The 60,948-nt window shown below is 44.5% G+C and overlaps 2 long non-coding RNA genes across 2 annotated transcripts; one reads left to right on the forward strand and one right to left on the reverse strand.

Annotated features, from left to right (window-relative positions):
- The first annotated feature begins 38,402 nt into the window (after positions 1-38,402).
- On the forward strand, positions 38,403-40,330 carry LOC134634606 (uncharacterized). Its single transcript, XR_010094850.2, has 3 exons — positions 38,403-38,539; positions 38,878-38,954; positions 40,232-40,330. It is a non-coding gene; the product is annotated as an uncharacterized LOC134634606 (long non-coding RNA).
- Positions 40,331-44,167: 3,837 nt separating this feature from the next.
- Positions 44,168-45,895, reverse strand: LOC135932129 (uncharacterized). Its single transcript, XR_010573286.1, has 4 exons — positions 45,790-45,895; positions 45,028-45,139; positions 44,628-44,716; positions 44,168-44,514 (listed from the first exon to the last, which is right to left on the reverse strand). It is a non-coding gene; the product is annotated as an uncharacterized LOC135932129 (long non-coding RNA).
- Between the last annotated feature and the right edge of the window lie 15,053 nt (positions 45,896-60,948).

The following is a 60,948-nucleotide window of genomic DNA, read 5'->3' on the forward strand; positions in this document are numbered from 1 at the left end:
AAATGATGCCACCAGTAGTAGCAAATCCTCACACTATACTGAATCAAGTCACCCCAAAAGAACAATGGTTCTCAGTTATAGATTTATCAAACGCCTTTTTCTCAGTGCCTTTACACCCTAACTCACAGCATCTGTTTGGCTTCACATTTGAGGAACAGAGATACACCTACACTAGGTTGCCTCAGGGATTTCAAAACAGCCCCACTCTCTATGCTGAAGCTTTAAAGAAATCAATGATGTCCTGCCTCCTGCCAGCAGGAGGACAGTTTCTACTTTATGTAGATGACATTTTAGTGACTGGCCACACAGAGGAAGGGTGTAAACAAAATACTATGGCTGTGTTACGTCACCTAGCAGGACAAGGCCACAAAGTGTCTCTGAATAAACTCCAATTATGGAGACCTGAAGTAACATACTTAGGGTACACCCTCTCAGGTGAAGGCAGAAATATACTAAACAAAAGAAAAGAAGCCATACAAAATGCGCCACAGCCACAAAACTAAGCATTTACATTCTTTCTAACTCCCAGTGAGCCTGAGTTATGACCTTGGCCCACTGTTTTTCTGCTCCCGTGCAATGTGCTCTGTTGTCTCTACAATGGGAAAAAAAAAAAAAAAAAGGCCCTGACTCTCTGAACACAATATTCTCTTTATAACTCAGCAGTATGAAATGTCATGAAATAGTCTAACTCACTCACAGTAAATCAGCAGTATAGGATAATACCAACCTATCTAATTAATCTAATGATTTTCACATTCTTTTAACTCAGAAGTATGATGCAAACTAAAACTACATACTGATTACACAAGAAGTCTGATGTGGCCTACAGCGGTGTCATGATTCACTCATTTTGATTACAGGTATAATGTAATGTATAACAGCATAATAATCTCACAGCTGCTAATAGCACATTTGCCTTTTTGTAACACACATGAGAGAAAGGCAACTGTTAAGAAAATGCCCTTCTGGGTGAGACAGGCCCAGAGGCCCTGCATGCAAGCATACTAACACACATGAAGAACAATGAAGAACAGCTTACACTATAGCACAAACTATATACATGCGCCTCTATATCTCTCATTGGTGTTAAAGCAGGAAAAACTTAACAGAGTTTTTTTTATCAAATGCTGAACTTATCCACCGCTGACATGTAACTCTTCAGCTTGACAATAGGTAAAACGTTTGTGAAAACAGAGAAGCATAAATAAAGACAGAGAGAGCCTGGTATGACCAAGCAGTAATCAGACAATAAATTTAGTTGGTAATACAATAAATTGTGAAATGCTTTCTGTTTGATTGATGCAAAACAAGTAATTTACTGTATGAAGGAAATTCTCTTTTGTGATAATATTTTGAACGTGTATTTCTGTTGACCTGTCAACTTAGTGCATTATGAGCTGATATGCAAATTAGTTGATTGATACTAGATTCGAAGGAATGACTGGATTATAAATAAATGAATAAAATGTAACAACGGTTGAAATTAGTTTCTTATTTCTAGTGTGTGGAGGAAGATTTTATCATGGCACACATCTGTTTACATGGGAGAAAACTCGTCATGTGATACGACGTTTAGCAATATGCTTCTGATGTTCAGCACATCAGAAGGATGACTCTGAAATTAGAAAGGGAAACAATTTTGCTGACAAAGCTGAAAAAACAGCAGCAGCCAAAAAAAACACAGTTTTATTAACAACTCGTGAAAATCAGACCATTCGACTGTCTTTACTGCAGGACGAACAAAAAGCAGCACCACCTAAAGAACAGAAAACAATGGCTGAAACACAGAGCAGTACTAGACACTGATGACATATTGAAAATAGCAGGAAAGCCCATTCTTCCCAAATCATTACACAAAACAGCCGCTCTAGTGAGTCATAGTTTTGAGCCATGGCTCATCAGGAGGGGTGATCCAAGGAATGGTCCTTATTAGAAACCGACAATTTTACACTATTAATTTTGAAACTTTGAAACATCCAAAAAGTGCAGGATTAGTGGAGAGAACAAATGGCACTATAAAACAAAGGCTCAGAAAACAATGGAAGAAATTGGCAGACCATGGCCAGAATGTGTAGGCCTAGTCAAAATGTGGATGAGAATAACACAAGGAAATAACAAACTGTCCCCATTTGAAATCATACATGGGCGACCTTTTCCATTGCCAGTTATTAGCGAGCCACTAAATAAGTCAATCCGTGAAACCACTCTGGCAGATTGGATGACTCAATTGTTGACAAACAGAGAAGTCGTTTTGAACAATAAACTGCCGCAAGACTCTTTTTCACCTATTTCCTGCAGGTTGAAGCCAGGTGATTGGATCCTTGTCCGAGTACTCCAAAGGAAAAATTGGAGCACGCCACGGTGGGAGGGTCCATACCAAGTGCTTCTGACCACTCCAACTGCCTGCAAAATAGCAGAGAGACCCTCCTGGATACATCAGAGCCACTGCAAAAAGGTTGAGGTCCCAGGAAACCCCGGCACCCCCAAGACAGCACATTAGGGAAATCTCGCCCACACTTGGTTGCTTCAGTGGTGAGGGGGGAGTGCTGATTGGGCCCCCGTCGGGTAAGCTCGCACTTCAACCTCCAGCCTCTGATCAACTCTAGGGCAACCAAGTGCGAGGTGTGACGTACCTGTTTGCAACCATGGGAAGGTGGACCCTCTTGGTTACCTTGACTACGACGCTCACCCTTACAGGACCCCAGCTGACGCCAACAACAGCTGAACCACAAGGCAGACAGAGAAGATGGACGCACGACAACTCTCACCTAAGAGATATGACGCAAGACCACATACACCCTTGGATGAACAATGCCTGGTACCGCTACATCCACGACAGGACCAGAGCAGAATCGGAAAATACAGACTGTTATGTCTGCTCTTATATGCCCAGCACATCGACACACCCCACATTATATGGTGGACAAAACACAAGCCAAATGTGCTGCCAGCTTTTCGGGCGTTGGCTATCAGCATAATAAAATCACCATCAACGAGACAAGCTCATCCACCATCTACTCGCTTAACTTCCTTAGTATCTTTCAGGGACCACCCCAACACGAGATAATCATCGTCGAAAACGCTGGACTTGACAACGGAACGTGTGACCGGCTCTTCTGGATCAACTTCAACGTGACGAACCGGAACACATCCATTCACTTCCCAGTGTTCTTGGACCAAACCCCAGGGAAGAACCACTCCATGTGCTACCAGCAATACAACGGTAACAGACCGCTTGGAAACACCACTAACTGTAAGCAGACCGCTGGAAGTGGAGAAGGTGCCCCTGTGAACATGACCGGCCCCTCAAATGGCACTTACTGGGTGCAAGGAATGGCCTGGCTATGTGGGCAACGTGCTTATTTCATACTACCCCCAGGCTGGACCGGAGTTTGTGCCCCCATCTTCATATCAGACCACACCTTCAGGATAACCGCTGTAAACACCACCCCAACCACACGGCGGAAAGGAAGATCAACATCTCCAGGTATCCAACCACACGACCCCGTGTACGGCAGTGATGTGCCCGAGGAATTCAAACTATGGACCACTGGACAGAAGGTCCTCCACTCACTGTTTCCGTGGGTTGGAACCGGAAAAAACATGTTAAGGATTGAAACTCTGGACTACCGCTTTGGACTCTTCTTGAATGCTTCATGCAAGATCAACGAACAGCAGAATCAGGAAATCAATGCATTACGGATCGCAGTGATGCAACATCAAGTAGCTTTGGACATGATACTGGCAGAGAAATGGGGACTTTGCGTCCTCTTCAACAACACCTGCTGCACTTACATACCAGACAATGTACACTCATCAAACATGACTGACGCCCTGAACGCCTTGAGACAGATCCAGCAGGCCCAAAATCAGGACTATGTAAGTAATACAAGTGACTGGTTTTCTTGGCTTTACACTGGCTCCTGGCTACAGGTGCTAAAAAGACTACTCATCGGAGTTGGAGTATTTTTACTTTTATTTTGTGTTTTTGTAACATGTATCCTGCCATGTCTAAAACTCATGATTAACCGCATAATCATTTCCACTGTAGCTGCATACATAGCCGTGACAAATGATGATGATGATGACTCCGACCTGTTGGAATGTGAAGACTTTGCGTGATTAATGATGATGTGACAGAAAATGTGCAACAAGATGTTACATACTGATATCTCACTTAAAGGTTATACTGACAACAGGAGGGAATGTCAATAGAAAATTGTATTTTTTAGTCAGTATAAGCTTTTAATGATATAAGTTTGCTTGTGATAGAATGCTGCATGATGATCATTTCCTTGCTTAGAACTGATTGTTCTTTTCATTGTTCAGGACTGATTCTTCTTCATAACACGTGTTCTGATATTTGTATCTGAGTCTTCTCACAGCGATAGTAAGAAGACAAACAAGCAGTTCTGACCTCGAACACACACACACACACACACACACACACACACACACACACACACACAATCACATACGCACATGCTCACGTCAAATGTATTCATTTTTCTTGTGTATAAATAAAGACAAGTGCAAGAGCAGAGCGCGCATCGCAGGGCCCCCACTCTGGTGTGAGCGTTCTGTGATCGCCCTTGTATACAAGCAAATGCTGCAGCGTCTGTGTGTGTTTCTCCTCTTAGACTCTTAGCTGAAGAAGTGTCATTTAGAGTAAATCTCTTGACAACAACTATTAAGAGCTTTCACCTCTTTCTAAAACCTGTCACATTATTACACAGCATTTTCCTGGCCAAAGCATCTGCTCTCAGCATTTGCTCTCTCTCTTTTTTTTTTATTATCTGTTTTATTGGGACAGCAGTTGAACAAAACAATTGTATGCCTTTTTACACTTTCTTTGCTGTTACATTTTTAAGTTATAATTAAAAAAAATAAAGAAGAAGGAAAAAAAGAAAAAAGAGAGAGAGAGAAAAAAAGGGGACTAGGGTTGGAGGGCAGCAGGGCAGGTAGGTTTACATAATACTCAGGGTTGTAACATCTTATACAAAATCACACCTCATATGCTTAACATAGTCTGTCCATTTAGACCATATTTCGTAGAAGGTATCCCTCTGAAGTTTAAGAGAAAATGACACTTTTTCCATCGTATAGATCTCTTGTACAGAATGTATCCAGTCTTCCATCGTTGGTGGTTCAGGTTTTAGCCATCTTCTCGTAAGAGGCTTTTTACTTGCGGCCAGTACGATATACAGGAGTCTTCTGTCGTTGGAATTTAGTTTATCCACTGGTACATTGCACAAAAAAATGGTCTCAAAAGTTGAAGGAAAAACAAAAGAAAAAACATTTTGTAAATGATCATGGACTAGAGACCAATACTGGCAGATAACTTTACAGTCCCAAAAGATGTGGAAATGGTTAGCTCCGTCTCCCCCACATCTCCAACATTTATCACCAATTCCTCGATATCTTTGTTGAGCAGGGGTAATGAAAAATCTCATAATGCTTTTCCAGCAAAATTCACGCCAAACATTAGACCCAGTGGTAGCCCACTGTATCTTGCATGTGTGAGCCCAACACTTCTCTGTAATTAACAAATTACCCTCCTTTTCCCACTTCGCTTTAATATACAGAGTGCTGTCATTTTTACACCGTAGGATGCTGTTATATAATTTGGAAATAATTTTACTTTGCGCTCCAGATTTGGTTAGTAATAAGAACGTTTCTACAAACTGTAATTCGTTTAGGTTCACTTTTAAGTTTTGATTAAAGTAATTTCTGATCTGTAGGTATCTAAAAAAATCATCTGGCCCCAAGTCATGTTTACTCCTTAAAGATTCAAAGCTTTGAAATGCTCCCTTATGGACAAATGAATAATAATTAGTTATACCCTTTGTAATCCAGTTTTTGAATCTAATATCATATTGATTTGGAGTAAAATCTGAATCATATGCACACCATCTTAAAACCTTAGAGGCATTTTCCAAACCACCAATTTTTATTACTTCTTTCCAAGCAGATATCATTATTTGTAGTATAGGTTTATCTGCCATATATATTTTATTCTGCAATTTTATGTCCGATATTAACGCTGAAACTGGTATTCCTTTTACTATTGTTCCTTCAACATCTTTCCATCTGGCAGTGTAGTCTGGACAACAGAGACAAATCAGTGGTCTTAGCTGAGCTGCACAGTAATATTCTTGTAGACAAGGAAGCCCACGACCTCCCTTTTCTTTCTTTAATTGGAGTGTTTTATATTTAACTCTAGCTTTTTTCCCATTCCAGATATATTTTGACAATATTCTATCCCATGCCGCAAACTGTTTTTGTGGTATAGCAATCGGTAAAGACTGAAACAAATATAGCAGTCGGGGGAGAATATTTAATCTGATTGATTCAATCCTGGAGTGTAGGTCCAGAAATGGAATAGTGTTCCATCTTTGTATGTCTGATTGTATAGATTCATTTAGAGGGGCATAGTTGGCATTGAACATTTTGGTGAAGTCACCATGTATTTCCACCCCTAAATACCTAATGCTATCTGCATCCCATTTCCATTTATAACAATTCTTAATTTCGACTGGTGGTTCATAGTTTAAAGTTAATACCTGTGTTTTATTTACATTGACCTTATATCCCGATAAAGAACCATACTGTGATAGTGCTTCCATGATTTGGGGGAGTGCCTGAGAGGGATAGGTTAATGTTAAAAGTAAGTCGTCAGCAAATAATGCTAATTTCTGTTCCCCTCCTGGCGTTCTTACTCCTGTTATATCCTGTCTCTGCCTGATCCACTGACTTAATGGTTCTATGAACAGAGCAAAAAGCAGAGGTGAAATGCAGCAACCCTGTCGTGTCCCTCGCTCCAATATAAATGATTCGGTGAGGTCCCCATTGATTTTGATTCTAGCTGTTGGTTTGTTGTATAGCCCTGAAATAATATCAATTTATAGATTTATCAAAATTTTGATAAAGCATAAGATAAGATAAGATAAGATAACCTTTATTAGTCCCACATGTGGGAAATTTGTTTTGTCACAGCAGGAAGTGGACAGTGCAAAAGTTATGAAGGACAATTAGAATAAAATAAAATAAGAATAAATACAGTACACAACTGTACAGAATAGAATAAAATAAAATACTATATACAGTAGAATAAAATAGAATAAAATATGCAATAAGATAAAAATAGAATACAAGTGCTATATACAACTCAGTAAAAATACAACGATACCAGAAAAGATTATTGCACATGTGTGAATGTGTGTGTTGATCAGTTGGAGTCTTTGTTGTGCAGTCTGACAGCAGTGGGGAGGAAAGACCTGCGAAATCTCTCCGTCCCACACCGTGGGTGCCGCAGTCTCCCACTGAAGGAGCTGCTCAGTGCTGTCACAGTCTCATGCATGGGGTGGGAGATGTTGTCCAACAGGGATGACAGCTTAGCCACCATTCTCCTGTCACTCACAACCTCCACTGGGTCCAGAGGGCATCCTAGAACAGAGCTGGCCCTGCAGATCAGCCTGTTCAGTCTCTTCCTGTCCCCAGAAGAGATGCTGCCGCCCCAGCAGACCACACCATAAAAGATGGCTGAGGCCACCACAGAATCATAGAAGGTCTTCAGGAGTCGGCCCTCCACTCCAAAAGACCTGAGTCTCCGCAGCAGGTACAGTCTGCTCTGCCCTTTCCTGTAGAGGGCGTCTGAGTTATGAGTCCAGTCCAGTTTGCTGTTCAGATGAACACCAAGGTACCTGTAGCTGTCCACAGCCTCAATGTCCATACCTTGGATGTTCAGTGGTTGCAGTGGAGGATGTTTGTGCCTGCGGAAGTCTACCACCAGCTCCTTTGTTTTACTGGCATTGATCTGGAGGTAGTTCAGCTGGCACCAGTCCACAAAGTCCTGAGTCAGTCCTCTGTACTCCTTGTCGTCCCCATCAGTGATGAGGCCGACTATAGCAGAGTCATCAACATTTGCTCATTTTTAGTGGAAGGGGCGTGGCAGTTTGGCTGAGCTGCAACACACCTCCACTGTGACTCATTAGGCAGCCGCAGCAACACAGGAAAAGGAGAAAAAACTCTCTCACAGAGGGAGAGCCACTAGAGGTCAGCGACCGTAACAGGGGCTGTTTTTTAAAAAAAATTAAGTTTACATTACTGAATTTATGGAATTGCTTTGATCGTTTGGGTTTACAGTGCAGAGATGTGTGGTTTCCACAGGACAGAGATTATACATGTGATTTTAAACATGATGCGTTACAGGAGAGCAGACAGTAAGTATTTAAACGGAGCTCAGACTTAAACTTTCACTTCGGTGGCCTCAGAATCTCATCTCTGCTTTTCGCGGACGATGTGGTTCTGTTGGCTTCATCGGGTGATGGCCTCCAGCTCACAGTGGAATGGTTCGCAGCCGAGTGTGAAGCAGCGGGAATGAGAATCGGCCATGGTCCTCAGACGGAAAAGTGTGGTGTACCCACTCTGGGTTGGAGATGACTTCCTGCCCCAGGTAGAGGAGTTCAAGTATTTGCGAGTGATGGGAGAAGGGAGCTGGAGATTGACAGATGGATTGGGGCTGCGGCTGCAGTGATGCGGACGCTGCGCCGGTCCGTCGTGGTGAAGAGGGAGCTGAGTGTAAAAGTGAAGCTCTCAAGTTACCTGTCGATCTACGTCCCTACCCTCATCTATGGTCACGAGCTGTGGGTAGTGACCAAAAGAATGAGATCGCGGATACAAGAGGCGGAAATGAGCTTCCTCCGAAGGGTGGCTGGCCTCTCCCTTAGAGATAGGGTGAGAAGTTCAGCCACCCGGGAGGGGCTCAGAGTAGAGCCGCTGCTCCTCCACATCGAAAGGAGCCAGAGGTCTGGGAAAATGGATGGATGGATCAGCCTTAAAAGTGGCGATCGTGGCTCAAGAGTTGGGAGCTTGCCTTGCAATCGGAAGGTTGCTGGTTTGAGCCCTGGCTTGGTACAGTTTTATATGTAATGATGTATTTTCCTAGAGTTTTATTTCTTCTTTCACTTAAAATTCTAAAAAAAAGTGAATCATTTGCAGCTCATAGTAAATATTTAGTAATTTTGTAAATATTAATTTATCTATAAAATGTTTAATGTTTTACAATTATGTTGCCAGGAAGGAGCACAGTAAGGTGAAGACTGGGAAGTCTGGAGGTGTTACAACCTATAAATGTTCCAGCACAGAACTTATGGTGTAATGGAAATTAAACTTAAGTTAGGGGCTTTGTAATAAAATGCTACCATTAAAACAAAGATTTTCTCAGGAGAAACTGAATGTTAGGATTCTCATCCAGTGATGTCAGCTGGAATAATATGTATATATCTATCCATCCATTCTCTTCTGCTTATTCTTATGAGGGTCGCTGGAGCCTATCCCAGCACCCTGAACAGGTCCCCAGTCTATTGCTAACACCAGACTAAGGAGGAAGCTCAAGTACCCAGAGAAGCCACAAGGAAACTCCACAGGGCTGGGTCCGGTCAGGATGTGGATTCAAACTCAGGACCTTATTGCTGTGAGTCAACAGTGCTAACCACCATGCCACCTTTCAAAATGGAAGTCTCTTACCGAACTCTTCAGTGAGGCTGAGGAGGCTGAAGATGACGAGAAGCTTCAAACTCCAGCAGCCCTGCCTCTGTCCTGCCATGGCCCTGCAAAATATGATTAACATGACACTGTGACACAATGTTCCCTCTAATGTTTCATGTGCGTGAGCGAACACACAAACTCCCTGAGCGGTCCCTTGGACCACTGTGAGCGACAGCAGACGTGTGCACTGTGGTCACGCCAGCATCGAATCCATCCAAGTTACATGGTTTATTAAAATAATCAAATTACAGCATTTACATGTATGTTAGACTACTTTTAATTAACTGCTTTAGCCCTCTTCAGGCTGTTCCAAACCCCTCTGATGTTGTCCTGTTGCAGCTGCTCTTCCATCTTCCTCCTGTAGTTTTCCTTTCCTTGCCTTATCTTCCATTTCAGCTTCTTCTGAACAACTCTCAGCTCCTGTTTGTCTCCAGCTCTAAAGACTCTCTTCTTCTCCTTGAGGAGAGCCTTAATTTCAGGATTTATCCATGGCTTGTTGTTAGAAAAACACCGTACCTTTTTGATGGGTACAGTGTTGTCCACACAGAAGTTCATGTAATCCGTAATGCAGTCTGTGATGCTGTTGAGGTCATCCTCCAGGGGGCTGCAGAGGTTGTCCCACACAGTAGAACGGAAACAGTCCCTCAGGGCCTCTTCAGTCTCTGCCGACCATTTCCTTACTGTGCCTTTCACTACTGGTTCTCTGTGTACTAGAGGTTTATACACAGGCTGGAGATGAACCAGATTGTGATCTGAGCCCCCCAGGGGAGGAAGAGGTGATGAGCTGTATGCCTCCTTGGTGTTGGCATACAATAAGTCCAATGTTTTATTGTCTCTGGTGTGGCAGGTAACATACTGGGTGAAGGTGGGGAGAGTGGAGGACAGGGAGATGTGATTAAAGTCCCCAGAGATCAGGAAAAGGGCCTGAGGGTGCTGTGTTTGGAGTCTGCTGGTTACAGTGTGCAGGACCTCACAGGCTGCTGCAGCGCTAGCAGAGGGCGGGACATACACAGCTATCATAATCACGTGTGGAAACTCTCGCGGTAGATAGTACGGTCTCATGCTAACCGCTAGCAGCTCAATGTCCTTACAGCATAGCGTCTCTTTGATAGATAAATGCCCAGAGTTACACCATCTATCGTTCACAAACACAGCCAGACCCCCTCCTCTCTTCTTACCGCTCTCCGTTGTTCTGTCGGCCCGGATCAGATGAAAACCATCCATGTTTACGTGTGAGTCCGGAGTTAGCGCAGTTAGCCACGACTCTGTGAAGCACATCAGGCTGCACTCCCTGTAGCTCCTCTGATGTCGGGTAAGGGCTGCCAGTTCGTCTACTTTATTGGGGAGAGATCTCACATTCCCCATAATAATAGATGGAATCGCTGGCCGGTACCTCCTAACTTTACTGCGACGCCCGATCCCGGCCCAAGTACCGCGTCTCTTCCTCCTCACCTCGCGGGGGATGTTAGCTTGCTCGGTGGTAGGCATGGCAGCGGAGGCTCCGAGGGCTAACAGCTGATCCCTGCTGTAAACAATGGGAGGTCGGACCTCCACGCGCTCTCCGGACAAAGACGCCGTAAAAAATGTAATAAAGAACACCATTGTCCATAGAATTCTGAGCTCCATTGTGGGGGACAGCACTCCACAATAGAAAAACAAAAAACAAAAAACAATAAACACAAAACAACAGAGAAACATATATTAAAGAGAAAAAAGGACTCAGTCAGGTCGGAGCTGCTGATACTGGCTGCCAGCTCGGAGCGGCGCCGGAAGTAGAGGAAGTAGAGGGATGAGTGTGTATCAGTGTATGTGTGTATCTGTGTGTGTGTGTGTGTCCAGAGTTCAGCTGAGGCAGTGTCCTTCGCCCTACCAGGCTAAGTAACCAGTCTTCCTGTCGACCCAGATGGCCTTGCATAGGGGAGGAACAGTCTAACACCGTCTGTTATCAGGGTGAGAATTTGTTTTGTTCGGCTCCAGCCTTGAGACCACAGCTGGCGCCGAAGTGGTAGCCGCATGAAGTGATGATGGTTTTTCCTTTAGTGCGAACAACTCATGAGAATTTCAAAGCTGTTCTAGCAGTCCGACACTGGTCTCTCAATCTCCCGTTGGAGAGCCGTGAGCTTCCTATGATGTTATCCGAGCTGCGTTCAATGACCCATTTTGAGAAACTCATGCCTCGTCCCATCGTTTCAATCCCAGTGGGCAGCCTTGTGGGGGGTTGAACAGCCGATTCCGCTTTCTTAATTCTTCAATAAGCCAGCTCTGATCAGCAAGAACCCTGTTATCATGGTTCCAAATAGGTAGATATCTTCAGCGTCTTCAATCGACAGTCCCGCCAGGCACACGATCCTCCAGTTATGCCACCCGTCCATCGTGTACCCGGCAGGGAAAGTCCCTCCAGGACACTCAGTCTCACCTGAGCCCAGACTTCTCGTTGAGAAAAGGGAGTCAATTTCATTCAGGGACCAGTTGATAGAATCCAAAATTCCTCTTTTAGGTTTTAGAGAACAGACTGTGAGAGTCTTCCAGGGTAAAGTATAAAGGTAGACGAGACTAGACAAGGACATGAGAAGCCAAGCAGGGAGGATAAGGGAGAGGGAGAGGAGAAAAGTGCGACTGCCTCCATCGAGAGCCAAAGCAGGACACTTATGAAGTTTCACTTTGATACACAACTGCAGTTAAAGAATAATACTTTGGTACAGCAGGTGTTGGACTTTTATGAAATAAGAAGATTTTCTGCAGCCAACAATCATGCCAAACATTGTTTGGCTGCGTGGTTTTATATTAATATATTTGTCACGGCCAGGAGGATCAGCAGGGCGTTGATCAACTCTTTCTGCCTCTCTCTGCCTCTCTCTCTCTCTCTCTCTCTCTCTCTCTGTCTCTCTCCCACGCCTTCAGAAGAAGAAACACCTGGGTTTAAGCCAAGGAGTGACTGCTGTTCTTCGCTGGATCGTTGTGTGTGACTCACGTTAGTGAAGTCAAGCCATCAGCAAGTTTTCTTTGTGTCTTAGTGCTTTTGTATTATTGTGCGTTTCTCTGTGTACAGACTCCCTGGACTGTTTCCCTGTTTCCCGTGGAGTGAGTGTCGGACCGAGAGAGACTGTGCGTGGATTGTTTGAAGAGGAACGAGTGCTTCTCCCCTGGATTTCCCTGGAGCCCTGTCCCCTTTTGTATATACAACCGGCGAACTTTGTAAATAAATTCCCTTGTGTGCATCTAACCTTGGAGTCCTGCGTGTGAGTCCTCAACGTCAACCGTAACAATATTCACATTTTCTATTTTGGTGGAAGTTCTGTATTCACTGACAAAAAATCTGACACAGTTACAATGTAATGTTCTGGTGGGCTGCAGCCTTTGTCAAGTTAACAAAAGTTTTGTTTCCTGCACATTTAAGCTGTGTAACAATGCATGTATCATATAAATGATAAAAACATTTATCATTCAGCTGGAAGTTTAAATAATAAAGTTCATAATTAATCTTTTTTTCTTTAGCTTGACTCACCTGTAAAATGTAATCCTGGTCTTTGGGTGATAGAGTTCAGCTGGAGTGTGAGTTCATGCGTGAGATGGTTGCACCCTTCCACATCATCACAAGTTTCTGTGAGTTGTTTCCTCTCAGTTCTCTTTTTTATCATGCAGAGCAGACCTGCCCCTTTGGGCTGGGACCGTGAGAGACGCCAGACATGAGTTTTGTAGGCAGACACACAAACTTCAACCTATACTGGAAAATAAACAATATTCAAAAAAGACATAAATATTTATCAATATAAAAATTTAAGTAAAAGCATTTACAATTATTTTAATACCAATGTAATGACAGTGTGAAAGGTATTTCTGCTCCTAATTACACTATAAAAGATGTTGACGCTCAGTCTCCTTTGATGTTTTATAATATTCACAAACATCTCATTAACAGATCCTGAACACATACGATTTTCACACACACACACACACACACACACACACACACACACACACACACACACACACACACACACACACACACACACACACACACACACACACACACACACACACACATCTGTTACAATGTTACTGTTTTGGTTGTGCTGCATGAAAGATGTTGAGTGTGTATTAGGGAGGGTTAGTTAGCTGGAGAGTGAGTTATTCAGGCGAATAACAACTGTGAGATGTTACGCTGCAAGTTTGATTTTCGGGCAAAGAGCTTTTGAGCTTAGATTTCTTTTTCCTTATCCATGTTATTGCTCTTTGGAACTGCATTCCTCATCTTCAGCCAGAAGTGAGAGCTGGTGAGGTTTAGTAAAACATTGCACTGTGAACAAACAGAAACTTGGCCTGAACGTTTCGAGTGATGTTAACCTATAACTTTCTTCTGACTGCTGCATGTGGAAAACTGATCCAGGTCTGCTTTGCACCTAAAAGTATTCTCATTCCTAAGTGTAAGCGTGTTCTTCATTGCATGTGTATTTTTATAATCAGGTTTAATTCATGGCTCTTTGCACTGAGCTGTGGATTCAAACTGTCTCACTTCTGATTCTTTCCAAAAATAATTTCACATGTAACAATAGGGTTAGTGCTTCAGAATTCTTCTCAAAATTCAGAAACTGTTTCTGTCATTTATCTGCCCAAGAACTTCATCAAATGGACCTCTATGGGTCCAGTAATCTTCAGCACATGTATATCACTGCAGCCAGTGATGATTTAAAACAGTTTCTTGTCTCAGTGCTCCCAGCATTAACTTATCACATGGACCATAGCTGATCCATCAATATCAACACAATTGTGTAAAATCAATTTACCATTAAAACTCAAGACCACAACTGACTCGATTCTCTGAGATCCTGAGTCAGTTAAACACCTTGCTCAACTCAAGGTGTCTTTTTATCAGACTTCCATGTCCAAAATTACTCTTTTTACTGACAAATAAGTGTCCCACAAAATGATCATTGGTCTCTTTTCTCTTTTACCATGAAATCTCATATTAATTTTAACTCAGTACTGTCTTTTTCTCAAAGTTTCATTATCCTTACTTCAAAGTTTCTCCTTACTTCAAAGAATTCAGTTTTACCACTACTGAGCCAATTTAATAGTTAAGATCATCAACTCAGCGAACAGATAATTTAGAATTCATTCAATATGCACAGATTTGCTTTTTCTCTGAACAGGTTTGTGCCTACCTCTTTAGACCGGTCTTCTGTTCGCCTCATATGAGATCCAACTTTCGGCCAAATTTGTTCTCTCTGTTGCAAGGAGAACAATGTCGGACTCTGTAGTTTTCTATGGTCCCCTCCCCAATCAGACCAGGAGTGACATGTTAAGCCGCATTCGATACTGCGTTCGATACTGTCGACCATAATATCCTATTACAGCGATTAGAGCATGCTGTAGGTATTACAGGTACTGCACTGCAGTGGTTTGTATCATATCTATCTAATAGACTCCAATTTGTACATGTAAATGGAGAGTCCTCTTCACACACTGAGGTAAATTATGGAGTTCCACAGGGTTCAGTGCTAGGACCAATTCTGTTTACATTATACATGCTTCCCTTAGGCAGCATCATTAGAAGACATAGCATACATTTTCACTGGCATTACCTTGGCCTCCAGTAACACTGTGAGGAACCTTGGAGTCATTTTTGACCAGGACATGTCCTTCAACGCACATATTAAACAAATATGTAAGACTGCTTTCTTCCATTTGTGCAACATCTCTAAAGTTAGAAATATCCTGTCTCAGAGTGACGCTGAAAAACTAGTTCATGCATTTATTACTTCCAGGCTGGACGACTGTAATTCATTATTATCAGGAAGTCCTAAAAACTCCCTGAAAAGCCTTCAGTTAATCCAAAATGCTGCAGCAAGAGTCCTGACAGGGACTAGGAAGAGAGAGCAGATTTCTCCTGTTTTGGCTTCCCTTCATTGGCTTCCTGTTAAATCCAGAATTCAAAATCCTGCTCCTCACATACAAGGTCTTAAATAAGCAGGCCCCATCTTATCTTAATGACCTTGTAGTACCATATCACCCTATTAGAGCACTTCGCTCTCACACTGCAGGCTTACTTGTTGTTCCTAGAGTATTTAAAAGTAGAATGGGAGGCAGAGCCTTCAGTTTTCAGGCCCCTCTTCTGTGGAACCAGCTTCCAGTTTGGATTCAGGAGACAGACACTATCTCTACTTTTAAGATTAGGCTTAAAACTTTCCTTTTTGCTAAAGCATATACAGTCAGGTCCATAAATATTGGGACATCGACACAATTCTAACATTTTTGGCTCTATACACAACCACAATGGATTCCAAATGAAACGAACAAGACATGCTTTAACTGCAGACTGTCAGCTTTTATTTGAGGGTATTTACATCCAAATCAGGTGAACAGTATAGGAATTATGACAGTTTGTATATGTGCCTCCCACTTCTTAAGGGACCAAAAGTAATGGGACAATTGGCTTCTCAGCTGTTCCATGGCCAGGTGTGTGTTATTCCCTCATTACCCCAATTACAATGAACAAATAAAAGGTCCAGAGTTCAATTCAAGTGTGCTCTTTGCTTTTTGAACCTGTTGCTGTCAACTGCCAGGATGAGATCCAAAGAGCTGTCACTACCAGTGAAGCAAGCCATCATTAGGCTGAAAAAACAAAACAAACCCATCAGAGAGATTGCAAAAACATCAGGCGTGGCCAAAACAACTGTTTAGAACATTCCCAAAACGAAGGAACGCACTGGTGAGCTCAGCAACACCAAAAAACTAGGAAGACCACGGAACACAACTGTGGTGGATGACCAAAGAATCCTTTCCCTGGTGAAGAAAACACCCTTCACAACAGTTGGCCAGATCAAGAACACTCTCTAGGAGGCAGGTGTATGTGCGTCAGAGTCAACAATCAAGAGAAGACTCCACCAGTGTGAATACAGAGGGTTCACCACAAGATGTAAACCTTTGGTGAGCCCCAAAAACAGGCAGGCCACATTAGAGTTTGCCAAACGACATCTGAAAAAGCCGTCGCAGTTCTGGAACAACATTCTATGGACAGATGAGACCAACATCAACTTGTACCAGAGTGATGGGAAGAGAAGAGTATGGAGAAGGAAAGGAACTGCTCATGATCCTAAGCATACCACCTCATCAGTGAAGCATTGTGGTGGAAGTGTCATGGCGTGGGCATGTATGGCTGCCAGTGGAACTGGTTCTCTTGTATTTATTGATGATGTGACTGCTGACAAAAGCAGCACAATGAATTCTGAAGTGTTTCGGGCAATATTATCTGCTCATATTCAGACAAATGCTTCAAAACTCATTGGACGGCGCTTCACAGTGCAGGTGGACAACGACCCAAAGCATACTGCAAAAGCAACCAAAGAGTTTTTGAAGGGAAAGAAGTGGACTGTTTTGCAATGGCCAAGTCAATCACCTGACCTGAATCCGATTGAGCATGTATTTCACTTGCTGAAGACAAAACTGAAGGGAAAATGCCCCAAGAACAAGCAGGAACTGAAGACTGTTGCAGTAGAGGCCTGGCAGAGCATCACCAGGGATGAAACCCGGCGTCTGGTGATGTCTATGTGTTCCAGACTTCAGGCTGTGATTGACTGTAAAGGATTTGCAACCAAGTATTAAAAAATGAATGTTTGATTTATGGTTCTTATTCTGTCCCATTACTTTTGGTCCCTCAAGAAGTGGGAGGCACATTTGCAAACTGTCATAATTCCTATACTGTTCACCTGATTTGGATGTAAATACCCTCAAATAAAAGCTGACACTCTGCAGTTAAAGCATGTCTTGTTCGTTTCATTTGGAATCCATTGTGGTGGTGTATAGAGCCAAAATGTTAGAATTGTGTCGATGTCCCAATATTTATGGACCTGACTGTAGTTAGGGCTGGACCAGGTGACCCTGAATCCTCCCTTAGTTATGCTGCAATAGACGTAGGCTGCCGGGGATTCCCATGATGCATTGAGCTTTTCCTTTCCAGTCACCTTTCTCACTCACTATGTGTTAATAGACCTCTCTGCATTAAATCATATCTGTTATTAATCTCTGTCTCTCTTCCACAGCATGTCTTTATCCTGTCTTCCTTCTTTCACCCCAACCAATCACAGCAGATGGCCCCGCCCCTCCCTGAGCCTGGTTCTGCTGGAGGTTTCTTCCTGTTAAAAGGGAGTTTTTCCTTCCCACTGTCACCAAAGTGCTTGCTGATAGGGGGTCATATGATTGTTGGGTTTTTCTCTGTATTTATTATTGTGCTATCTACTGTACAATATAAAGCGCCTTGAGGCGACTGTTGTTGTGATTTGGCGCTATATAAATAAAATTGAATTGAATTGAATTGAATTGAATTGAACCGGGCGGAGACACCAAATATTAACCCCAAACATCTCATTTACATATGGATTACTATAACCTGTAATGTTGTGGTGCTTTGTGTCTGTGAAGGTTTTCATCCAGGTCATCGTAGGAGCTTGGAAAGAAAAGTGTCTGGACATCTTTAAGTTTCCTTGAAGATGTTTCATGCAAGAAGCTTCCTATCGGAGCGTGACTACAAGACTTTATTTACACCATTTTCACAAAGACAACTGAATGTGAGTGATGAACTAATGATGCACAGAACCTAGAAGAAAAATGTAAAGCTCCTGTTCTCCAGGTAAACGTAATTACTAGGATTTTTGTGAGAAACTAGACTTATGGAGAGTATAAGCAATGGTGGTGTGTGAAAGTCAGACAGGAGGCTATGGAGCAGAACAAAAGCTGAGATGTTTTCTACGACAAACTCTAAACTTTAACAAGAATTGTGATGGCCAGCACTGACTGAGGGCGGCAGATCACTTGGCGGTGAATGCTGGTCTTAAATGTCAGCAGCTCAAGTGCCCGCAGGTGTGTGGAAATGCCAGTGCACGGCGGCTCTGCCCAGGGGTGGCGCCTGTGCTCCAGTGGAAAAAATCGCAGCACTCACCTGGACCATCACATGAAATAATAGTAGAATTACAAAGAAACAGATCAATGGACTGTCAATACATATCAGTTCATACAGATGGCATATTTTATAGTCCTTCTGTGTATTGTGGTCGCAAATTTTGAAGCCATCCTGATCACCTTCTCCCACCAACGATGTGGAGATCCAACCTCTTTAGATCCAATTAAAATCAAGACACTCAAAAAGAAGCTCTGTAAAAGAGTAAAATTCTTGGAACAGAGTTTAAAACACTGAATCATATGAACAGCAGGAAAAATACATACAGACATTTAGCAAGAGAATTACATAACAGAAAGCAAGCAAAGCAAAACCCCGGGGTGTACAGCCTTAAGCACAGAGAGCAGAGCAACACAGAGACGGAGAGGAAGCAGCAGCAGGAGGAAAAGAGCTGGGGGTGTCCTCTGGTCCTCTAATATACAAGGACCAGTATCCCTGTATATTAGAGTGTGTTTGGGCGTGTGGGTAACTTTCCCACGTGGCCAAACACAGCTGCAGGGGTCAGGTATAAGCCAGGGTACGGGCAGGGCTCTGACTGAGGGCCCTGCCCAAAGGGACACCCTTAGGTTAACCCTTTGCTTTGCCTTCTGACAATAGGTCACAACATGGTCAAAGGTCACACATTAATCCTAATTATTAAATCTTACACAGCAAGTGGCACAATCTTATAACTACATAGGTTACATGCTTAAAACACTTCAGTGTAGGTTCAAAGTGTGTGTGTGTGTGTGTGTGTGTGTGTGTGTGTGTGTGTGTGTGTGTGTGTGTGTGTGTGTGTGTGTGTGTGTGTGTGTGTGTGTGTGTGTGTGTATCGTATGTGTTCAGGATCTCTGTTACAATGGTACTGTTTTGGTTGTGCTGCATGAAAGACGTTGAGTGTGTATTAGGGAGGGTTAGTTAGCTGGAGAGTGAGTTATTCAGGCGAACTCTCAACAGCATTAACTGGCCTGTTACTGTAAAACCTTAATAAACCTCAGTGAAGCAAAATGTCTTGTGCTTAAGACTCTACATGAAAGTTAAAATATATATGTTCAGTGCAGATATATAGATATATAGATAGACACTATATAGATATATAGTGTATATAGTTACATAGTTATACATATCACACAAAAATCCACCACAGTATGTTTAACAGCGTACACTAAGTTACTCTGTCTGTGTCGGGGGACCCGATCCTTGGGGTGGACCAGTTTTTGGCGCAGCGTATTTTGGGGTTTAAAAGCCACAAAGACCCGGTGTTTAGAAAAAATGCGTCTCAGCTGCTCCGATACTCCTGACACATATGGCATCACTACAGGTTTTTGCTTGGGCAGCGGTTGTCCTTCTCTCCTGGATCGGCTGGAGCTTTCTTTAGGAGCCTTTCCAGCTTTGACAAAAGTCCAGCTGGGATAACCACATTTACTCAGGGCCTTCTTGATGTGATGTTATGAAAATGTGCATATTTATGATCATTCAGTGGGCTGGTTTCAGTCATTATGCAAATGTACTGTTTATAAGATTTGGGGAAACCTGCAGTCAGCTGAGACTGAAGAAGTCACCTGGATGAGTGACGAAACGTTTCTCCCACAAAACGCTACGTCCAGATGAACAGAATCAACGTTTGGAGGTGTCTTTACTGTTGGTCAAATGTAATAAAAGTTTATGGCAGCCATAATTTTTTATGAATATCATATAAAGTATGATATGACATAATAATAATCATAATTCATAATGATATGCTGTCGTGTGTATGTGTGCGTGTGTGTGTTGTTACGGGTTCAAAAGTATTGGAGATGGATACAAGAGGAAAACCTAAATAACAACACTGGTCCGACCGGGTTGAGTCAAACGGTGATTTTTAATGAACACACGTGTGGGAGATGAACACTGTATGCAGACAGCATCAGATCTCAAAATGGTGGAGCATTGCTCAAACTCTTATAGCCTCTAGTGGCCCCCACCTAGTCATAAAAGCCTAAACATTCACATTCTTTCTCTCACACAGCGCCTAAGCTATGACCTTGGCTCCCTGTTTATCTGCTCCTGCTGAGATGGGGCAGAAAACCTCTCCGGTATATTCTGCTCTCTTCTAATCAGACAAATAAGATCATGACTCTCTGAAATCAGTATTTCTTATAACTCAGCCGTATAATGCATCATAAAACAATATCATTCATTCACAATAAATCAGCAGTCTAATGTAATGCAAATCAGTTTAATAAATGTAATATTTATCACCTTCATCTAATTCAAGAGAATAATGCAAACTAAAACTACATAATATTTTCACCATCTTTAATTAGGGGTATAACATGGCATAAGGTAATATTATGATCCCACAGTGTGTGTGTGTGTGTGTGTGTGTGTGTGTGTGTGTGTGTGTGTGTGTGTGTGTGTTAAACCATAATAAAAAGGTTATCCTCAACTGAACCAAACACTTCTCAGGGCAGTGAGGATGGGGAGCTGGAAGGCTTTAATTCATTCTATTTGCATTTGTTTAATCCAAAAAAAGGAAAATCAGAGTCAAAGTCAGACTTCCACAAACTCAACCTCAGCGTGAGACAGTCGTATTCGAGCGAGGACCCCAGGAAGAGTCGGGTGCATCTTCACACAACTGCCAGTCAGGTCCTAAATGACAAGATCTTAGTCTTCAAAGCTGTTTCAGTTTCAGTTTTATTTGTCATATGCAAGTTAGCACAGGGTCAACATTGCAATGAAATGTGTTTGACGAGCAGCAGTCACTCAGCAGCATGGTACAGTAGAAGAAAAATATAATAAAATAAAATAAAATAAAGTAAAATAATTAAAAATAAAATAGAGAAATAGTAAAGAGCAAAATATTAGAGAGACATGGTAAAAGAGATAAGATGACTAAATATATATGTATCTATAAATATATATATATGTACACTAGTGATTAAATAAGAAAATCTTGAAAAGAAATATGATGGGGGGGGGGGATATTGCATAGGAATGAGCAGCAGAAAATTACAGTATTGCATTTTTTAAATATAAATAACAATAAAGTGGAGTGACCAGTGCAGATTAAACAGAGTACTTGTGAAGCTGCAGGGTAGCTTCTGAGTGCGTCCTGTGGACTGTGTTGTGTGTGTTTAAGTGTTGTGGTTGAAGTGTCGTATGGCTTGATGGTAAAAACTGTTTTTAAGTCTTGTAGTCCGAGCAGACAGACTCTGTAACGTCTGCCAGATGGTAACAAGGAGAACAGCTGATGTGCTGGGTGGCTGTGGTCCTTGATGATGCTGTGTGCTTTACGGAGGCATCGCTGAAGATAAATGTCCTGAATGGCAGGAAGACTCATGCCAGTGATGTGCTCTGCTGCCTTCACCACCCTCTGTAGTGATTTACGGCTGCTGGCAGAGCAGCTTCTGTACCAAACTGTAATGCAGCTCGTCAGCAAGCTCTCGATTGTACACCTGTAGAAATTTGAGGTGATGTTGGCGTTCATGCCAAACTTCCTCAGCCTCCTCAGGAAGTAGAGCCGCTGGCGAGCTTTCCTGATAGCAGTGTCTGTGTGAGGGTCCAGGAGAAGTCCTCGGTGATGTTGACTCCAAGGAATTTGAAGCTGCTGACCCTTTCGACCTTGACACCGTTGATGTGGATGGGCTGGTGTTCCCTGACTGGTCGTTTCCGGTAGTCCACTATCATTTCTCTAGTTTTGCTGATGTTGAGAGTCAGGTTATTTTCCAGACACCACTCGTACAGTGCCATCACCTCCTCTCTATAGGCCATCTCATCATTGTCTGTGATGAGGCCTATGATGGTTGTGTCATCCGCAAACTTGATAATGGTGTTGGACTCATGTTTAGCAACACAGTCGTGTGTGAACAGGAAATAAAGGAGGGGGCTAAGCACACAACCCTGTGGCGTACCTGTGTTTAGGATGAGTGATGAGGAGGTGTGATTACCAACTCTCACCACCTGGGGCCTGTTTGTGAGGAAGTTTAGAATCCATCTGCAGATTGGTGTTCCCAGCCCAAGGTCGACGAGCTTCGTGGCAAGTTTTGAGGGGATGATGGTGTTAAATGCCGAGCTGTAGTCGATGAAGAGCATTCTTGCATATGTATTCCCTTTTTCCAGGTGAGTGAGGGTGGTGTTGCCAGGGCGATGGCATCCTCTGTGGCTCTGTTTGTCCGATAGGCAAACTGAAGAGGGTCCAGTGTGTCAGGGAGGGAGGAGCAGATGTGACCTTTGACCAGCCGCTCGAGGCACTTCATGATGACGGATGTCAGTGCAACAGGACAGTAGTCATTCAGACAGGAGACCACTGATTTTTTGGGAACGGGAATGATGGTGGATGCTTTAAGGGACGTGGGGACCACTGACTGCCTCAGGGAGAGGTTGAAGATGTTGGTGAACACCTCTGCCAGCTCGTCTGCACACACTCTGAGTAGCCGGCCTGGGATGCCGTCCGGTCCTGGAGCTTTGTGAGGATTGACCTTTTTGAAAGTCCATCTCACAGCTTCTGTTTTCAGAGTTAAAGTTACAGCCTCGCTGTCCTTCTGAGGGTAGAGGATCTGCTCTCTGTTGTCTGCATCAAAACGAGCATAGAAGTTGTTAAGCTCGGGGCTCCTCCCTGCTCCACCAAGAAAGCAAATTAAAATAGAGGCAATCCTTTACTATTCTCTGATCAATAAAGCAACATCAGAAAGGCAGACTTTGATTCTCCTGGTTGTAAAAGCACCGTGACAGAAAATGAGAAGTGCACATTTGGGTAAATTGTGCTGTAACCACATATTGTGAAATAAAAAGATGAAGACAAAACTGAACTGAAACTTCTGCTGTACTGCTTACTAAGGGCAGTGTGCAGTCACATGAAATAATAACTTTCACCATGACCCTGACTGGAGAAACGGTAGTGTTAAGTTTAATGTATGTGTTGTAGGTTGCCATTTAAAAAGCTAGAATGCTTCTGTTTGCTCTCTATGTAACCCACGCATATGAGTACGTGCACGACCTTCATTAGGGGAACAAGCAGCCTTGAGAAGAACAGATTCTACTCAATGAAGGAAGCCACCTGGCTGGGACGAGATACCGACAACATCCTGGGAGAGCTGCAGTCCCATCATATAACCACACATTGTATAACCATGCTTGCACAGCACAATCACACTTTGTAACCAGATATAGTAATTTCTCATAGGTAATACAGCAACAAGCTTTATAAATATTCATGTGTGTAACCAATAAAAACAACCTGTGGGTTGGAGACAACTGCTTCCCTCTCGCGAGTGAGAACTCTGTGTGACCTCATTCCTGAGTGAGTTTCTGTTTATCCGGAAGTATCAGGGGTAAAACTCTGACAGGTAGTTTGCAAAGTTAAATGAAACTAGAAAAATTTGCATTTCCTGCAAAATGCTGTGTGGATGCTGTAAAGCTGAAGCTGTCTGCTGGAACTAGCTGAAAAAACTGAAAAGTCGCAGAAATTGTAAAAACTTTGCACACCAGAGAGATAGAAGGCAGGTGAATAAACCAGCTGTTCTCCACATTACCAGCAAAGGTGTACTCTCAGCAAAGGTGTACTCTCAGTGTACTCTCAGTTCTCTTATTGTTCCAAGGGAACAATAAGAGAACAGCACCACCAAGGCTGGAGACGGAGCAATACTGGAAGAGCATATGGGAGAAGGACGCAACCCATAACGGCAATGCTCAGTGGCTAGTGGATCTGAGGGCAGACCATAGCGACCTTCCTGAACAGGGTCCAGTAACCATCACAGTGGCAGACATCCAAGAAAGGGTCTCCAGTATGAAGAGTTGGACAGCACCAGGGCCCGACATGGTTCACGCCTACTGGCTGAAGAAGCTGACTGCACTCCACGAGCGTCTGGCAGCACAAATGAACCAGCTGCTAGTTAACGAGTTAACTCAGAGACACCGTCCGAAGGTCGGACGGACCGTCCGACCTTCGATCAGCTGGTCCTGATCCCCAAGGACCCCAAGAAGGGACCGGTCCCATCCAACTACCGACCAATAACCTGCCTCAGTACTACATGGAAGCTCCTGTCAGGCATCATATCGGCTAAGATGAACAAGCACATGGGTCAATACATGAGCGGGGCACAGAAAGGGATTGGCAAGAATCCCTTTCTGGGGAAACACCAGCTACTGGTAGACAGAACAGTCAGCCGAGACTGCAAGACCAGACTGACCAACCTGTGCACAGCCTGGACTGATTACAAGAAGGCCTATGACTCAATGCCCCACAGCTGGATCCTGGAATGCCTAGAATTGTACAAGATCAACAGGACCCTAAGAGCTTTCATCAGGAACTCAATGGGGATGTGGCGGACAACACTAGAGGCCAACTCCAAGCCCATAGCACAAGTCACCATCAAGTGCGGGATCTACCAAGGAGATGCTCTGTCCCCACTGCTGTTCTGCATAGGCCTGAACCCCCTCAGTGAGATCATTAACAAGACTGGCTACGGATACCTACTACGAAACAGAGCGATTGTCAGCCACCTCCTGTACATGGATGACATCAAGCTGTATGCCAAGAGTGAACGAGACATCGATTCACTGATCCACACTACCAGGCTATACAGCAATGACATCGGGATGTCATTCGGGCTGGAGAAGTGTAGTCGGATGGTAACAAAGAGAGGGAAGGTAGTCAGAACTGAGGGGATTGAACTACCAGAAGGCAACATTGCAGACATAGAGGACAGTTACAACTACCTGGGGATCCCGCAGGCGAATGGGAAGAGGCAGCTAGGAAAGCTGCAACCACCAAGTACCTGCAGAGGGTCAGGCAAGTCCTGAGGAGTCAGCTGAACGGTAAGAACAAGATCCGGGCCATCAACACCTACGCCCTGCCCGTGATCAGGTACCCTGCTGGGGTAATAGGCTGGCCAAAGGAGGAGATAGAAGCCACTGACATAAAGACAAGAAAGCTCCTGACCATGCATGGAGGGTTTCACCCCAAGTCCAGCACCCTGAGGCTGTACGCTAAGCGGAAGGAAGGAGGCCGGGGACTGGTGAGTGTCAGCACCACAGTCCAGGTTGAGACAACGAACGTCCAAGAATACATTGGGAAGATGGCCCCAACTGACAGCGTGCTCAGTGAATACCTCAGGCAGCAGAAACCCAAGAAAGAGGAGGGAGACGAGGAACCATCATGGAAGGACAGGCCCCTGCACGGTATGTACCACCGGCAGATAGAGGGGGTGGCTGATATCCAGAAATCCTACCAGTGGCTGGACAAAGCTGGACTGGAAGACAGCACAGAGGCACTAATCATGGCAGCACAGGAACAAGCACTGAGCACAAGATCCATAGAGGCTGGGGTCTATCACATCAGGCAAGACCCCAGGTGCAGGCTGTGTAAAGATGCCCCAGAGACAATCCAGCACATAACAGCAGGGTGCAAGATGCTAGCAGGCAAGGGATACATGGAACGCCATAACCAAGTGGCCGGCATAGTGTACAGGAACATCTGTGCTGAGTATAACCTGGAAGTCCCGAGGTCAAAATGGGAGACGCCCCTAAGGGTGGTGGAGAATGACCGAGCTAAGATCCTGTGGGACTTCCAGATACAGACGGACAAAATGGTGGTGGCTAACCAACCGGACATAGTGGTGGTAGACAAACAGAAGAAGACGGCCGTAGTGATCGATGTAGCGGTTCCGAATGACAGCAATATCAGGAAGAAGGAACACGAGAAGCTGGAGAAATACCAAGGGCTCAGAGAAGAGCTCGAGAGCATGTGGAGGGTGAAGGTAACGGTGGTCCCCGTGGTAATCGGAGCACTAGGTGCGGTGACTCCCAAGCTAGGCAAGTGGCTCCAGCAGATCCCGGGAACAACATCGGAGATCTCTGTCCAGAAGAGCGCAGTCCTGGGAACAGCTAAGATACTGCGCAGGACCCTCAAGCTCCCAGGCCTCTGGTAGAGGACCCGAGCTTGAAGGATAAACCGCCCGCAGGGGCGAGATGGGTGTTGTCATATATATATATATATATATATATATATATATATATATATATATATATATATATATATAGATAGATAGATATATATATATACATACATATATATATATACATACATATATATATATATATACATACATATATATACATACATATATATATATATATGTATATATATATACATACATATATATATATATATATATATATATATATATATATATATATATATATACATACATATATATACATACATATATATGTATGTATATATATGTATATTACAGCAGTGAGCTTGAACTCTGGGTCAAAGATTCAAGTTGCAGTTATTTATATTTCCTATCACCTTAAATCTTCACTCAAAGACAAGTATCTTTGACAGTGTATATATAGATGTATTATATATAAGAGACAAATATTGTCCGTTTAATATGTTGGCATTACTAAATTTGGCTCAGTGCTTACATACATGTGTAAAAAAGGAAAATGTACGAGCTGTGATAACTGTTTCTGATAAACAAAGAGTAGACTGATATATGAAATATTCCTTTATTGGGTGAGAAAATCAGACCATGTCATAACTGCTTTAAGTCATACAGAATAGATATCAGAGCCTTAAACAGGCTGACTTCTGCTAAATGGGTCAAACTGGGCAGAAAGTATACAAACACATAACATCCTTATAGAATATGATGTAACACTATAGATCAACTTACCTCAGAATATATAAAGCATATAAACAATTACAGCAATATGATGCAACAAACACAGCAGTGCTACTAATCCAAAATACTCAAAGCTTCATAGAACTGAAACAAACATTTATTTTTAGCTCCATTCTGCTGCTGATACATACTTTAGGTTTCTGAACATTAAACTTGTTGCTGCCTTTCATAGTGTGTAACTTGAAGGCCCTGAGTACTTTCTCCCACACTGAAAACACTGGAATGATAAAATTATTTGAACATTAGAAGAATAGAATAGAATAGAATAATCCTTTAATTGTCCCACAAGGGGAAATTTGGTTGTAACAGCAGCAAAAAGACACATATACAAACAAACAGTACACAGGACACAGAACAGAAACATACACAATTTTTCTTAAATATTTACATTAAGGACAATGGTTACTATATACAGAGTATTGTACAGTTATTAAATTAAATAAAATTAACTACAGATAAGAGGCAAACCAGGTTGTAGTGCAACTCGGTTAATTAACTTATTGCAGTTACAGTGCTGATGTAAACATCTATGTTTGTTGGGAGCAGTTCTGATTGTACAGTCTGACAGCTGCAGGGAGGAAGGACCTGCGGAAACGCTCCTTCATGCATCTAGGATGCAGCAGTCTGTCACTGAAGGAGCTCTGCAGTTCAGCAACATTTACATGCATGGGGTGGGAGACTCTGTCCATCAGAGATGTTATTTTGGCCAGAGTCCTTCTGTCTCCCACCACCTGCACTGGGTCCAGGGTGCATCCCAGAACAGAGCTGGCCTTCCTGATGAGTTTATCCAACCTCTTCCTTTCAGCTGCCGATAAACTGCTGCTCCAACATACCACACTGTAAAAAATGACAGATGCCACCACAGAGTCATAGAAGGTCTTTAAAAGCGCTCCCTGGACTCCAAATGACCTCAGCCGCCTCAGCAGGTAGAGTCTGCTCTGACCCTTCCTGTAAAGAGCATCAGTGTTGTGGCTCCAGTCCAGTTTATTATTCAGGTGAACACCCAGGTACCTATAAGAGTCCACTATCTCAATGTCCACTCCCTGGATGTTCACCGGTGTCAGTGTGGTGGGTCTGCGTCTCCGGAAGTCCACCACCAACTCCTTGGTTTTCCCGGCGTTGATCAGCAGCTGGTTCTGCTGACACCAGTCCACAAAGTCCAGAGTCCACTGTCTGTACTCTGAGTCGTCCTCACCTGTGATGAGGCCGACTATGGCAGAGTCGTCAGAGAACTTCTGTAGGTGGCAGCGTGGGGAGTTGATGGAGAAGTCTGCAGTGTAGAGGGTGAAGAGGAATGGTGCCAGCACAGTTCCCTGTGGGGCCCCCGTACTGCAGACCAGCGTGTCACAGACACAGCCCTAATTACCTAATAAGACTGATTCAGGACAGATAATTAGTTATGTTAAACTTTTCTAGCAGTCCTTCACAAACAGGGAACAGTCTGTCTATTCTCTCCATCTGTCAGCTGCTGCTATCTCTTCCTCCTCCTCTTCCTCACACACTGCTGAGTTTGTCCTGGTGGATCATCAGGGGTGCAAAGCCTCACAGATGATGTGCAGCAGTGGGTCCCTCAGTCTGTCCTCACTCTGGACACTTGCAGTTGTCACACATGGAAATCAAATGTGTGATAAGCTGCAGGATTCAACCACAAGTGTAACTTATAAATACATGTTCATACTTTTATTCCACAATCAGAGAGAAAGAAACAGAGAGAGAGTGCAGGACAGACAGACAGGTGACAGTCTCAGGTGTATACACTGCTACAAAACAGCACAAGAGAAGGAGGATTTAGTGTTTGTGTTATTACGAGTGCTAAACAAGAAGAGTTCTCAGATGGTCCAGTGGACACATGTGTGACTCCTGTGATTAAAGCATCTTTCTTTCAGCTTAACGAGTGAACCGTCAGCTCGTTCAAACACACGTTAAAGTCCGTTTGGCTCGACACCACCGAACAGAGGCAGCAATATAACATAGCTAACATTAACAGTGCAGTGAATCCTGCTTGTGCCGTGATATTCAGGACTGCAAACCGAGCAGCATCACTGACTTTCAGCTTGTTGTGTTTGTGGATATATGACTGACTTTAATTATCCATCAAATCATCACATTCTCTGTAAGATTAAGGTCAGCTATATACAGTGGCTTGCAAAAGTATTCGGCCCCCTTAAACTTTTCCACATTTTGTCACATTGCAGCCACAAATATAAATCAATCTTATTGGAATTCCACGTGAAAGACCAATACAAAGTGGTGTACACGTGAGAAGTGGAACGAAAATCATACATGATTCCAAACATTTTTTATAAATAAATAACTGAAAAGTGGGGTGTGCGTAATTATTCAGCCCCCTGAGTCAATACTTTGTAGAACCACCTTTTGCTGCAATTCCAGCTGCCAGTCTTTTATGGTATGTCTCTACCAGCTTTGCACATCTACAGACTGAAATCCTTGCCCATTAGCTAAGCTAAGCTAAGCTAACTCTCCTGCCGTGTGGTTGAGTATAACTGTGTACTGTGTTAGCTCTCTCAGTGGGTCTATAAGTGAGTCGTGGGTAATATATGGCCTATGGTATTAAAGGGGATGTTAGTTTATTTCCCACCTGTGTTTATGTTGATGTACTCTGGAGTTATTGTTGTGAACACTTTAGTGATGTAGTATTTTCCTTTCTGTTCCTTTCAGAGACCACACACACATACACCACACACATACCCACGCACCTAAACCTGTATGCAATACCTGCTCCTCTGACAATCCCTGTTACCTTCAACTGTGTGAAGTGAATACAAGAGTCTGCACTATCCTCAGTGTCTTCATTGTCTCCCTCCTGAATATTCATCCGGGCCTTGAGCAGTGTTCTGGCCGACACTCCGGGGAGTGGTAGCTGCGAATCTGAACTAGCACCTTACAGTCCTCCCAGTCCAAGCTATCTACCCAACATTAATGGTCCTTCGAGCCGGATATAAGCTGCTTCTACCCTAACAAGATGGATGATTTTCAGAACTTCTCAGCCCTTGGTGCACGCCCGCGGCGTAATGTACGTCGTCCCCTCCGCTATGAAGCTTATGAGACTGACTTCCCCGGGCTTGGTGCAGGTTACCAGGAGGAAAGTGAGACAGGAGGCGACACCCGTTCTTCCCACCATCCTCCGTCTGACCCCTCTGATGACCGCTCATACGGCCATGTCACACCATTGAGAGCAGAGTTAGAAGATATACAACGTGAAAGGTTCCTGTTCCAGCAGTCCCATGACCAGATGAGAGCCGGGCTGGCTGATTTATCCAGGCCCTTCATGCTAGTTTGCTGCAGCTGCTGGACCGTGCAGAGAGTCTGCAGCTCAGTCCACTGAGCAGTTCCCCTGCTGTTCATCTCCAGCCAACCCCTGCTAAGAGGAAGAGGACTGGCCTCCACCACCTCCTCCTTTGTGTTCAAGGAGGAGTCTGTCTCCAGCCGGGGTCCAGTTGCGGACCGCATCGACACAATGATGAAAGAGCTCCAGGATCTGAAGAGGGAGTCTATGGCTGCACAGAAGAGTCAGATCATCCCCCCACATGAATCTAAGCCAGGGTTCACTTCTCCTCAGCCAAGGACCACCTACCCTCCAGCGCCGCCTCCGAGAGCACACCCCCCTCCATTGCAACCACTGCCAGCTCCACTTCTGTCCTCATCTACTCCTTTCTTGACCTCACAGATGTATAGACCCCCCGGCTTAGCAGCGGCCCCAGATTTGACCTACAGGGGGCCTCGTCTGAGCATTCCCAAGCTCACACGCCGTGATCCTGGGGAATTTGCTCGTCTAAAGATGGCGCTAGAGAACTTATTGCCCCTGGAGAGTTCAGAGCTCTTCAGGTACCAAGTCCTGTTAGATCACCTACACCTGGAGGAAGCAAAGTTGATAGCGGATGCTTATCTCCATTCTGCCACGCCCTTCAGTGACACCATGAATGCTCTTAACGACAGGCTTGGGCAGCCCCACCAGCTTGCCCTGAGAAGAATTGCTGCTGTCATGGACTCACCTGACATCCGCCGAGGGGATGCAGCCGCATTCGAGCGATTCTCTCTCCACATCCAGTCGCTCGTGGGCATGCTGAAGACTTTAGGCCCTGATGGGGAGGTCGAACTCCAGTGTGGCTCCCATGTGGCTCGACTCCTTAGTAAGCTTCCTTCAGAGCAAAGAGCTGATTTCCGTCGGTGCATGTACAACCATTCTGGTCAGGCTTACACCCTGGACGACCTGGCTACCTGGTTAAAGTACGAATCCTGGTGTCAGGACTATGACAGCTTGCCCACCCCAACGATCACCAGAGAGAAGCCTGATGTCAGACCAAGCAAGCGCTCTGTTGCGGTTCTTCACGGTGCAGAGAGCTCACCCAGGTCACTAGGTACCACTCCAAACAAAGTGAGGCAGCAGCCCTACTGCGCCTTCTGCGATAACCGTGCCCATCACCTGAGTCAGTGTCCGGAGGTCATCAAGCTGAGTCGCGAACAGCTCACAGACTGGATAAAGACCAACAAGAGGTGCTGGCGTTGCGCTCGCTCCCATCAGGCAGCACAGTGTACCCTCAAGAAACCCTGCAGCCTGTGTCAGGGTCGTCATCTGCAGGTCCTTCACGACGTGAATTCTAAGCCTTCAAAGACACATGGCCCAGTGTCTGCTCCCCCACAAGAAGGTGAGAATCCTACAGGCGTCCTGTACCTCGATCGTCCTACAGAGAGTGGCCGAGTCCTGTTAAAGGTTGTCCCAGTCATCCTTCACCATAATGGCAAGACTTTGAGCACTCACGCAGTTTTTGGATGATGGGTCAGAGAGGACTATGCTGCTACCCACCGCTGCCCAGAAGCTTGACCTTCAAGGCATCCCAGAGACACTTCCATTGCGCACTATCAGGCAAGATGTGCAAACTCTACATGGATCGTGTGTCTCATTCGAGATCTCCCCTGGTGGCAAACCTAAGTTGAAGTACAAGGTCCGCAGCGCCTTCACCGCCACCCGTATCAACCTAGCCGAGCACAGCTACCCTGTGGAGTCCTTGCAGCGGAAGTACAGACACCTTAGAGGCCTGCCTCTCCAGTCCTTCAAGAAGGTCAAACCTCTCCTTCTCATTGGCAGTGACCATCCACAGCTCATCACTCCAACTGAAGCTGTCCGTCTTGGTCCACCGGGTGGTCCCGCTGCTATGCGCACCCGGTTAGGGTGGACATTGCAGGGTCCCTCCAGCCTTATCGGTTCCTCTTCGCTGCCACAACAGTGCCTCTTCACGACCGCCATTCCTCCCCAGGTGAGTGAGCTACTCAAACATGTAGAGAAGTTATGGCAGGTAGATGTCGTCCCAGTGCCAGAAGGCAAGGTGGTTACCCATTCAAGAGAAGATAACTATGCAGTTAGCCTGCTAGAGCAGAAGACAGTTCGTGTAGAAGTTGAGGGCATCCAACACTATGCCACCCCCCTCCTTCGCCGCCAGAACATGCCACACCTTAAAGCTAGCCCTAACGCAGTCATTCCCAGTTTGAGAAGTGTGGAGAGAAGGCTCCAGAAAGATCCGGAACGAGCTAAGATCTACAGTGCGGAGATAGAGAAGTTGGTCCAGGCCGGTTCGGTGGTTAAGGTGTCCCCCTCCGAGGTTGCTCAAGCAGATGAGTCATGGTACATCCCTCACCACCTTGTTAGCCACAATGGCAAAGATCACCTTGTGTTTAACTGTTCGTTCCAGTTCCAAAGCCAAGCCCTCAACGAACATCTTCTACCTGGGCCTACCCTGAGCGCATCGCTCCTTGGTGTCCTCCTTCGCTTGCGAGAGCATGCCGTAGCCATTAGTGGTGAAATTAAAGGTATGTTCCACCAGATTCGCCTTCTTCCAGAGGATCATTCCCTCCTGCGGTTTGTGTGGCGGGATCTGCACCCTGAGGAACCTGTGGCCGTTTATGAATGGCAGGTCCTTCCCTTAGGTACAACCTGCAGCCCATGCTGTGCAACCTTCGCTCTGCAGCGCCACACCAGGGACCACACTGAAGGAGACGATCCGCTACGTCACTCTGTGGGACAGTGCTTCTATGTTGATAACCTTCTCCAGAGTGTGCCAACCCCTGAAGAACCCCGGGACCTAGTGGACAGGCTAAGAGCCCTCCTGTCTTCTGCTGGATTTGTCCTTCGTCAGTGGGCCAGTAATGAACCCAGCACCATTGGCCACCTACCTGAAGACCTCAGATCCACAAGTGCAGAACTTTGGCTCACTCAAGACAAATCAGACACCTCTGAGCCAACTCTGGGCCTTAGCTGGCACTTCCCCACGGACACTTTGGGTTACAAACATCGCAAAATCAGTTATGGCGCCCCCACTATGCGGAACATTTATAAGGTTCTCGCAAGCCAGTACAACCCACTTGGCTTTATCCTACCGTACACCATCCGAGCCAAGATGCTGGTGAGGCGCCTTTGGGATCAACAGAGAGGATGGGATGACCCGCAGCTTCCGCCAGAACTACTGCAGCAGTGGAAAACCTGGGAAGAGGAGTTGCCGTCCCTTGCACAAGTCCTGCTTCCTCGCCCTTATCTCCCAAAGCACATCACGGAGTCAGTTAGTGAGAGAGAGATTCACATCTTCTGTGATGCGTCAGAGCAGGTTTATGGCGCAGTGGCCTACATGAGAACAGTGACAGGTGATGGCAGCTCACATCTGGGGCAACATTTAGGGGCAACATCCCGTGTTGCCCCTAAACGCATTCTCTCCATGCCTAGACTCGAGCTGTGTGGTGCCCTCTCCAGAGCTCATCTCTCCCGTGTCCTTAGAAATGAGCTCACTTTGGACATAAAGAGAATAGTGCTGTGGTCTGACTCCACAACTGTACTCACCTGGTTGAGGTCCGAGTCATGCCACTTCAAGGTCTTCGTTGGCACCCGCGTGGCTGAGATCCAGGAAGTAACTCACTCGCACACCTGGCGCTATGTGGATTCAGCCCAGAACCCCGCGGATGATATAACCCGTGGGAAGTCCCTTCCAGAGCTGACCAGAGCCAACAGATGGAGTCAAGGGCCTCCTTTCCTGCTCCTAGGTCCAGAACAGTGGCCTCCAGAGCCAAGCGGCACCCTGGCTGAGCCTCGAGGCTCATCTGAGCTCCGTAAAGAGACCTTTTGTGGAGTTTCTACCACCTTTGACCCCGCCACCTCGAACTTTAGCAAATATGACACCTGGACACAGCTGCTGAAAGCTGCTATTACGCAGTTGCATGGGGCGGCCGAAGGCGAGGGAACTTCATCGGCTCATGACTATATTAGAGCAGAGATGCACGTCCTGAGAGAAGCTCAACAGGAGAGCTTTCCTGAGGAGTATCGCCTCCTTAAGCAGGAGAAATCTATCAGTCGCAGCAGTCGTCTCCTTGCACTATCCCCTGAGTTTGACCACGAAAATGAGGTCATCCGTGTAGGTGGACGTCTTCGCCGCTCTGAAGATCTCGCCTTTACCAACTCCCATCCTGTAGTTTTGGATCCAGCACATCCAGTCACCCGCCTGCTCATCCAGGATGTCGACAGTCGCCTGCGTCATCCAGGGCCAGAGAGGGTCTTCGCGGAGATTCGGCGCACTCATTGGATCCTGAGAGGCCGGGAAGCAGTGAAGCATTTTCAAAGGACCTGTCTTGAGTGCCGCAGATGGAGAGCCCGACCAACTGTTCCCAAGATGGCTGACCTGCCAATTGCGCGCCTCCGCCTTTACAAACCTGCCTTTTATTCGACAGGCGTGGACTGTTTTGGACCCTTTGAGGTCAAAATTGGGCACCGTGTGGAGAAGAGGTGGGGCATCATCTTTAAGTGCCTTACTATCAGAGCGGTCCACCTTGATGTCCTAACCTCCATCGATACAGATGCCTTCCTAATGGCACTTCGACGGTTCATTGCCAGGAGAGGAACCCCAGCTGAGCTGTACTCAGACCAAGGGACCAACTTCCGTGGGGGAGAAAGGGAACTCCAAGCAGCTTTTGCAGCCATGACCACTGACCTGCAGAAGCTCCTGGCTCCTCAGAAGATTGTCTTCCACTTCAATCCACCAGCGGCTCCTCATTTCGGGGGAGTGTGGGAGCGGGAGATCTGTCAAGACGGCACTCTACACTACAGTAGGATCCCAACCCCTTCAAGAAGAGGTCCTCCGCACTGTCCTTGTGGAGGTGGAGGGCATCTTGAACTCCAAACCACTAGGTTATGTCCCATCTGACATCAGTGATCCTGATCCGGTGACCCCCAGCTGCTTTCTGATGGGGCGGCCTGACGGAGCACTTCCTCAAGTGGCTTACCCTAAAGAAGAGCTCCTGAGTCGCCGGAGGTGGAAGCACTCCCAGGTGCTGGCTGACCACTTCTGGTCTCGATTCATCCGGCTGTACCTTCCAAGCCTGCAGCTTCGGCAGAAATGGCAGTCATCCCCCGCGGATGTCACAGAAGGTTCGGTGGTGATGATCGTAGATCCTCAGCTGCCTCGCGCTTCCTGGCTCGTGGGTCGCATCTCCAAAGTCCACCCCAGTCCCGACGGGCACATCAGGTCTGCTGACATCAAGGTGAAAGACCGGACCTTCACCCGACCTGTGGCGAGGCTGGTGGTACTGCCTGCCCTCCCGGACGAAGACAAAGGACAATCACCGTGACTTTGCTTGTAAAATTGCCTTTTGTTGTGAGCAAATGTACTTCATACATTTGGGGGCGGCTGTATAAACGGCCCCGTAGTTATGGTTTTATTCTGTTCAGTTGTTAGTTCACCTGTAGTTTTTTAGAGTGGCCAGTAGAGGTCACCCCACTGCTTTGTATGAGAGAGACTGTGGGCAGGGAGAAACGTGGGCAAGGCACCTGAGCGTTTTCTGCTCCAGATTACCGCCAGAGAACTGGTCCATGAGAAGTGTGCGTTAATGAGCAACCTAAGTTTGTGATGTGTGAGGATGTGATAATAAGATGTGTTTGGGACTGTAACTGAGGTTAGGGGGGAAATGACTATGTTTCTGTCTGTGCCGCTAGCGGTGCTAAGCTAAGCTAAGCTAAGCTAAGCTAAGCTAAGCTAAGCTAACTCTCCTGCCGTGTGGTTGGGTATAACTGTGTACTGTGTTAGCTCTCTCAGTGCACTGTAAAATGTAATTCTAGCTGTTTGTTATTTCAACATATTATTCTATATCAGTTTGACGATAGATGACTGAAGTTGTTGTTATAACATAGAATTACAAGTTAAAAACGTCCCAATTACACCAAAAAAAGCTAACTTGAAAACTCATGTCCAGCTAAATCAGAAACTTATGTGAACTTGACAATGCGGGTAAGTTGAGCACAGCAGGATTCAAAACTGCCTCACGTGACTGCTACCGAGGTGCATCATGGGGAATTGGCGGTTAACGACATGCTCACTTTACTTGGACGTTTTCTAATCGTCTTCTTTGGAATATGCTTTCAAGGTGAGTAACATTGGTTATAACTATAAGGAAAGAGAGCTACAAAAGTTGGAACATGTTTTGAATTTATGGCATGACGTGTGTTTTTCTCTTTTACCGAAATGTTTGCTTTAGCTAATGTAACTTTAGCCGACAAGGTCCAGCTTGTGTGTCATGACCAAACTTGACCTAATAAACTGACATATGGCCTTTTTTATGGGTTTAATGTGGCACTGACCAAATCACAAGTATTGTGCCGCTAGCTTTAAGGTTGTGCACTCAACCACTGTTGCGATATTAGCAAGCTAACTCAGCTAATTAATAAAGCTTATTTCATATTGTCTCTGTACTTGTAAATTCCTTTCAAGTTCACAGGCTGTTGTATTTTGGTGGAAGTTCATTTTGGCAATATTTCCAATAACTGGCTGGGTTCAAAAAGACCTTTTTGGCAGGACTCGGATGCTTGTTGTCATCTGTTTATCCCTATGTAATCACTTAAGGTGTTATTAACTGCTGCATGCTAAGCTGCAAGAGTGCACTGAGGACAGAGACAAAATATGGTCTACAAACCAGCATTATATTAGTTTTTATCAGATAGTCCTCCAGTGTGCTTATTTTTTGCTTTAATTATATTGTGCAGTTATTTGTTACCCTGAAATGCTTTATGCTTAACAACAGTTCACTATTTTGACTTATTTTTGAACTCTTGTGATCAGTATGACCAGATTGTGTGAGTTTCCATACTAAAAGAGCTGTAGTGATAAAATAATTGGCATCAGAGACACTGATTTTTGGCATGGTATACTGCAGAAGTTTTTTTTTTTTTGCATAATTTACCTTTTAATTAAACTGCATTCTCTGTATTGTAACAAAACTAACATTGTTTATATGTCAGAAAATTAGCAAACATGAATAAATGGCGAAAACAATATAATTATAACATATATTTTTATTTTACTTATTTTAGGTCTGTGAAGCCAAACTTGATGCTCGGGATTTATTTTTGTCAGTGGAGTCAAATGGTAAGTTACAATTTGTGCATTTTGTCATACTGGAAACACCTCAGATTATATTGTAATTTAATAGCTCTGTAGAACAAATGATATAAAGATTGTAGTGTCAGGGTACTTCTTAAGAAGTAATATGGCACTATTGATGATCACATGCAGGTGGCATAAACTAAATATTCAGACGTGCTACCAACAAATGATTCATTAACAAAAGCAATGGAGCAGACTGTTTAGGTTCTTGTGGTTGTAATAACATCCATAACTGCAAGTTTGTCATTAATTTATTTTCACAGGTCTAGATGATCACATTTGACTTTGTCATTTAAATGAGGTGGACTTGCAAACTTTGCGCTCTTTGGGGTAAATTGCTGTCCACTACATATACACAGAATCTGCACAGTATTTCAGATCTAAAAAGGGAGTATGTAATGGACTTGCTGGCTTTAATGTAAAAAGCCTGTTGTGTAACTTTAATGAGGCAGTTGGACTAAAACAGTATTGCTCATCAAGGTAAACATCTGAGGAATAAGGAAACTGTTACTTGTCCTTTTACTCAGTGTTCTTTTAATCGCACGTTTACTAAAGTTTTACATCACATAAGTCATTTTCACAATCATTCTACTTTAAAAGATTTCAAGACAGAGCTTATTGTTCTCTGAACTTCCTTGTTTGCTGAACGGCAGGTAAAGTGCATCTTTTTGTTTGTTTGCTTTTGTGTGTTTGTGTTTTCTCTAATGGGCCTCAGATGACTGTTTGCTTAAATTTGGGTCTCAAAGAATCTTTTTTTAATTCTGCCTGTACTCTCCACCCCTCTTCTTCTATTGCTCAGGTTGAAGCAGAATTTGCCCGTCTTACATCTGTTGACCTGAAAGGGTTCCTTTTTGCTGTGCTTGACCATTATGGAGAGGTTCGTGGAGCTGTACAAAATCAAGAGCGGCATAGAAAGGCTAACTAGGCTCATAAGATGCTTCGGAGATGATGTAAGTGTTCAACTGCGAAATCTAATCCTTTGTTTAAGTTTTAGGTTATCCAGTTCAACTGATGAACTCATTGAAAGAAAGCTGATAAGTAAAGTCTGTCATCATATTTCACAACTGGACATTTAGTGTGGTAACTTTTACAGAATCTATGTATATTGGTGGTAGGTTGGATATCATATTCTACTTGAATGTCCTGATAAGCCTGATTCAAAATCTCCAATGATAATCATATATTGATGGAATTATGCATCAAAAAGCTGTGAATTTGGAGCTGTCTACATGCTTCATAAACACTGTTTAAAAAGTGTTTTTGTTTTCTTTTTGACTTCTTTGACCAGAGCCCTACACAAAGGAAGAGGACAGAGGACCTCATTTTCTAAAGGAAGATCCCTCACACACTTTCAAGACTGTGAAGGTTAGCATTGTTTCTTTTAGTAAATTTAATAATGACAGCACCACAGTGGATTTTAAATTAAAAAGTACATGTGTACTTTTTCCTCACCAAATGTATTATTACAAGATCTTTGACACTGGATTTGGTCTGGGTTTCAGAGAAACTAACTGGCAAGCTAGCATTGATATTATTAGTGTCTTGTGTTTATTCATGTCTTCACCAGGGTCTTTGACATTTCGCTGCTGTACTGTTCACTTCAGCTTTACGTTTGATTTCTCACATTGTATATTGTAATGGCAGAGATATTAGGATATTTAAGGGGCTGCAGTGGCTGCTACAGCTGTGGGGGGCAATACTTTGGTGAAATGTCCTGGACCCTGGAAAAGAGACTGTGTAGACTGGGTAAGCAATTAAAGGTTACTGGCCGAGAGTCATTGGGCAGCTGGGTAAAGGTGGATGTTGATATTCAGTGCCAATTATGCAACCTGTTCAGCCATGTCTATATGCTCTTTTTTCATGCTGTTAATATAGGGGGAAAAAATAAACTTTAATCAATAAACTGATTAAAGAAGCATTGTCTATGGAGCCATAATCTGATCCTGTAGTGTAGCTGCAGTTTGCACATTTCATGTATTCTCAGCCAGATTTGGTTTAGAGCACAGCCAATATTTAGCATAAGTAGATTTAAATTCACACACTGGTGATGGCAAGCTACATTGTAGCCACAGCCACCCTGGGGCGCACTGACAGAGGCGAGGCTGCCGGACACTGGCACCACCGGGCCCTCTGACCACCACCAGTAGGCAACAGGTGAAGTGTCTTGCCCAAGGACACAACGACTGAAACTGTCGGAGCCAGGGCTCGAACCGGCAACCTTCCAATTATAAGACGAACTGTCAACTCTTGAGTCACAATTCAGTCATCCACCCATGTGTGTGAATGACTGAATGTGTAAAGCACTTTGGAGTCCTTAGGGGACTAGTAAAGCACTATACAAATACAGGCCATTTACCATTTAAATTGAAAATTTTGTTTGAATTCTGCAATTGAAGACATGCTCAGTTATTTATGAACATGGTCTTTGTTTAAAGCAAGAAATGGATTTGTAACATGGGGGTGCATATCTCATTCTGAAAAAACTTTAACAACTAATAAGTGTTACCCAAAGCCAATCACCATCATCCAAAGCATCAGTATGGCTCTTCTTTGGAAAGACATGAATTGTTAAGCACACGGGATATTGTGTAATTGTAATTGTGTAATTTTTTTTTTTTTTTTGTCTTTGAACCCTTTTATAGCCGACAGGTATTGAAGACACGTTTTCTAAGAGGATGAAAGTTGGCATTGCGATGGTGAAAGAAGAAGACATCGATGTGTTGGTTGTCCTTGAGGCAGCAGTAATCCTGTCTAATCTGAGGGATGTCTCAAGTGCCATTTCCATGCTGATGGGCCTTCTTTTTGCCCTCAACATACACTATCCAAAGGAACTTAAGGACATCTTTGAAGTCATTCAGAACATCCTAATGAACATTGGTGGAAGGCAGTGCATCTCACTAGTGCATGGTCTAAGAAACAGACTCTTGCAGAAAGCCATGCAGAACTGTAATTGTATGATCCTTAGTGTTAAGGACAGTTTTTATTTTACTGTTTGTTTTTTTATTCTTGCAAGTTCTCATTCTCACTTTTGTATGTCACTAAATGACTACACTTTACATTCCAGATTAGACAATTACTCATTTGTTCATGGTTTAAGAAACTTATGTGAACAACAATATAATGCTGGACTTTGCAGATGCTTATCTCATGCAAGTCAGTAGTTTTTCCTTTGTTTTGCAATTGAGCAGACTCAAACTAATGTTTCTGAAATATCCATATTATCAAATGTTTCAGAAGCATGCAGTCATTTTCAGAGATATTGGTTCTGTGGAATTTGTTGCAATTGTAAACAAAGACAAATACAAGAGTTTGATGTCTTAGTTGTTATAAACTGATCTTTACTGTCACTTATCAAAGGTTTTGTACTATTTTAATATTTCACATTTTATGCTAACAGGTGTGACTGAGCACAATGAAGTTTAAAAATTTTGTAAATGTAAAGAATAACTTTTCTAAAATAGCAAGTGTCCCGTTGATACATTACATTAATGCAGACTTTATGTTGTTACTTCACAAGAATCACTACTGCTCCTAGAGTATTGGTCAGAATTTCATCTTCACCCAAACTGGGCTCAAGACCAAGTTCAAATTTATTGTTTCACAGGGAGCAGCCTTTGAGTTTTGATGGATTGTGAGCCTGATGAGCTACGTCACTGATTTTTCTGTTTCTCAGATGACTAAGATGGCACAATAAATGGTGAATGTTGGGTGCTCATGAGTAATTGTCTTGTCATGTTCTTAAAACAAACTTTCTGTATGAAATGATCAGATACACTTTAATGGAATCTGTGGGGTTTTATTTTTTTTCTGTAAACAACAGAAAATTAATTTAAAGGAATGTAGATATTTAAACCTGAGATCTAAGATAAACCTAACAGGTAGTTTTGCTGAAATGGATGTTAGAAAGCCAAAAAAAAACCAAAACAAAACTTAAGATGTTTAATACACATTTTTCTTTACATCCAGTCAATCAACTCTGATAATTAAAATGAAACTGATTTACAAGTTCACTCAGCTACCTTAAGGAGCTCAGTTAATTAATAAACTTAAATCAACTTAGCTAACAGATTATGTTAGTTAAGCTAAAATAGATTCCTAAGTTAAAAGAACTACTAAAGTATTTGAATTAACTAAAAAACCCAAGTCAACTGAACTAGGACAAGAGTTTAAACAATAGATTATTTTAATTTAGCTGAAAGGGTTTTCCCAAGTAAAGATGACAATTAAAGGAGTTAAACTGACTAATAAATCTCAGTCAACTAAACTAAGATGAAAGTTTAGACAACATGTGATTTTTCATTAAGATAACAATTGGTTGTGTTATAAGAACAAACTCTATTTCTTGACTTAACTTAAAATTTTAAGGCAGCCCTTTACCTCATATTTTTAAGTTGAAACAACAAGTTATATTTTACAGTGTGGGTGTATAAGTGAGTCGTGGGTAATATATGGCCTATGGTATTAAAGGGGATGTTAGTTTATTTCCCACCTGTGTTTATGTTGATGTACTCTGGAGTTATTGTTGTGAACACTTTAGTGATGTAGTATTTTCCTTTCTGTTCCTTTCAGAGACCACACACCCCAGATAGCAAGGAAACATTGAAACAACGTTGAAGTGTGACGTTGACCCAACGTCACTCTTGCACCCATTTTTAACGTTGAAACAACGTCAGGTTTTGATGTTGAATCAATGTTGAAACCTGACATTGATTCAACGTTATATTTTCTAACACTGTTGACATTGAAACAATGTCAGATTCTGATATTGAAACACTGTTGAGCTATGGTATTGATTTTCCACCTCTTTCGTACAGTTGCTTTTTATTGAAAAAAAAAAAACAAAAAAACAAAAAAGGTCAATAGACATGTATCATTTGCAAAATACTTTATTAAAAGACAAAGTTTCCTATTTACATTTCTATGTTTCACGTCACTTTTTATTATTTACTCCGGGATGGGGATGGATGATGTGCTTCCTGCGCACCACCCGTACGATCTGGAGCGTATCTGATCCATTTCTGGACTGCTTGAGCAAAGACCAACTCAGACATAGAGTTCGCCCCTACCTGTTGCGCCAGGCCATCTAGGACAAAAATAGACACACACACAAAAAAAACAAAGACAAAAAAAGGGAATTAGAGCACATGAATAAGCTCTTGTTAATTGTCTTCAGCAGGGAGAAAGTATGTAAACTCCTAGGCTGATAAACATGAAAGTCACCAGGCGGAAATCAGCAAACTGCCAAATTTGATTCCCAAAGAGCTATAAGCTGAAAATGTGATATGTCTTAGCATGGTGTGCCGTTGTTACGTGTGCTGTTGGTTTCTCTGTTGTGTGACGTGTGTATGTAAATTCACCTGTGCAGGGACTCGGCTGTGATTGGTGGACCTGATGACCGGCCTGATGTGACTGGTTCCTGCGGTGGCCGTGAGCTACAAAAGGGCGACTGAAGAGCTGCACTGGTGGGGATGTGTGGCAGACTTCCCATGCACCTGCCTCTGGCCCTGACGGCGCGGCCGCAGCTACAGTCTTTTAGTATAAAGTCGGGCATGTGTGTGAGGTGCGGAGTAAGTAGGGGTGAGCTGCCGATTATTTTGAGATGCCTTCTTTTCTCCTGTGTTTTTTAGACCAGGGAGGTCAGTCTGTGTTATTCCTTTGTTTTCTTTTCCGTGGATAGGTTAGAGGGGAACCGAAGCATAGGTTGAGTTTTGTTTATTGTTTTGGCCTTGGCTCACCCCGAAGTATATACTCCCCCCATTATGCCATTATTGTAAATAAATTATTGTTAAGAATCTAACGCTGTGGCTGTGTCTGTTTGGGCGTGGGAAGTCGCGGGACGTCCTGCGCTGGTTACGGTCATTACGAGCCGGGTCGTAACAGCCGTGTATCCTTTAAAAAAAAAAGAAAAAAAGAAAACATGGGTCCTCGGGCTGTACAAAGTGTACAACCCGAGGACAAAACAAGCCGAAGACCAAAGACTCCATCTCCAGATTAACCGGACATGAAAGTCTTGTTATTAAGAAAGACAAAGTAATATAGCAAAAAACAGACATAGGAAATGTGAAACGCACCCAGCACATCAATTGATCCCTTTATTGTTCACTTTAAGCTCATAAAACTACAATAAATGTTAAAACTTACCAAATATGCATCTGCACGGCGCTGTCTCTTAAATGCCCTTTTTTGCTTTGTCTGGTCCTTGGTATTTTTTCCCTGCCCAGTTGAGTACAGAGGCCAGCTCCTTTGTAATGGCATAAACCATTACACGGCGGACTCGCACCTCCAGTGTGGTCCAGCAGCACCAATCAACGCAAAGCGTCTCACCTATAGACACATTTTAGGAGATGGTATTAGCGTGTCTCATGTCTTAAATGTGTATGCAAGTGCTTGTGTGTTTACTTCATGTAACTGATGATAGAAACATGTCATTTAGTTTTCCCTAAAGCCTGATTTTCAAGTCATACAAAGAATAAACCAAAGTATTGGCAGTGCAATGTATTTCTATTCCCTTTTGTTGGATATTCATTTGTTAGTTCTTGTAACTGCTAAAAGTGTTTACTAGTTTTTGCCTGTCACATATATTTGTTATACCATGTAAACTGTGAAATTCCAAGATTTTCAAACTTGCCTTGTAATAGTGGCCTCACAGAGTCTCTGGAATCTACAGAAAAAAAAATCACAACAAGATGACATTCAGGAGTATAAACTGGTGTTTTGAAGATAAGAGTACAATGACATTGTGATGCAGCTTTAAAGCTTTTTTAAAAGCATACCATCTATAGGGAAGACATCAGACTCTGCATGCTGGCGAGATCGCAAAGCTGTTTCGGTTTGTGCCGGAGTGGCGAAAGGTGCAGGAAGCTGGGTGGGGCATTATGATGGTTGCTATCAGTGGGCTGGGGGGCAGACTGCGGAGTGATGAGGGCTGTTTAGAAAAAGATAATTTTTTAAGTATTTAAGAATACAGACAACTTGTCAAAAAAGTTTCCTCGTGTCAGACACAGATATGTACACAGACACTAGACAGTATTTTATTACCTGGTATTTTCACTCGAGGGGCCTGGGGAAACCGTTTTTTTGTAGGCTGCTCATCCTCTGAGTCCGTATATGTGTACAGGGGATTTGGTCTAAAGAAAAGAAATTAAAAACGGTCTTAAGTAATTGTAAATATGCTTTTGGCATATTGTTTCCTAAAGTTAGTTTGATTTCTAACAACACACACAGGAAACAGAGACGTGCAAGAAGGTGCAGTATACAATGAATTTTTGAAGTGCACAAGTGTACACGGCTTTGCATTTTTAAAAAGTTTACAAACTTCCACTTTTTGGACTATATTATGTGGTGATATTGCAGTATGCAAGCACCACAGATATGTATAAAAGACAAGATCATAAATTCTTAACAATCAAAGATATGTTTGTGAATAAAAAGGTTTTACTTGTGCTTTCTTTTAAGACTGGTCTGGGTTTCTTCTTCGGACTGAAGGTCAGACGTATCACAGCGTTCACGTGGATATCTCTGAAGACTGCGTTCTGCTTCGTGAAATGTGCCTGGAAATACAAACACAATGTACGGCCAGACATACATTACGTGTGGACAAAAGGTGCAAACGCATAGAAAAATCAGCGGTTTCAAAAATACGCTGGTACGTGTGGACGTAGCCTTATTCATTATTCAAGGCACAAACGGAAAGTCATGTACGCGTGCAACGTAAAGTTAGTTGAGCGTGCAACGTACAGTCACGTGGGCATGCTGCGTGAGCTTTCAAACTGAGTCTAAAGTTTTCGTGTGCGAATTGAAGCGAGTGCTCTCCAATCATCAAAAGTAACAAAGTCATTGAACACGTTTATACAGTTAACTTTACGTTTATCAATCATATATCACAGATTTAGAATTTTTTGTAGTACTAAGCAACTACAGAGCGAAAGTCTGGGTCAAGCGCCGAGGCGACGGCAAGAACAAAGGAAACCTCGAAGCGTTAAAGCTAGCTTTGTAAGGGAATATAACGAAGAAATTATGAAACGAAAATGTTTTCTTTGTTGATATACTTTGTTCGCAGTGCAATTTATTTGTTGCCGGATTGTAAGAAGTAGACACAATTTAAAAAACTCGTTAATGTACAACATTAACAAGTTTTTTACTGTTATTCAAATGCAAACATGGAAATACCGAGTAGGAAAAAAAAATCATTCATTCTTACCTTATACTAATCGTGGTGCGGGCCAGTGCAGTGCATGAACTGATGCCTTCTCCGGTCAATTCCGCTGAGAGTAAATCAAATGTCCCGCTCTACTGTAGAAGACAATGTATACCTGGGGGGATGTACCAATGTGAGAGGGGTGCTGCGGAATAGTCCAAGTGATTGCTGCTTTAATTTCCCGGTCAACTATACATAAATTGCACGTAGACACGATTTTTTAAAGCTGGTGAACTAGACCAAGTCATTGATAACAAATGAACAATAAATCTACTTTCTCTGGTACTTTATACACGATCAGTTGCAATGCAATTTAATGCTCAACTACAAATCGATGGTTTTTGATGGTGACCGGAGCCGAATGATCGTCAACTATAAATAGACGTTTTCTCGATGTTGTTGTTGTCACCTGGTCCACTATAAATAGATCAAATATCAATGACAAAAAAACAACGGTGAATCAACATCGTTACAACGTCTCTATAGTAAGACCGTCGGTTTACCACAGTATTTCAACGTTGTTACAACATTGGCATTTCAACCCCGACCATATACGACGGTTCGGATGAAAAATCAACATAGATTCAATGTCGTCTTGCTATCTGGGACATACACCACACACATACCCACGCACCTAAACCTGTATGCAATACCTGCTCCTCTGACAATCCCTGTTACCTTCAACTGTGTGAAGTGAATACAAGAGTCTGCACTATCCTCGGTGTCTTCATTGTCTCCCTCCTGAATATTCATCCGGGCTTTGAGCAGTGTTCTGGCCGACACTCCGGGGAGTGGTAGCTGCGAATCTGAACTAGCACCTTACAGTCCTCCCAGTCCAAGCTATCTACCCAACATATACGGATAGGGGGCAACCCTGCCTCACTCCACGCTTTAGAGAGAATCTTGGGGAAGTACCAGTGGTAAGCTTCATGGAGCTGTTACTATTGGAATACAGTGTTCGAACGGCATTACAGAAGGATTGACCAAACCCAAATTTATTTAAAGCAGTAAAAATAAACTCATGCTCTAAGGAGTCGAACGCCTTGTAGAAATCAAGTTCAAGTTCAAATTTTATTCGCCACATGCAATGGCAGGTTGCCCTGCAGTGGAATGAACCCGCCCCCGACCTTACACACACAACACAGACATCACATGGGGATACAAGTCAGAGAACGGTTGCATTACAGAAAACCACTGAAACGTACACAACAATGGGAAAGTACAAGAGGAAAAAAAGAGACCTCTACTCATGCTGGGCTATAAGAGGACAGCATGAGAACAGGAAACAAAAAAAACCTCCTCTGCACAGAAAGCACATAAATGTCCACAGTACAACAATATGGAGCACGTGACCAGCAACAGGGTTGGATAGGGGGTGAGGAGTAATCCTGGGCAACACAGCAGCCATCCTGCTACTGCGCCGACTCTCCAGCGCGGGCCCAGACCCGCCTCGTGTTCCCCAAGAGGAGTCAAGCGTCGAAGGTGTTGGAAGGGGAGGGGGGACAGTGAGTGCTTATCAGTGTAAGTGTATGTGTGTGCGTGTCCATAGTTCAGCTGAGACTGTGTCCTTCGCCCTGCCAGGTTAAGTAAACAGTCTGCCAGCCAACCCAGGTGGCCTTGCATGGAATGGGAGGAACAGTCTAAACACAGTCGTTATCAGGGAGTTTTTGTTCGGCTCCAGCCTTGAGCCCACAGCTGGCGCCGAAGGGGTAGCCGCAATTAGATGGTGTTTTTTTTCTTTTAGACGAACAACTCATGAGAATTTCAAAGCTGTTGTCTAAACACCGACACTGGTCTCTCAATCTCCCGTTGGAGAGCCGCTAACTTCTCCATGATGTTATCAAATTTGCGCTCTGTGGTGTTGTCATTCTTTTGCTCAGAGAGCAGATTCTGAGAACTCACGACTGCAGTGAGTTGCTCCACGATGTGATCCAACTTCCGGTCAGAGGTGTTATTCTGGGTCAATCTTTCCTTGATGTAATCCAATATTCTCTCAGAGGTCTTATTCTGAGTATTCACGGCAGCTGTAAGCTTCTCCAAGATCTTAACCATGCTGCCCTCAGTGAGCCCATTCTGAGAAGTCGCGCCTTGTCTCATTGTTTCAATCCCAGCGGGCAGCCTTGTGGGGGTTTGAACAGCCGGTTCCGCTTTCTTAATTCTCCGATAAGTCAGGGCCAAGCCAGCGCCGATCAGCAAGAACCCTGCTATCATGGTTCCGAATAGGTAGATATCTTCAGCGTCCTTGATCGGCAGTCCTGCCAAGCACACGATCCTCCATGTCTGCGACCCGTCCATCGTGTATCCGGCAGGGAAAGTACCTCCAGGGCACTCGGGCTCTCCCGAGCTTAGACTTCTCGTTGAGAAAAGCGTGTCAATTGCATTCAGAGACCAGTTGATCAAATCCATAATTCTCTTTTAGGTTTTAGAAACAGACTGTGAGAGAGTGCTCCAGGGAGAAATAAAAACACGAGACAAGACAAGGACATAAGAAGCTAAGCAGGGAAGATAAGGGAGAGGAGAAAACTGCGACCGCCTTCGCTGAGAGCCAAACGAGACAAAAAAAATCTAAAAAAAAGAATAAGACTATCATCCTGTACAAGTTCTGGGTAATCTATTATGTCTAAAATTAATCTTATGTTGTTTGAGATATGACGATTCTGCATGAATCCAGATTGACTCTCATCAATAACTTTATCTGATACAGGTTTCATTCTGTTAGCCAGAATTTGTGCCAATATCTTATAATCATTATTCAGTAAAGACATGGGTCGCCAATTGTCTAAGAGCAAAGGATCCTTTCATGGTTTTGGAATGAGGGTGATCAAACCTTGACATAAAGTGTGAGGGAGTGCACCTCTATCCATACTTTCCTTAAAAACTTCTAAAAGAAACGGGGCTAAACTGTCAGCGAACTGTTTGTAAAACTCGGCAGTAAGGCCGTCAGTTCCAGGTGATTTGTTAATCTTTAGATGTTTTATAGCATCTGCAATCTCGATCAAAGAAATTGATCTGTCGCAAAGCTGACTTTCCTCCTCATTCAGCTGAGTAATTTTGTCTAAAGAATTAAAAAAAGTCAGACAAGCTTCAGGCCAATAACTAAAAGAATAAAGTTTGCAATAAAAGTTTGAACAATATTTTGCTATGGTATCCTTATCATTAGAAATTGTCCCATTGACATTTAGTTGTAGGATAAAGTTGGTGTTAGATTGATGTTTTTCAAGTCTGAAAAAATAGGCTGAATTCTGCTCTCCTTCTTCGAGCCATTTTCTGCGAGACCGAATAAATGCTCCGTCAGCTTTGCGTTTGTAAATCTCATCTAACTTGTGCTGCAGGTCAACCAGTTCTATCTTATCAGATTCACTGAGGGCGTCTATTGGTTTGGAAGTAAGGGATGTGATCTTTGTATCACTTGTGTCTCATCAGATCTTTTTTTTTTGCCAAATCACTGCTGTATTTTCTAAAGAATTTTCCAATTTCATATTTCAAAAGTTCCCAGTTGCTACAAAATGTATTATCTGTGAGAGCTTTACTCTAATAAAGTTTAATGAATCTCTGAACTTCACAAATCACTTCTTTATGCTCAAGAATGGCACTATTTAGCTTCCAGTATGAAGTTTTAGTGATGGGGGAAGATGACAATGGGATTGATAAGCTAACCATTTTGTGGTCTGAGAGCGGTGTAGGATAAATATCCATTTTAACTTTTTCTAAATCTTTTGAGATAAGCCAACAATCGATACGTGAGTGCCTGGTTTGAGTCTTATTACACCATGTGTAAGCTATTTGAGATGAATGAGAATCCCTCCAAGAATCGACGGAGTTGAATCTTTGTGCAAACAGTCTTATGAATGAGTTAGAGTCTGAACTTCTAGAAGGCCATCGGTCCAAATAGCTGTTAAACACTGTATTAAAGTCTCCACCAAAAATTATAAAAGAATTGGGATATTTAGATAACCAGCGCAGTAGGCGCTCCTCCAACCTTTCAAAATATAGTTTATTCTCCCTCTGACAGTTAAAACCATACACATTGACTAAAATATAGATAGAGCGTGCAGCCTCAACTATTAGAAAAACGTAATGACCATCTTTATCTATATCAGAATTCAGAATTTTACCATTAAATCTTCCTTTACGTATGCAAACACCAGCAGCATGCTCTGTACCATGGGTCACAGATCATCTCCCCATTGCGATCTCCAAAATGTTTTTTCTTGTTCTGTTGAATGAGACTCTTGTATAAAACAGAAATCTGAGTTGAACTGCTTGCAAAACAAAAAAATAACCTTACGTTTAACACTGTTTCTTAAACCTCTCGCATTTAAAGAAATAACCGACAGAGACATAAGGATAGTAACAAAAATTAAAAGTGACAAATAAGAAAAAGCTTAGACCAAGTAAATGAAGAAAAGTTGAATTGGGGACCTGGTCACTTAAGAGAGTCCTATATAAGATGAGAACTGCAACCCCTGAGTAAGGAAATTGTGAACTTGAATAATAATAGGAACACAATAGTCCAAGAAAATAGAACCAATGTGGTAAAAGAAAAAAAAAAAAAGCTTCACATATGAGCATTTAAAGGGAGCTTATTAGAAATTTTCTTGCTCCATTTAAATAACTAATTATTCAAAAAAGAATAAAAAAATAAAAGGAAGCTTATTCAGCTTGCTTATAATATTTACTGCAAAAATATTGCATCCAAACTCAAGACCAATAAACTTATAACAAATAGAATGTATCAGTTTAACTCTGATCGTTTTATGAGTTCAACAACAAAAAAAAGAACGGCAGTGAAACCAAGTTAATTTTAAGATACTTCAGTTTTCACCTTAAAATACCTTGGGTCAAATTATAGGGGTGGAAAAATCTCTTCTCCCTCCACGGACGCACGACCTCCTACGAAGAACGCCAGCTTTTTTTTTTTTTTTTTTTTTTTGTCTGTCCCATTTGGTTCTTTAGCCGTCAGAATTGTTGTCTGAAGACCAACAAGGATACCAAATGGATTTATTTTGCCAAATGGATCATCATGGCATTGCCGTATTGGTCCATTTGATCAACTTTTGTTGTTATTATTTATTTTATTTTCAGTAGTTACAGATGAGACAGACATGATTGGGGGATAGGAAAGGGAGAAAGAAAGAGAGGAAGGAAAAGAAAAACAGAAGGGAAGAGGGACAGTGAGAAAGGGCACTTACAAAGACAAAGAGAAAAAAAAAAAATCTCCTGGATCACCTGTTGAGAGAAAAAGAATAGAAAACAAGCAAAAAAAAAAAAACAAAGCAACATACTAAACACAACACCATCATGTTAATCTAGCTAAGTGTAAACAGCAATAAATACTAAATATTGAATGTTGTTGTGCAGCACAGACAGCGCACAATGTGCTTTGAAGTAGCAGCTAAGAAAGGTGTAGTTTATGTCTACGAACAGTGAACACCCGTGTGCACACCTGTGTGGATCAGCGCGCTTGTATACAGAAGGTTTCCCCATGTAACGGTCTGCTAGAGGGTGTGGAGGGCCATAGCCCCGTCCCCCAGGGCATGAAGCATGCATGGAGGAGATCCAGGCTCCAGACATCCAGGGACCCCAGAGTGCGAGAGCCCAAGGAGTACCACCGGAGGGGCATCCGTGCCACCCTCCTGGGAAGGGCTGAGGAGATCCCCAGACGAGGGGTCACCCAGTAGCCACGGAGCAGAAGCCAGAGGGGGCGGCACTGGCGCGCCCGCCGGCTCTGCCGGCAGCCAGCTGTGCCAGAGTGAACCGAGCTGCAGGCCCCGAGGCCGGAGGTTCGAGGGCCCCCTTTGCCCCGGAAGAGGCCTGACCGAGCGACAGGCACCAGGCCCCGCCAAGTAGCCACCGGGAGTAAGCTGGTGTATACCTGAGCGCCCAGCCCCGGACACCAAGAACCACCAATGCACCGACCCCTGAGTGCATCAGTTACCGGCAGGGAGTGTGGTGAGGGGAGATAGGCCTCCACACTTTGGAGGGCCTGGGTGTTCCCAGGGAGGTGGAGTCTAAGACCTGACCTGACATATAAACACAGACAAACAGGCACACACAGACACAAACATGCATTCCCACCCTCATGCACACATATACAAACACTCAGCACTCATCCAACGTAGGAATAGACATATATGCACATGTACACACAATCGCACTCCCCAAACATACTCTATACCCCCTGAGCCTAGAACCAGGCTCAGGGAGGGGCGGGGCCATCTGCTGTGATTGGTTGGGGAGAGAGAAAAAAGACAGGATAAAGACATGCTGTGGAAGAGAGACAGAGATTAATAACAGATATGATTCGATGCAGAGAGGTCTATTAACACATAGTGAGTGAGAAGGTGACTGGAAAGGAAAAACTCGATGCATCATGGGAATCCCCGGCAGCCTACGTCTATTGCAGCATAACTAAGGGAGGATTCAGGGTCACCTGGTCCAGCCCTAACTATATGCTTTAGCAAAAAGGAAAGTTTGAAGCCTAATCTTGAAAGTAGAGATAGTGTCTGTCTCCTGAATCCAAACTGGAAGCTGGTTCCACAGAAGAGGGGCCTGAAAACTGAAGGCTCTCCCTCCCATTCTACTTTTAAATACCCTAGGGACAACAAGTAGGCCTGCAGAGCGAGAGCGAAGTGCTCTAATAGGGTGATATGGTACTACAAGGTCATTAGGATAAGATGGGGCCTGATTATTTAAGACCTTGTATGTGAGGAGCAGGATTTTGAATTCAATTCTGGATTTAACAGGAAGCCAATGAAGGGAAGCCAAAACAGGAGAAATCTGCTCTCTCTTTCTAGTCCCTGTCAGGACTCTTGCTGCAGCATTTTGGATTAGCTGAAGACTTTTCAGCGAGTTTTTAGGACATCCTGATAATAAAGAATTACAGTAGTCCAGCCTGGAAGTAATGAAGGCATGAACTAGTTTTTCAGCATCACTCTGAGACAGGATATTTCAAATTTTAGAGATGTTGCGCAAATGGAAGAAAGCAGTCTTACATATTTGTTTAATATGTGTGTTGAAGGACATGTCCTGGTCAAAAATGACTCCAAGGTTCCTCACAGTGTTACTGGAGGCCAAGGTAATGCCATCCAGAGTAAGAATCTGGTTAGATACCATATTTCCAAGATTTTCAGGGCCGAGTACAATAACCTCAGTTTGATCTGAATTAAGAAGCAGAAAGTTAGCGGCCATCCAGGTCTTTATGTCTTTAAGACATTCCTGCAGTTTAACTAATTGGTGTGTGTTACCTGGCTTCATGGATAGATAGAGCTGCGTATCATCTGCATAGCAGTGAAAATTTATGCTATGTCTTCTAATGATGCTGCCTAGGGGAAGCATGTATAATGTAAATAGAATTGGTCCTAGCACTGAGACCTTAGTGTGTGAAGAGGACTCTTCATTTACTTGAACAAATTGGAGTCTATTAGATAGATATGATACAAACCACTGCAGTGCAGTACCTGTAATGCCTACAGCGTGTTCTAATCGCTCTAATAGGATATTATGATCAACAGTATCGAACGCTGCACTGAGGTCTAGCAGGACAAGCACAGAGATGAGTCCACTGTCAGAGGCCATAAGAAGATCATTTGTAACCTTCACTAAAGCTGTTTCTGTGTTTTGATATGAAAGGAAGGTTGGAGATTGGCCTATAATTAGCTAAGACAGCTGGGTCTAGAGATTGCTTTTTAAGTAAGGGTTTAACTACAGCCACCTTGAAGGCCTGTGGTACATAGCCAATTATTAGAGATAGGTTGATTATATTTAAGATTGAAGAATTAATTAATGGCAGGACTTCTTTAAGCAGTGTTGAAGGAATGGGGTCTAAAAGACACGTTGATGGTTTGGAGGAATTAATTATTGAAGTTAACTCAGAAAGATCGATTGGAGAAAAAGAGTCTAACTTAATATCAATGTGTCAGGGCTCTGTGTGCAGGTGGGTGGAGAGGAGGATCCAAGCGCAGGACTCGAACACAGAATTGTAAATCAAAACCTCAGCTTTATTGCTGACGTGAAAACCAAACATGACATGAATGCAGAAACCAAAAACACACAGGCATAGTCTGAGGGTACGACGCAACGCTGGGTTGAGGAAAACACAGGGCTTAAATACACAGGGTAGTAATGAGGGAATGGGCAACAGAAGGGAGACACAGCTGGGAGAGATCAGGGCTGACGAGACTGGGGAACCAAGCTTCACACACTAACATAAGACAAAGACTTTCACAATAAAACAGGAAACATGAATTACCAAACAAGCACGCAGACTTGACACTGAGAGACAGACAGAATGACACATGGAACCTGAACTCACACAAACATGAGAACACAAATCCTAAATATAAATAAACAGAAACATGGAACTCTAATAACAATAATCATCATCACCATCACCAAAACACCAAGATAACTGAAACACAGTACCAGAGAAACATAAAGAATAATCCATGATGCAAAAGTAAACCAAAACATAATAAACTCAAAATACTGGGTCCAACGGACCCAGAACCGTGACAGTACCCCCCCTCCAAGGGCTGGCTCCCGACAGCCCTAAACAAAAAGCACAACAGAGCACCAGACCAGGGCGGGTGGAGGGGGTCAAGGACGGAGGGTCCGAAACAAAAAACCAAGGAGCAGAAGAGTCCAGAACACAGGAAAACACATCAAGAAAGGAAACCAAACCAAAGCTCAACAAGAGTCCATGAACAGACCAAAAAACACAAGAACACAGGTCAACACAAAACAAGGCTATTCATGAGTCCACAGTAAAGTCAGGGGGCGACCCGGAGGTCGACAACACAAGGACCAAGACAGTTCAGGGGGTCGACCCGGAGGTCGGCCATACAGGAACCAAAACAGGTCAGGGGGCCGGCCACGCACACGGCAACGGGCAAACAGTTCAGGGGGCCGACCATGCACACAGCAACGGCGGCGACGGGCAAACAGTTCTGGTGGCCGACCGTGCACACAGCAACGGCGGCGACGGGCAAACAGTTCTGGTGGCCGACCGTGCACACAGCAACGGCGGCGACGGGCAAACAGTTCTGGTGGCCGACCGTGCACACAGCAACGGCGGCGACGGGCAAACAGTTCTGGTGGCCGACCGTGCACACAGCAACGGCGGCGACGGGCAAACATTTCTGGTGGCCGACCGTGCACACGGCAACGGCGGCGACGGGCAAACAGTTCTGGTGGCCGACCGTGCACACGGCAACGGCGGCGACGGGCAAACAGTTCTGGGGACCGGCCACGTGGAAGGCAGTGGCGGCCACTGAGCAGACCCGGAGGTCGGCTGCGATGCCAGCAGCGGCGACGATCCCTCCCAGGAGGCCGACCACGACGGCCATGACGCCCAATTAGAGGCCTGGAAAGCGGCCGGCAGAGGCGAAGCGGAACAGGACGGGTCGGGTTCCATGACGGCTTAGCAACCGCAGGGCCAGATGATGGCGGAGCAGAAGCCGGGCCAGGCGTGGACGAAGACACAGAAGACGGGCCAGGCGTGGACGAAGACACAGAAGCCGGGCCAGGCGTGGACGAAGACACAGAAGCCGGGCCAGGCGTGGACGAAGACACAGAAGCCGGGCCAGGCGTGGACGAAGACACAGAGGCCGGGCCAGGCGTGGACGAAGACACAGAGGCCGGGCCAGGCGTGGACGAAGACACAGAGGCCGGGCCAGGCGTGGACGAAGACACAGAGGCCGGGCCAGGCGTGGACGAAGACACAGAGGCCGGGCCAGGCGAAGGCGGAGCGGCTGCGGAACCTGACGGCAGCGAGACGGCTGCGGAACCTGACGGCAGCGAGACGGCTGCGGAACCTGACGGCAGCGAGACGGCTGCGGAACCTGACGGCAGCGAGACGGCTGCGGAACCTGACGGCAGCGAGACGGCTGCGGAACCTGACGGCAGCGAGACGGCTGCGGAACCTGACGGCAGCGAGACGGCTGCAGGCGTGGATGAAGCTGCGGCTGCTGCAGGCGTGGATGAAGCTGCGGCTGCTGCAGGCGTGGATGAAGCTGCGGCTGCTGCAGGCGTGGATGAAGCTGCGGCTGCTGCAGGCGTGGATGAAGCTGCGGCTGCTGCAGGCGTGGATGAAGCTGCGGCTGCTGCAGGCGTGGATGAAGCTGCGGCTGCTGCAGGCGTGGATGAAGCTGCGGCTGCTGCAGGCGTGGATGAGGCTGCGGCTGCTGCAGGCGTGGATGAGGCTGCAGGCGGAGATGTGGGTGCTGCAGGCGGAGATGTGGATACTGCAGGCGGAGATGATGATGCTGCAGGCGGAGATGATGATGCTGCAGGCGGCGATGATGATGATGCTGCAGGCGGCGATGATGATGATGCTGCAGGCGGCGATGATGATGATGAGGGTGACGGCTGAACAGCCCTCCCCGGACCGCCAGCAGACGGGAGGATGTGCTGTCTGGGTCCTCCAGGACCCTCAGCTAAAGAGGTGTGGTGCTGGGTGGGCTCCTCGGACCCGCCAGCAGACGGGAGGATGTGCTGTCTGGGTCCTCCAGGACCCTCAGCTAAAGAGGTGTGGTGCTGGGTGGGCTCCTCGGACCCACCAGCAGACGTGGCATAAGGCTGGACGGGCGACTCCGGCCCTCCAGCTGACGACATTTGAGGCTGGCTGGGCCCCTCAGGCCCTCCAGCCGACGAGGCAGGATGCTGTCTGGGCTCACCTGAACCCCCAGCTAACGAAACTTGAGGCTGGCTGGGTTCTCCTGAACCCCCAGCTGACAACACTTGAGGCTGGCTGGGTTCTCCCGAACCCCCAGCTGACAACACTTGAGGCTGGCTGGGTTCTCCCGAACCCCCAGCTGACAACACTTGAGGCTGGCTGGGCTCCTCAGGCCCTCCAGCCGACGAGGCAGGATGCTGTCTGGGTTCACCTGAACCCCCAGCTAACAAAACTTGAGGCTGGCTGGGTTCTCCCGAACCCCCAGCTGACGACACTTGAGGCTGGCTGGGTTCTCCCGAACCCCCAGCTAACGACACTTGAGGCTGGACGGGCTCCTCGGACCCTCCAGCTGTTGAGACATGAGGCTGGACGGGCTCCTCGGGCCCTCCAGCTGGAGCAGATGCAGGGCCAGAGGCAATTGGGACCCCTGGCTGAGGGTGAAGATGAGTGGCTGACCGAGCAGTTGACAAAGCCAATGATTCCTCCGCTAACTGAGCTACTGACTGGGTTATGGACTGTAACAAAGTTTGTAGTAAGTCTGATTGTGGAAATGACTGAGCTATGGGTAGCGGAGCTGAATGTGGTGGAGGTGGAGACCGAGCTACGGGTGACTGAATTTGAGATGAACACGGTGGTGGAGGTGGAGACCGAGCAACTGGTGGCTGCTGAGCAGGGAACACTGGACACTGAGCTACAGGTGGCTGCTGAGCAGGGAACACTGGACACTGAGCTACAGGTGGCTGCTGAGCAGGGAACACTGGACACTGAGCTACAGGTGGCTGCTGAGCAGGGAACACTGGACACTGAGCTACAGGTGGCTGCTGAGCAGGGAACACTGGACACTGAGCTACAGGTGGCTGCTGAGCAGGGAACACTGGACACTGAGCTACAGGTGGCTGCTGAGCAGGGGACACTGGACACTGAGCTACAGGTGGCTGCTGAGCAGGGGACACTGGACACTGAGCTACAGGTGGCTGCTGAGCAGGGGACACTGGACACTGAGCTACGGGTGGCTGCTGAGCAGCTAACTGAACTGAAGGTGTGGAAATGAAAACTGCACCAGTCCGTACTACAGGAGAAAAGGGAAGCATGGTTGGGTGGTGATGGCTAGGGTTGCATTTCTTCTTTAATGGTGGATCACTCCACGTGGTGAGGGCCTCCAGGAGGGTAGCTGAATCGTCCATTCCTGGACCGCCCATGCCAAACAGTTCGAAGGCTAGCCTCGCTTTTAGAGCTGTTATTATTTGCCTAAGTCCATTTATGTTCAGAAAACTGACGGTGGAGGCAGTGGACGACAAAAAATTATCAAAAAACACTACCTCCAGCTGCCTCTTGTAGGGGCTCGCGGCGTGGATTATCCTCCAACAGTAATCCCATAGCTGCGCGAGTTTCTCTCCCTCAGAGGTGAAGCGTGAGTCTGCTGGATCCATACTGGTCGCGTCGTTCTGTCAGGGCTCTGTGTGCAGGTGGGTGGAGAGGAGGATCCAAGCGCAGGACTCGAACACAGAATTGTAAATCAAAACCTCAGCTTTATTGCTGACGTGAAAATCAAACATGACATGAATGCAGAAACCAAAAACACACAGGCATAGTCTGAGGGTACGACGCGACGCTGGGTTGAGGAAAACACAGGGCTTAAATACACAGGGTAGTAATGAGGGAATGGGCAACAGAAGGGAGACACAGCTGGGAGAGATCAGGGCTGACGAGACTGGGGAACCAAGCTTCACACACTAACATAAGACAAAGACTTTCACAATAAAACAGGAAACATGAATTACCAAACAAGCACGCAGACTTGACACTGAGAGACAGACAGAATGACACATGGAACCTGAACTCACACAAACATGAGAACACAAATCCTAAATATAAATAAACAGAAACATGGAACTCTAATAACAATAATCATCATCACCATCACCAAAACACCAAGATAACTGAAACACAGTACCAGAGAAACATAAAGAATAATCCATGATGCAAAAGTAAACCAAAACATAATAAACTCAAAATACTGGGTCCAACGGACCCAGAACCGTGACACAATGGTACTAAAAGTAGCTGTAGATAATATTACATCTGTGGGATGATTATTGGTAATTTTTTCTCTAATGATAAAAATTTTATTTCTGAAGAAGTTCATGAAGTCATTACTAGTTAACGTTAAAGGGATGGTTGGCTCAGTAGAGCTCTGACTGTTTGTCAGCCTGGCTACAGTGCTGAAGAGAAACCTGGGGTTGTTCTTATTTTCTTCAATCAGTGATGAATAGTAAGATGTTCTGGCTTTGCGGAGGGCTTTCTTATAAAGCAACAAACTATTTCTCCAGGCTAAATGATGATCCTCTAAATTTGTGACACGCCATTTCCTCTCCAGCTTACGAGTTATCTGCTTTAGGCTACGTGTTTGAGAATTATACCACGGAGTCAGGTACTTCGGATTTGAGGCCTTAGTTTTCACAGGAGCTACAGTATCCAGAGTCGTACGTAGTGAGGAGGTAAAATTATTAACAAGATAATCGACCTCTGTTGGAGTAGCGTTCAGGTAGCTGCTCTGCTCTGTGTTGGTACAGGGCATTGAAGATGATAACAGTGGGTGGATTATATTCTTAAACTTAGTTACAGCACTTTCAGAAAGGCATCTACTGTGATAAAGTCTACTCTCCACTGCTGTGTAATCAATCATAGTAAATGTAAATGTTATCAGGAAATGATCAGACAGCAGAGGGTTTTCAGGAAACACTGTTAAATGTTCAGTTTCTATGCCATATGTTAAAACAAGATCTAGAGTGTGATTAAAGTGGTGGGTGGGTTCTTTTACATTTTGAGAGAAGCCAATTGAGTCTAATAACAGATTAAATGCAATGTTGAGGCTGTCATTTTTAGCATCTACATGGATGTTAAAATCACCCACAATAATTATTTTATCAGAGCTGAGCACTAAATCAGATAAAAAGTCTGAGAAATCAGAGAGAAACTCTGTGTAAGGCCCAGGTGGACGATAGATGATAACAAGTAAGACTGGTTTCTGAGTTTTACAGCTGGGGTGGACGAGGCTAAGCATCAGGCTTTCAAATGAATTAAAAGTCTGTCTTGGTCTTTCGTTAGTTAATAGGCTGGTGTGAAAAATTGCTGCCACACCGCCCCCTCGCCCTGTGCTTCGAGGTTTCTGGTAGTTAGAATGACTCGGGGGTGTTGATTCATTTAAACTAACATAATCATCCTGCTGCAACCAGGTTTCTGTAAGGCAGAGTAAATCGATTTGTTGGTCAATTATTAAGTCATATACTAACAGAGACTTGGAGGAGAGAGACCTAATATTTAATAATCCACATTTCACTGTTTTACTCTTTGGTTCAGATGTGGATTCTGTATTGTTCTTTCTTTTTGATTTTTTATGTTTAAGTTGTTTGTTGCTGGTTTTTGGTTTGTTTTTTGTCTGTTTGGGAGCTGACACAGTCTCAATGGAGATGGGTTTTTGGGGGGGTAGCAGGAGGAGAGAAGCTGCAGAGAGGCGTGTAAGACTGCAACTCTGCTTCCTGGTCCCAACTCTGGATAGTCAGATTTTGGGGGGTTTAATAAATTGGTCCATATTTCTAGAAATGAGAGCTGCTCCATCCAAAGTAGGATGGATGCCGTCTCTCCTAACAAGACCAGGTTTCCTCCAGAAGGTTTGCCAATTATCTATGAAGCCCACATCATTTCTGGGACACCACTCAGACAGCCAGCAATTTAAGGAGAACATGCGGCTAAACATGTCACTCCTGGTCTGATTGGGGAGGGGACCAGAGAAAACTACAGAGTCCCACATTGTTTTGGCAAAGTTACACACCGATTCAATATTGATTTTAGTGACCTCCGATTGGCGTAACCGGGTGTCATTACTGCCGACGTGAATTATGATCTTACTGTATTTACGTTTACCCTTAGCCAGCAGTTTTAAATATCCTTCAATGTCGCCTGCTCTGGCCCCTGGAAGACAATTGACTATGGTTGCCGGTGTCTCTAGCTTCACGTGTCTGAGAACAGAATCACCAATTACCAGAGTTTGACCCCCGGCGGGTGTGTCGCCGAGTGGGGAAAACCGGTTAGACACATGAACAGGTTGGTGGTGTACCTGGGGCTTCTGTTTAAGACTATGCTTCCTCCTCACCGTCACCCAACCGCCCTCGTTCCCCAGCTGCTTGGGGTCTGCCGGGGAACAGCTAGCGGGGCCTACGCTATCGTCGGCTGCACCAGCTACAGGGGCCTGGCTAGCTACGGGTGAATGAAGGGTGCGAAGCCGAGTCTCCAATTCAGTAATCCTGGCCTCCAGAGCTGCAAATATGCTCCATTTGTTACAAGTATCATTACTGCTAAAGGAGGCCGAGGAGTAACTAAACATCTGACACAATGAGCAGGAAAGTGCAACAGGGACAGGTGAAGTAGCCATGGTGCTAACGAGTCGGCTACGAGCTAAGCTAAGCTAGCGAAACAGTAAAGAGACA

This window comes from Pelmatolapia mariae, linkage group LG2 (assembly GCF_036321145.2).
Source record: "Pelmatolapia mariae isolate MD_Pm_ZW linkage group LG2, Pm_UMD_F_2, whole genome shotgun sequence".
Classification (NCBI taxonomy): domain Eukaryota; kingdom Metazoa; phylum Chordata; class Actinopteri; order Cichliformes; family Cichlidae; genus Pelmatolapia; species Pelmatolapia mariae.